General features: G+C 50.5%; 1 protein-coding gene across 2 annotated transcripts; it reads right to left on the reverse strand.

Annotated features, from left to right (window-relative positions):
• Positions 1–13865: 13865 nt before the first annotated feature.
• Positions 13866–22423, reverse strand: LOC141266148 (solute carrier family 52, riboflavin transporter, member 3-B-like). 2 transcript variants are annotated; one of them, XM_073680128.1, is made up of 5 exons: positions 21954–22423; positions 21693–21845; positions 16642–17865; positions 16144–16267; positions 13866–14577 (listed from the first exon to the last, which is right to left on the reverse strand). In XM_073680128.1, exons 3-5 carry the CDS (start codon positions 17625–17627, stop codon positions 14308–14310), a joined length of 1380 nt encoding a protein of 459 aa, XP_073536229.1. In that variant the 5' UTR covers positions 17628–17865; positions 21693–21845; positions 21954–22423; the 3' UTR covers positions 13866–14307. The 2 variants fall into 2 exon arrangements, with proteins under 2 accessions (XP_073536229.1, XP_073536228.1); XM_073680127.1 differs by having other exon boundaries at positions 21693–21826; positions 21916–22423.
• Between the last annotated feature and the right edge of the window lie 49666 nt (positions 22424–72089).

Raw genomic sequence — 72089 nt, forward strand, 5'->3', positions numbered from 1 at the left:
ATTGAGGAGCTGCTGGAGCGGTTAGCCAGCGCGAGCTATCTCTCCATTATGGATCTGAGTTGGGGATATTTGCAGATTCCCTTGAGCCCCGGGGCCCAGGAGAAGTCCGCCTTTATCACCCCCTTCGGATTGTATGAATCCACAGTCATGCATTTTGGCATGAAAAATGCCCCTGCCACGTAACAGCGAATGGTCAACCACCTGCTCCAGGGACTGGAGAGGTACGCAGTGGCGTACCTGGATGATATTGCCGTCTTCAGTCCCACCTGGGAGGATCACCTCGAGCATCTGCAGCAGGTGCTTGGGCGCATTCACCAGGCGGGCTTGACCATTAAGCCAGGAAAGTGCCAGATGGGCATGAACGAGGTCCACTACCTGGGGCACCGGGTAGGTGGGGGTTCTCTGAGGCCAGAGCCTGGGAAGGTGGACGCTATCGTGTCCTGGCCCACCCCCAGGACCAAGATGCAGGTGCAGTCCTTCTTGGGCACCGCAGGGTACTATAGACGCTTTGTACAAGACTATAGTAGCCTTGCGAAGCCCTTGACAGACCTCACCAGGAGGAGCCTACCGCATTCAGTCAAATGGACAGATGAATGCGAGGTGGCCTTTCGGGCTTTGAAGACTGCCCTCAGCAGATCTCCTGTGCTAAAGGCGGTCGACGGCACACGGCCACTCTTCGTACAGACCGACGCCAGTGAGTTTGACCTCGGTGCTGTACTCAGCCAGGTCGACTCGGGGACCCAAGAACACCCCGTGTTGTACCTAAGTCGGAAACTGCTGCCGAGGGAAGTGGCCTATTCCACCATAGAGAAGGAGTGCCTGGCCATTGTATGGGCCCTCAACCGTTTACAGCCTTACTTGTACGGGCGCCACTTCACTGTCGTGACTGACCACAACCCCCTGAGTTGGCTACACACCATGTCCGGTGCCAACGGAAGGTTGTTACGCTGGAGCCTCACCATCCAGCAGTACGACTTTACCGTTCAACACCGCAAAGGCAGCGAGCATGGCAATGCCGATGGGTTGTCCCGGCGAGGGGAGCCTCCAGAGATACGCCTGCAGGAGTACCAGAAGGTCCTACCTCCATAGCGCAGTCTAAAAAGGGGGAGGTGTCAGGCAAAATGTATTTTTGTCCTAGTTTTAAAAATGAGATGTCTTAAATCTCCACCCCCTGTTCATTTGGAAGGGACATCCGTAGAACTCTTCTCTTACTTCCCCCAAAACCAGGAATTTTTATGATCGCCATAAACCCTCAGCCAAGAGAACAAGCATTCTGGTTTAAACTGGAAATTCCCTCCACGATCCTATTGTCTAACGGTACAAACTTTTAATGTCGATTTTAATAATGCACATGACGGTCACAAACACAGGGACCACATTTTTGAGATGTTCACCTTTTTCCAATTGTGATGGTGTGGTTTTCGTGGCTGGGAGACCACCAGGAACCTGGGAAATGGATTCTGAGCTTATGAGCGTCATAGAGATATCATATTTGATATCCATCTTCATGAATAGTGGTGACGGCAAACATGATGTCTCCATCTTGGATGTGGGACCCCCCATACCAAGGTATGAAATCTGAAGGATTTTTATGTCTTATGCAGCTGGGTGGGTTCACAAAACCGAGCCCCCGTGTGAGGTAAACAACATGGGTGTCTCCTAATGTTTTGACCCCTTACTAAAAACCAGAACGGCCATTTTAATTCATTCTTGCCCTGGGACGTCAGACGCATGCACCCCTCGCTGCGTGGAAGAATCACATCTAATTTCCGGGGAGCCGTCCCCCCCCCCCCCCCCCCCCCCCCACAGAATCTGAGACCATCACCTCGTGGCGCAGGTTTTGCTATTATTTACCCCTTTTATTTTAATAACTGTTTTATGCATATATGTAAATTGTCTCTTTTATAATATCTTGTATATCTTTTGTAAACACTGCCCACTTTCGGGAGTAAATCATTATTATTTACCAGCTTCGTTCTTGTCCTATGTCGAGCAAACACGTTCCTCACCCGCTAATTCACGTTACCTAACGGGTACCCGATCCACCTGTTAAGCGATCGGTGGTGGCAGTATACCATTATTTGTGATATTCTGTTTTTAGGGTGGCTGGACGGAGGTATATATACGTTCCTAGAAGGAACTGGTGGTATATATACGTCCTGTCACATCACGTGCCACAATAGTCGACATAAATTAGAGCAGCTGCGCCCGTGCTTATCCTCTGTCAATACCGTGTTTGACCAGCAGGATAAGGGGGCGCCAGAGGGCTGCAAGGTCTGACCAAGTGTTTTCCCTGACACCCGTGTATCCTCCACGCATCTCCTCCGCCACGCATCTCCTCCTCCGCCCCGCGTATCCTCCGCGCATCTCCTCCTCCTCCGCCCCGCGTATCCTCCGCGCATCTCCTCCTCCTCCGCCCCGCGTATCCTCCGCGCATCTCCTCCTCCTCCGCCCCGCGTATCCTCCGCGCATCTCCTCCTCCTCCGCCCCGCGTATCCTCCGCGCATCTCCTCCGCCCCGCGTATCCTCCGCGCATCTCCTCCGCCCCGCGCATCTCCTCCGCCCCGCGTATCCTCCGCGCATCTCCTCCGCCCCGCGCATCTCCTCCGCCCCGCGTATCCTCCGCGCATCTCCTCCGCCCCGCGTATCCTCCGCGCATCTCCTCCGCCCCGCGTATCCTCCGCGCATCTCCTCCGCCCCGCGTATCCTCCGCGCATCTCCTCCGCCCCGCGTATCCTCCGCGCATCTCCTCCGCCCCGCGTATCCTCCGCGCATCTCCTCCGCCCCGCGTATCCTCCGCGCATCTCCTCCGCCCCGCGTATCCTCCGCGCATCTCCTCCGCCCCGCGTATCCTCCGCGCATCTCCTCCGCCCCGCGTATCCTCCGCGCATCTCCTCCGCCCCGCGTATCCTCCGCGCATCTCCTCCGCCCCGCGTATCCTCCGCGCATCTCCTCCGCCCCGCGTATCCTCCGCGCATCTCCTCCGCCCCGCGTATCCTCCGCGCATCTCCTCCGCCCCGCGTATCCTCCGCGCATCTCCTCCGCCCCGCGTATCCTCCGCGCATCTCCTCCGCCCCGCGTATCCTCCGCGCATCTCCTCCGCCCCGCGTATCCTCCGCGCATCTCCTCCGCCCCGCGTATCCTCCGCGCATCTCCTCCGCCCCGCGTATCCTCCGCGCATCTCCTCCGCCCCGCGTATCCTCCGCGCATCTCCTCCGCCCCGCGTATCCTCCGCGCATCTCCTCCGCCCCGCGTATCCTCCGCGCATCTCCTCCGCCCCGCGTATCCTCCGCGCATCTCCTCCGCCCCGCGTATCCTCCGCGCATCTCCTCCGCCCCGCGTATCCTCCGCGCATCTCCTCCGCCCCGCGTATCCTCCGCGCATCTCCTCCGCCCCGCGTATCCTCCGCGCATCTCCTCCGCCCCGCGTATCCTCCGCGCATCTCCTCCGCCCCGCGTATCCTCCGCGCATCTCCTCCGCCCCGCGTATCCTCCGCGCATCTCCTCCGCCCCGCGTATCCTCCGCGCATCTCCTCCGCCCCGCGTATCCTCCGCGCATCTCCTCCGCCCCGCGTATCCTCCGCGCATCTCCTCCGCCCCGCGTATCCTCCGCGCATCTCCTCCGCCCCGCGTATCCTCCGCGCATCTCCTCCGCCCCGCGTATCCTCCGCGCATCTCCTCCGCCCCGCGTATCCTCCGCGCATCTCCTCCGCCCCGCGTATCCTCCGCGCATCTCCTCCGCCCCGCGTATCCTCCGCGCATCTCCTCCGCCCCGCGTATCCTCCGCGCATCTCCTCCGCCCCGCGTATCCTCCGCGCATCTCCTCCGCCCCGCGTATCCTCCGCGCATCTCCTCCGCCCCGCGTATCCTCCGCGCATCTCCTCCGCCCCGCGTATCCTCCGCGCATCTCCTCCGCCCCGCGTATCCTCCGCGCATCTCCTCCGCCCCGCGTATCCTCCGCGCATCTCCTCCGCCCCGCGTATCCTCCGCGCATCTCCTCCGCCCCGCGTATCCTCCGCGCATCTCCTCCGCCCCCTCCGCCCCGCGTATCCTCCGCGCATCTCCTCCGCCCCGCTATCCTCCGCGCATCTCCTCCGCCCGCGTATCCTCCGCGCATTCCGCCAGATCCTCCGCCCGCGTATCCTCCGCGCATCTCCTCCGCCCCGCGTATCCTCCGCGCATCTCCTCCGCCCGCGTATCCTCCGCGCATCTCCTCCCGCCCCGCGTATCCTCCGCGCATCTCCTCCGCCCCGCGTATCCTCCGCGCATCTCCTCCGCCCCGCGTATCCTCCGCGCATCTCCTCCGCCCCGCGTATCCTCCGCGCATCTCCTCCGCCCCGCGTATCCTCCGCGCATCTCCTCCGCCCCGCGTATCCTCCGCGCATCTCCTCCGCCCCGCGTATCCTCCGCGCATCTCCTCCGCCCCGCGTATCCTCCGCGCATCTCCTCCGCCCCGCGTATCCTCCGCGCATCTCCTCCGCCCCGCGTATCCTCCGCGCATCTCCTCCGCCCCGCGTATCCTCCGCGCATCTCCTCCGCCCCGCGTATCCTACGCGCATCTCCTCCGCCCCGCGTATCCTCCGCGCATCTCCTCCGCCCCGCGTATCCTCCGCGCATCTCCTCCGCCCCGCGTATCCTCCGCGCATCTCCTCCGCCCCGCGTATCCTCCGGCATCTCCTCCGCCCCGCGTATCCTCCGCGCATCTCCTCCGCCCCGCGTATCCTCCGCGCATCTCCTCCGCCCCGCGTATCCTCCGCGCATCTCCTCCGCCCCGCGTATCCTCCGCGCATCTCCTCCGCCCCGCGTATCCTCCGCGCATCTCCTCCGCCCCGCGTATCCTCCGCGCATCTCCTCCGCCCCGCGTATCCTCCGCGCATCTCCTCCGCCCCGCGTATCCTCCGCGCATCTCCTCCGCCCCGCGTATCCTCCGCGCATCTCCTCCGCCCCGCGTATCCTCCGCGCATCTCCTCCGCCCCGCGTATCCTCCGCGCATCTCCTCCGCCCCGCGTATCCTCCGCGCATCTCCTCCGCCCCGCGTATCCTCCGCGCATCTCCTCCGCCCCGCGTATCCTCCGCGCATCTCCTCCGCCCCGCGTATCCTCCGCGCATCTCCTCCGCCCCGCGTATCCTCCGCGCATCTCCTCCGCCCCGCGTATCCTCCGCGCATCTCCTCCGCCCCGCGTATCCTCCGCGCATCTCCTCCGCCCCGCGTATCCTCCGCGCATCTCCTCCGCCCCGCGTATCCTCCGCGCATCTCCTCCGCCCCGCGTATCCTCCGCGCATCTCCTCCGCCCCGCGTATCCTCCGCGCATCTCCTCCGCCCCGCGTATCCTCCGCGCATCTCCTCCGCCCCGCGTATCCTCCGCGCATCTCCTCCGCCCCGCGTATCCTCCGCGCATCTCCTCCGCCCCGCGTATCCTCCGCGCATCTCCTCCGCCCCGCGTATCCTCCGCGCATCTCCTCCGCCCCGCGTATCCTCCGCGCATCTCCTCCGCCCCGCGTATCCTCCGCGCATCTCCTCCGCCCCGCGTATCCTCCGCGCATCTCCTCCGCCCCCGCGCATCCTCCGCCCCGCGTATCCTCCGCGCATCTCCTCCGCCCCGCGTATCCTCCGCGCATCTCCTCCGCCCCGCGTATCCTCCGCGCATCTCCTCCGCCCCGCGTATCCTCCGCGCATCTCCTCCGCCCCGCGTATCCTCCGCGCATCTCCTCCGCCCCGCGTATCCTCCGCGCATCTCCTCCGCCCCGCGTATCCTCCGCGCATCTCCTCCGCCCCGCGTATCCTCCGCGCATCTCCTCCGCCCCGCGTATCCTCCGCGCATCTCCTCCGCCCCGCGTATCCTCCGCGCATCTCCTCCGCCCCGCGTATCCTCCGCGCATCTCCTCCGCCCCGCGTATCCTCCGCGCATCTCCTCCGCCCCGCGTATCCTCCGCGCATCTCCTCCGCCCCGCGTATCCTCCGCGCATCTCCTCCGCCCCGCGTATCCTCCGCGCATCTCCTCCGCCCCGCGTATCCTCCGCGCATCTCCTCCGCCCCGCGTATCCTCCGCGCATCTCCTCCGCCCCGCGTATCCTCCGCGCATCTCCTCCGCCCGCGTATCCTCCGCGCATCTCCTCCGCCCGCGTATCCTCCGCGCATCTCCTCCGCCCCGCGTATCCTCCGCGCATCTCCTCCGCCCCGCGTATCCTCCGCGCATCTCCTCCGCCCCGCGTATCCTCCGCCCCGCGTATCCTCCGCCCCGCGTATCCTCCGCGCATCTCCTCCGCCCCGCGTATCCTCCGCCCCGCGTATCCTCCGCCCCGCGTATCCTCCGCGCATCTCCTCCGCCCCGCGTATCCTCCGCGCATCTCCTCCGCCCCGCGTATCCTCCGCGCATCTCCTCCGCCCCGCGTATCCTCCGCCCCGCGTATCCTCCGCCCCGCGTATCCTCCGCGCATCTCCTCCGCCCCGCGTATCCTCCGCGCATCTCCTCCGCCCCGCGTATCCTCCGCGCATCTCCTCCGCCCCGCGTATCCTCCGCCCCGCGTATCCTCCGCCCCGCGTATCCTCCGCCCCGCGTATCCTCCGCCCCGCGTATCCTCCGCCCCGCGTATCCTCCGCCCCGCGTATCCTCCGCCCCGCGTATCCTCCGCCCCGCGTATCCTCCGCCCCGCGTATCCTCCGCCCCGCGTATCCTCCGCCCCGCGTATCCTCCGCCCCGCGTATCCTCCGCCCCGCGTATCCTCCGCCCCGCGTGTCCTCCGCCCCGCGTGTCCTCCGCCCCGCGTGTCCTCCGCCCCGCGTGTCCTCCGCCCCGCGTGTCCTCCGCCCCGCGTGTCCTCCGCCCCGCGTGTCCTCCGCCCCGCGTGTCCTCCGCCCCGCGTGTCCTCCGCCCCGCGTGTCCTCCGCCCCGCGTATCCTCCGCCCCGCGTGTCCTCCGCCCCGCGTGTCCTCCGCCCCGCGTGTCCTCCGCCCCGCGTGTCCTCCGCCCCGCGTGTCCTCCGCCCCGCGTGTCCTCCGCCCGCGTGTCCTCCGCCCCGCGTGTCCTCCGCCCCGCGTGTCCTCCGCCCCGCGTGTCCTCCGCCCCGCGTGTCCTCCGCCCCGCGTGTCCTCCGCCCCGCGTGTCCTCCGCGCATCTCCTCCGCCCCGCGTGTCCTCCGCGCATCTCCTCCGCCCCGGTCCTCGCCTCTGGTCCTCCGCGCCCCGCATCTCCTCCGCCCCCTCCTCCGCGCATCGTGTCCTCCGCGCATCTCCTCCGCCCCCTCCTCCGCGCATCGTGTCCTCCGCGCATCTCCTCCGCCCCTCCTCCGCGCATCGTGTCCTCCGCGCATCTCCTCCGCCCCCTCCTCCGCCCCGCGTGTCCTCCGCGCATCTCCTCCGCCCCGCGTGTCCTCCGCGCATCTCCTCCGCCCCCTCCTCCGCCCCGCGTGTCCTCCGCGCATCTCCTCCGCCCCCTCCTCCGCCCCGCGTGTCCTCCGCGCATCTCCTCCGCCCCCTCCTCCGCCCCGCGTGTCCTCCGCGCATCTCCTCCGCCCCCTCCTCCGCCCCCGCGTGTCCTCCGCGCATCTCCTCCACCTCCGCCCCCGCGTGTCCTCCGCGCATCTCCTCCACCTCCGCCCCCGCGTGTCCTCCGCGCATCTCCTCCACCTCCGCCCCCGCGTGTCCTCCGCGCATCTCCTCCACCTCCGCCCCCGCGTGTCCTCCGCGCATCTCCTCCACCTCCGCCCCCGCGTGTCCTCCGCGCATCTCCTCCACCTCCGCGCATCTCCTCCACCTCCGCCCCCGCGTGTCCTCCGCGCATCTCCTCCACCTCCTCCGACCCTTGAACCCCCCTCCCTACCGATCTCCTCCGCTGCCCTCGTTATTTCCCCAAGTAAGCCATCCCTGAGCACGGGGTGGAGAGGTAGCCACCCATTGGAATCACAGGTGGAGCTGTAGTAGTTGTGACGGGATGAAGCTTCTTCCGCGGAGATGGCAGAAGCTGGTGCCGCCTATTGTCAGCTCTTGTTCTACCAGCAGGCGGCACTCATCCCTGGGAACACGTCCTGGACGGGAGGGGGGGGTGTGTCTGGTGACTGGGAGCCTGGACGGGAGGGGGGGGTGTGTCTGGTGACTGGGAGCCTGGACGGGAGGGGGGGGGGGTGTCTGGTGACTGGGAGCCTGGACGGGAGGGGGGGGGGGGTGTCTGGTGACTGGGAGCCTGGACGGGAGGGGGGGGGGGTGTCTGGTGACTGGGAGCCTGGACGGGAGGGGGGGGGGGTGTCTGGTGACTGGGAGCCTGGACGGGAGGGGGGGGGGTGTCTGGTGACTGGGAGCCTGGACTGGAGGGGGGGGGAGTGTCTGGTGACTGGGAGCCTGGATGGGAGGGGAGGGGGGGTGTCTGGTGACTGGGAGCCTGGATGGGAGGGGGAGGGGGGGTGTCTGGTGACTGGGAGCCTGGATGGGAGGGGGGGTGTCTGGTGACTGGGAGCCTGGACGGGAGGGGGGGGGGTGTCTGGTGACTGGGAGCCTGGATGGGAGGGGGGGGGTGTCTGGTGACTGGGAGCCTGGACGGGAGGGGGGGGGTGTCTGGTGACTGGGAGCCTGGACGGGAGGGGGGGGGGTGTCTGGTGACTGGGAGCCTGGACGGGAGGGGGGGGGGGTGTCTGGTGACTGGGAGCCTGGACTGGAGGGGGGGGGTGTCTGGTGACTGGGAGCCTGGATGGGAGGGGGAGGGGGGGGTGTCTGGTGACTGGGAGCCTGGATGGGAGGGGGGGGGTGTCTGGTGACTGGGAGCCTGGATGGGAGGGGGGGGGTGTCTGGTGACTGGGAGCCTGGATGGGAGGGGGGGGGTGTCTGGTGACTGGGAGCCTGGATGGGAGGGGGGGGTGTCTGGTGACTGGGAGCCTGGATGGGAGGGGGGGGTGTCTGGTGACTGGTGACTGGGAGCCTGGATGGGAGGGGGGGTGTTGGGTGTCTGGTGACTGGGAGCCTGGATGGGAGGGGGGGGTGTCTGGTGACTGGGAGCCTGGATGGGAGGGGGGGGTGTCTGGTGACTGGGAGCCTGGATGGGAGGGGGGGTGTCTGGTGACTGGGAGCCTGGATGGGAGGGGGGGGTGTCTGGTGACTGGGAGCCTGGACGGGAGGGGGGAGGGGGGGTGTCTGGTGACTGGGAGCCTGGATGGGAGGGGGGGGGTGTCTGGTGACTGGGAGCCTGGACGGGAGGGGGGGGTGTCTGGTGACTGGGAGCCTGGATGGGAGGGGGGGGGTGTCTGGTGACTGGTGACTGGGAGCCTGGATGGGAGGGGGGGTGTCGGGTGTCTGGTGACTGGGAGCCTGGATGGGAGGGGGGGGTGTCTGGTGACTGGGAGCCTGGATGGGAGGGGGGGTGTCGGGTGTCTGGTGACTGGGAGCCTGGATGGGAGGGGGGGGTGTCGGGTGTCTGGTGACTGGGAGCCTGGATGGGAGGGGGGGGTGTCTGGTGACTGGGAGCCTGGATGGGAGGGGGGGGTGTCTGGTGACTGGGAGCCTGGATGGGAGGGGGGGTGTCTGACTGGGAGCCTGGATGGGAGGGGGAGGGGTGTCTGGTGACTGGGAGCCTGGGAGGGGGGGTGTCTGGTGACTGGGAGCCTGGACGGGAGGGGGGGGTGCCTGGTGACTGGGAGCCTGGAGGGGGGGGTGACTGGGAGCCTGGACTGGAGGTTGGGGGGGGGGTGTCTGGTGACTGGGAGCCTGGACTGGAGGTTGGGGGGGGTGTCTGGTGACTGGGAGCCTGGACTGGAGGTTGGGGGGGGGGTGTCTGGTGACTGGGAGCCTGGACTGGAGGTTGGGGGGGGGGTGTCTGGTGACTGGGAGCCTGGACTGGAGGTTGGGGGGGGGGTGTCTGGTGACTGGGAGCCTGGACTGGAGGTTGGGGGGGGGGTGTCTGGTGACTGGGAGCCTGGACTGGAGGTTGGGGGGGGGGGTGTCTGGTGACTGGGAGCCTGGACTGGAGGTTGGGGGGGGGGTGTCTGGTGACTGGGAGCCTGGACTGGAGGTTGGAGGGGGGTGTCTGGTGACTGGGAGCCTGGACGGGAGGGGGGGGTGCCTGGTGACTGGGAGCCTGGAGGGGGGGTGCCTGGTGACTGGGAGCCTGGACGTGAGGGGGGGGGGGTGTCTGGTGACTGGGAGCCTGGACGGGAGGGGGGTGGGTGTCTGGTGACTGGGAGCCTGTGAGGGGGGGGGGGGTGTCTGGTGACTGGGAGCCTGGATGGGAGGGGGGTGGGTGTCTGGTGACTGGGAGCCTGGACGGGAGGGGGGTGGGTGTCTGGTGACTGGGAGCCTGGACGGGAAGGGGGGGGTGTCTGGTGACTGGGAGCCTGGACGGGAGGGGGGGGGGGTGTCTGGTGACCAAAACATCCCCCACAATTTTGACACACTCCCTTCAGACCAAGCTTGGGGCATCATGGCGGCCAATCACTTATATTCACCTTCCCTCCATCCCTGGCCTCCTGTGGCTCTGAGGCCAGAGCTGTCAATCACAGAACAGGGGGCGGAGATGGAGGGTACCGGGGAGGTGAATGTAAATGTTTGACAGGTGTCATGCACTGAGCGCCTGTGCTTGGTCTGAACAGCCACTGTGAGCTAAGAGACGCCCGTCGGTTCCTGCTGTGCCGGGTGTTAGTAACCGGCTGCCTGGTACCACCGGCTGCCACCATTTTCCCGTAGCCATACAGTGCTTGTGTGTCAGTGCTTGGAAGGGTTTGGCTACGTCCTGGATACATCGCTGCCTCTTTCACGGTGATTGGAGGCTTTGGAGAAAATTCAGTTTGATCCAAATTAGACAAAACAAATTTCAGGAAATAGTCTCCATGGTGCCAGATGGGGGCTGCGTCTATAACACTGGAAGTGTCTGAACTGCTTGGGTGGGGGGGGGCGTCTGTACCGCTGAGGTTGGGGGCTTCTGTACCGCTGGGGGGGGGGGAGGCGTCTGTAACGCTGAGGTTGGGGGCTTCTGTACCGCTAGGGTTGGGGGGGGAACGTCTGTACCGCTGGGGTTGGGGGGGGGGGGACATCTGTACTGCTGGGGTTGGGGGCGTCCATTTTCTCTAGGTGGAATGCTTTCATATTTTTGGTTGTGTGGTTAGATGAAGGCTCGTCCACAGTCGGTGCTGTGCGGAGCACTTTGTTGTATGGGATGCTGCCAATAGGAGGAAGGCTCCGGTACACCTGTCCCTCACCGATCACACATGCGGCATGGAAGGACGCCGGGGACTTGCTGGATGTACGTTGTCAGCACATGTGCTGGGCGTCCTCCTCAACTTCCCCTCTTGATCCATGTCACTGATACCTGCTGCAGGGCTGTGGTGTCCGAGTTGGAGCCCATTTTGGTGGAGTCGGTATAAAATGGACCGACTCCTAACATATATAATAAATTGGGTGCAGGAGTTCAATGCAGTTTGTGGGGAATATTTTTCCATAAGAATTTGGGAAAGTTCTGAAATGTCCTATAAATGTTCGTCCTATTCCTGATCTCAGGGTCTGGACTTTTAGCTGAGATGAATCTGTGCTGCAGTAAATTTATCACTTAAACATGAGCCGTGTATGAGGGGGTCGGAGTCGTGGAAATTGAGGCGTCTGAGGTTTGGCTCACCGACTCCACAGCCCTGACTTGCTGGCAGGGATGCTGCGGGAGGGCGGTGCTGCGGGAAGGTGGTGCTGTGGGAAGGCGGTGCTGCAGGCGGGAGGTGCTGCGGGAAGGCGGTGCTGCAGGCGGGAGGTGCTGCGGGAAGGTGGTGCTGCGGGAAGGCGGTGCTGCAGGCGGGAGGTGCTGCGGGAAGGCGGTGCTGCAGGCGGGAGGTGCTGTGGGAAGGTGGTGCTGCGGGAAGGCGGTGCTGCAGGCGGGAGGTGCTGTGGGAAGGCGGTGCTGCGGGAGGTGCTGATTTCATCTCTCGGTCAGTGATACACAATACAATACTCTTTCAGTGGTTTTTATTTCAGCAGCTACATACAGATCAATGACCAGGAAGAGAACCACCACTCTGTCAGAGCCACGTCCCTGCGGATGATGGGGGTGTCCTGTGCTCATCGCTACTGACTGAGGCTTTCCCGCAGTTCCTTGGCTCACCCCATCCTTTCAGTGAACCCCTCCGAATATTACCTCATTAGATATTTCCTTAAAGAGAAACCGTTGTTTTAATTTTCTTCCATAGATCATTAGTGCAGGTCTCCCCTCCGCTCTCAGTAATGGGAGAAGCGATCTGCACTGAATACAGATTTCACCTCACAATTGAGAATCTTGATAAGAATGGATCCAGCCTGGCGAGAAGGAAAGCGATCTTTCTGGTGAGATTTATTACACCGTTGCTTATTTTCACGTCTACTACTGATTTATGAGATAAAATGAAACCACCGGTTCCTCTTTCAGTCTCACCCGCCTTACTTCTATAGTGGCATTACCCCATGTACCTCCACCCCTAATCCACAGCTTAAGGTCCGTGTACACGAGGTAGGACACAAGTCACACCACTCACGATGAGCAGATGGCTTCACACCACCCTGGTCCATGGTTCAGGTCAGTCGTCTCTCGCCGTGGACAGCAGCTGGATGAATTTCCTCACCCCCCCGGGATCTCAGGTTCAGCTCATGAATAGATGGGCTCTCAGACATCACCGGTGTGACCCACACTGCAAAGATGGTTCCTGCCGGCCAGCTAATCGTAAGTCAGCATACAATTACGTGTCGGTAAATCAACATGCCGACCCAGCTAATGGCGAGTCAATATGCCAACGACGCGTGTGCCGGCCCAGCTAATGGCGAGTCAACATGCCGACGACGCGTGTGCCGGCCCAGCTAATGGCGAGTCAACATGCCGACGTCGCGTGTGCCGGCCCAGCTAATGGCGAGTCAAGATGCCGACGACGCGTGTGCCGGCCCAGCTAATGGCGAGTCAAGATGCCGACGACGCGTGTGCCGGCCCAGCTAATGGCGAGTCAACATGCCGACGACGCGTGTGCCAACCCAGCTACTGGCGAGTCAACATGCCGACGACGTGTGTGTCAACCCAGCTACTGGCGAGTCAACATGCCGACGACGCGTGTGTCAACCCAGCTACTGGCGAGTCAACATGCCGACGACGCGTGTGTCAACCCAGCTACTGGCGAGTCAACATGCCGACGACGCGTGTGTCAACCCAGCTACTGGCGAGTCAACATGCCGACGACGCGTGTGTCAACCCAGCTACTGGCGAGTCAACATGCCGACGACGCGTGTGTCAACCCAGCTACTGGCGAGTCAACATGCCGACGACGCGTGTGCCGGCCCAGCTAATGGCGAGTCAACATGCCGACGACGCGTGTGCCGGCCCAGCTAATGGCGAGTCAACATGCCGACGACGCGTGTGCCGGCCCAGCTAATGGCGAGTCAACATGCCGACGACGCGTGTGCCGGCCCAGCTACTGGCGAGTCAACATGCCGACGACGCGTGTGCCGGCCCAGCTACTGGCGAGTCAACATGCCGACGACGCGTGTGCCGGCCCAGCTACTGGCGAGTCAACATGACGACGCGTGTGCCGGCCCAGCTACTGGCGAGTCAACATGCCGACGACGCGTGTGCCGGCCCAGCTACTGGCGAGTCAACATGCCGACGACGCGTGTGCCGGCCCAGCTACTGGCGAGTCAACATGCCGACGACGCGTGTGCCGGCCCAGCTACTGGCGAGTCAACATGCCGACGACGCGTGTGCCGGCCCAGCTACTGGCGAGTCAACATGCCGACGACGCGTGTGCCGGCCCAGCTACTGGCGAGTCAACATGCCGACGACGCGTGTGCCGGCCCAGCTACTGGCGAGTCAACATGCCGACGACGCGTGTGCCGGCCCAGCTACTGGCGAGTCAACATGCCGACGACGCGTGTGCCGGCCCAGCTACTGGCGAGTCAACATGCCGACGACGCGTGTGCCGGCCCAGCTACTGGCGAGTCAACATGCCGACGACGCGTGTGCCGGCCCAGCTACTGGCGAGTCAACATGCCGACGACGCGTGTGCCGGCCCAGCTAATGGCGAGTCAACATGCCGACGACGCGTGTGCCGCCCTGAACCATGGACCAGGGTCGCACAAAGTTATCTGCTCATCCCTAACCTCCACCCATTACTCAATGTAACCCCAGCCATCACGCGGTGTGGTCACTCCCATTACTCTAACTCATCGGAATTATTAGCTGTAACTCCAGCCGTCGCTCGGTGTAACTCATTGGAATTCCTCGGTGTAGCCCCTCCCATCACTCAGTGTAGCCCCTCCCATCACTCAGTGTAGCCCCTCCCATCACTCTCAGACATCACCCGCCATGTCACAATTGGCTAATCTAACCGCTCAGCCCTCACCCTGTGTTTTCATATCCAGAGAATCTGATACCATGGAGAGGTCTGTGCTATGGGGGCAGATCTGATTACAGGGGTCACCTGACTGGAACATGACGTAGACGTTCACCAATGGGAACATGGTGAGAGCTCCCACCATAGAGCCCAGCTGCACCACTGCCCCGCACCACACGAGGGCACTGTGTCCTTCACCCCGCAGGATCACTCCTATCAGCACCTTCACATAGGACAGGACACCCACAAACAGCACCCAGGCCACGACCTGCAGGGAAACAGAGGTGATCAGCAGCGAAGACACAGCAACACCCAATACTGGGGACGAGGGGCCCCGAAGCTGACACTATAAGGGGAAACGGTGACTAGCACTGTACACGGGCAGGCTTGCATTGTGACACCGGTTTAGCTGATTAAGTGATTGGCCTTCAAGCTAGTTCTGCAGCAGCTAAGACTTTTATTAAGAATAATGCCCCCCACTGAGAACATCAGAAGTCAGTGCTGAGAGCCGTATAAACGTGCCTACAATTACTGAGGATGGGAACACTCACTAATAGGGGACAGAAATACGAGACCTCGTGCCCTGACCACTTTTAAAATCGTGAGGGGGGAAATGGAGCCATGGCCCAATGAACTGATTGTAACCCAAGTCTACTTTCTGGACTGCCCACGATTTGTCACATCAGTAAGGGAGAATTATCCACGTATTCAGGCAAAGGAAGAAGAAGCATGTGTCCACCACGGATATTTTGCGCATAACGTGCTGGAGGGTTCTTCCCAGAGTCTTACGCCCTATGGGCCTTGTCCGCCCTATGGGCCTTGTCCACCCTATGGGCCTCATACATGGATGGCTAGGCGGAACGTTTGCAGCAGGATTAAGCTGGCAACTGCCATTCTAGCTTTTATGGCACCATAATCGTGCCGTATAATGGTGGTCGCTTGTCTTTCCTCAGTCTCATTACATAAGGCAGAACCTTCTTTACCGCAGTCAATGAATCGAGCAAATTATGGAGATCTTCCACTGCCATTTACTGGACAGCACAGAGAGTACTGCTACTCCCATCCTCTGGAGGGTGCAGGACAGTGCTGCTCAGTGTTTCTATTCTGCCCCTCTACTCTGAGAAGTGAAGAACATGTGTCACCTTGTGGAGGCATTAAGGGGTTAATATCTATGGTGAGTCAATGGAAACTGGTAATAACCCAAGGGTAGGGGCATCTTTAGGTTCACAGTACATTTTTCCTCTACTACAGCATGTAAGTTGGGAAAGCTCAAAGTATACACGCTAAATGGGCAGCATGGTGGCTCATTGGTTAGTACTGCAGCCTTGCAGCGCTGGGGTCCTGGGTTCAAATCCCACCAAGGACAACAAGGAGTCTGTATGTTCTCCCCGTGTTTGTGTGGGTTTCCTCCGGGTTCTCCGGTCTCCTCCCACACTCCAAAAACTGATAGGGAATGTAGATTGTGAGCCCCGATGGGGACAGTGCCCATAATGTCTGTGAAATTAATGGCTCTATATAAGTGAGTTAAATAAATAAATGTTTCCGGAAAGGTCCATTAGTCCATCAGAATGTCATCTTAGTGGCTGTCTACCCAGTATGAGTTAAAAAAAGAAGTATGGAATGGAGGTTTAGACGTTGTGACTCTCAGGCTTCCATCACTGCTTCTGTTTAATGCAAAGATTGGGAAGTGATCATGATGGAGGCCAGGAACGTAACGAGAACATAGCCTTCTGACTGAAGGTCTCTACAGAGATGAGGAGAAGGTCCCGGACCAGAGGCAACTCAGTCTGACCATCATAACAAGAAAGGTGACAATAGTTAAAATAATACATACAATCAGCGCGCCTCCAATGTTATCCTGCAGTAGAGCTGGACACGGACTTAACACCGCCATAACCATGATGTAGGAGGCAATGCTGGAACCAATCACCGTCAGACCTCCCACCGTCAGAAGACGCCTGCAAGAAATACGAAGACATGCAGTGGAAAAGTCTTATGTGAGAGACTGTGCAGGACAGTCTTATGTGACTAATACTGTGCAAGGACTAATCTGGACTAGTAACCTATTAGCAACACTCCCATATACCCAGTGGACCAGGAGTATCCGCAATATTGCTGTCCTTTCATGCTCCTAAAACACATTGACTTGCATGTCAGTCAGAAAGACTACACTAAGGGAAGCCATACTGTTGGGTTTTAGGATTCTGCCAATCTCTGTTCCACGTGGTACACTAAGAATCATAGCCGATATAGTCCTCATGTACAAGATGACACTCCGTTGGTGCCAACCTGTCAATGGATGTGAATACGTTCTATTCTTAGTTCTTCTTACCTGTTCGGTAGATACATCGCAATGCCACAGGCTACTGGGTTGGCAATCGAAGCTAGCGTAGCAGCTAGGTGATAGATGCGTCCACCATAAGGCATGCAGGAGTAAGTCTGGACAGATGGCAGCACTGCATTGGTCAAAGCATTCACCCAGGCCAGAACTAAGTAGATGAAGACCTTCTCCCATACTGAATACTTTGCCATTTCTTTCTTTTCCACCTTCGTTCCAGCTTCATCCTCATCCATCATTGGCTTCTGCTCAACTCTTTTGCCCCATGATTCTTTTATTTCCCTTCTCTTGCTCGTTCCTGCTTCTTGGTGCCTCTGTCCTTTAGGCATCTTGTGAAGGATGGTGAAGGCAGTTAGACAGATGCCCATCATCCCTGCCAGAAACAGGAAGAAACCCCATGCAGGGAATCTGGCTGGCTGGTACACTGCGGTTAGGTTTCCAATGGCGAGAGATCCATTTGGTTCAGTTCTGTTCATCGATTGGCAGCTCACCACACCTACACCCTGAACCAGGGCCAGTAATGCTGGCATTAGCCCACTTAGACCCTCTCCAATAAAGTATGAGATAAGGTAATCTGGCCTGAGACGGGTCATATAAGGAAGAAAAGTGACTGAAGACGTGCAGTCCACCAAAGAGAGAAAGAAAATGAGGCACAGCAGAGCTGTACTTCTCAGCGATGAACCCACCCAGCTCGCCTCTTGCCAGAGGAAAGCCAGCAAGATGCACGACACAACACCTACAGCCAAAATCACAAAAATTACAGCTCCCTCCCGCACACGTCCTGGACAAAACTTATGGAAAAGTGTAACAGCAAGTGGCCCAATGTTAGCAAACTGGATGAGTAGAGAAAGGTAGGAGGGCAGCTCCCAGCCTTCTGGAGTATAAGGCACCAAAAGAGGCAACTCCACCCAAACCCCATTGATGGCTACCCAGGAGCCTAGGCCGAGCAAGCAGGAGAGAATGTGCAGAAGGACCGCCATGCTCTTGCAGGTTTAATGCTTCACCATCCTGTAATCAGTGAGCAGGATGGAAGGTTGACTATCTTTAATGCTGTCATGGATCCGGACCACTTCATATATTCAGGATACAGAAATTTAGTAACAAGAATTCTCTGTCTTCAAAAAATTCACGATTTTGGTTTCCACGTTCAGCCTGTGATTTTTATTTTGTTTGTTTTAATGTAAAGAGCTGGATGTCAGAGCTTCTGTTTTCATCAGTCTGTATAATAGAGAAGAAAGAAAAAATAAGACCCGACTGCAAACTGTGGTAACAAAGGAGCAAAGCAGGCACGAGAACAGTGGGAAGAAGGACTGGCACCATAGTGGAGGAAAACTTACTCCAAACACCTACATCAGAGACAGTGACAACTAGGACCGGATGTCATCTGCTAACTGATACAATGGATGGACACAAGTACTCCCAAGCTCATTGTATAAGGTGTAAGTGACAACTAGGACCGGATGTCATCTGCTAACTGATACAATGGATGGACACGAGTACTCCCAAGCTCATTGTATAAGGTGTAAGTGACAACTCGGACCGGATGTCATCTGCTAACTGATACAATGGATGGACACGAGTACTCCCAAGCTCATTGTATAAGGTGTAAGTGACAACTCGGACCGGATGTCATCTGCTAACTGATGCAATGGATGGACACGAGTAATCCCAAGCTCATTGTATAAGGTGTAAGCCTTCAATGGGATGCAACTGCAGTGTCCCTCAGACGTGTGTGAGCGTCCATACTGGAGGGAAGGGGGCACAGTGGTAACATCACATCCTTGGGGCTTATCCTTTAGCTAGTTCATCAATATCAGATTGGTGGTAATCCGGCACGCCGATCAGCTGTTATCAGCTCTGGTGTGGTTGGATGTAAGCAGTGTGCAAAGGGAACAGCACCGCTCCATCTGGGTAGTGGCTGCTCCCAGTTACTGCAGATCATATCCGGTAGAAAAGAACAAGGCCTGTACCTGGCAACAGCCACTACAGTGTACAGAACGGCTGCCAGAGGGAATATCAGCTGATCGGTGGCTGTGCCTGCTGTCAGACACCCATTTTCTAAACGATGGGTCATCACAATAAACACACTGGACAACCACTTAAATACCTCTCTAGACTTGGACATCCGTTCAAAAAAAAATGATTTTGAAGAAGTCAACCAATGTATGGAAGTTACAGTGGGTACGGAAAGTATTCAGACCCCTTTACATTTTTCACTCTGTTTTATTGCAGCCATTTGGTAAATTCTAAAAAGTTCATTTTTTTTCTTATTAAAGTACACTCTGCACCCCATCCTGACTGAAAAAAACAAATGTAGAAATTTTTGCAAATTTATTAAAGAAGAAAAACATCACATGGTCATAAGTATTCAGCCCCTTTGCTCAGACACTCATATTTAAGTCACGTGCTGTCCATTTCCTTGTGATCCTCCTTGAGATGGTTCTACTCCTTCATTGGAGTCCAGCTGTGTTTAATTAAACTGATATGACTTGATTTGGAAAGGCGCACACCTGTCTATATAAGACCTCACAGCTCACAGTGCATGTCAACCAAATGAGAATCATGAGCTCAAAGGAACTGCCCAAGGAGCTCAGAGACAGAATTGTGGCAAGGCACAGATCTGGCCAAGGTTATAAAAGAATTTCTGCATTACTCAAGGTTCCTAAGAGCACAGTGGTCTCCATAATCCTTAAATGGAAGAAGTTTGGGACCACCAGAAGTCTTCATAGACCTGGCTGTCCAGCCAAACTGAGCAATCGTGGGAGAAGAGCCTTGGTGAGAGAGGTAAAGAAGAACCCCAAGATCACGGTGGCTGAGCTCCAGAGATGCAGAAGGGAGATGGGAGACAGTTCCACAAAGTCAACTATCACTGCAGCCCTCCACCAGTCGGGCCTTTATGGCAGAGTGGCCCGACGGAAGCCTCTCCTCAGTGCAGGGACAGGACGACTGGTTGCAATTGAAGGAAACATGAATGCGGCCAAGTACAGAGATATCCTGGATGAAAACCTCTTCCAGAGTGCTCTGGACCTCAGACTTGGCCGAAGGTTCACCTTCCAAGACAATGACCCTAAGCACACAGCTAAAATAACAAAGGAGTGGCTTCAGAACAACTCTGTGACCATTCTTGACTGGCCCAGCCAGAGCCCTGACCTAAACCCAATTGAGCCTCTCTGGAGAGACCTGAAAATGTCTGTCCACCAACGTTCACCATCCAACCTGACGGAACTGGAGAGGATCTGCAAGAAAGAATGGCCGAGGATCCCCAAATCCAGGGGTGAAAAACTTGTTGCATCATTCCCAAGAAGACTCATGGCTGTACTATCTCAAAAGGTGCTTCTCCTCAATACTGAGCAAAGGGGCTGAATACTTATGATCATGTGAGATTTCAGTTTTTCTTTAATAAATTTACAAAACTTTCTACATTTCTGGGGGGTTTTTTCGGTCAGGATGGGGTGCAGAGTGGACTTTAATGAGGAAAAAAAGGAACTTTTTAGAATTTACCAAATGGCTGCAATGAAACAAAGAGTGAAAAATGTAAAGGGGTCTGAATACTTTCTGTACCCACTGTACCAGATGTTTAAAAAAAAAGTTTCCCACATTGGAGAAGATGGAAGACAGATGATCTATTTTTGAATATGGACTTGCCTTTCATCACAACTTCAAAGATCAAGTTATTCTACTTGCAGACCCAATGGGCGACACGGGGTTAAAGAAGAGAAATGTGCCGTCAATGTACACCATGTGTTCCTTTAGCTATTATCATTCTGGAAAGTGGAGAGATTTAATAATGGGTAGGAAATTTTCCATGAAAAACTCAGAAAACTGCATCTGATATTAGCATTGATGGACCTGTGATAGGCTGAGTGGCCAGTAGGCTCAGAATGGATGTCGGTGTCCGTGCCAATCTACTCTCCTCCATGGATCATGTGGTGTGCCATGCAGATGGTCTCTTCTCAGAGGAAGAGTACAGGAGGAACGTTACCCTTTACCACCTCCTTCAAAGTCCTCTCACCCAGCCAACCAGTCTCCTACTGTTCATGCACAAGTGAAAAAAGCTCGGATACAGCTGTCTGCAAATGGAAGGCTTTCCCTCTTGGAGAAGATTTTGCTTTGGCTTTATAATCAGGCTTGAGTCTATTTAAGGGGTCCATATTGACTTCTAAGGTTGCTCAGAGTCCCTGCTCTGTTTGGTACTATGGGTGAAATCAGTGGTAAATCGGCATGCATCACATGGAGATCACCAAAAGCCAATTCCATGTCATAGAAAAAAATGATCATGTGTGAATCCAGCCCAACAATTCAACTCAAGGATGCATGTAGCAGAAGTGTGGGCTGCTGTAGGGGTTAAAAAAGGATAAAAAGCCACCAACAGAGGAATAATACACAAACATGGCGCTTTTGTGACAGTAGTGGCGACCTCCCAGCAGACAGTATTATTTTATTTAGCGCAGCATTGATTCCCGGTGCTGTACATGAGAAGGGATTACATACAAAATACCAATGTAAATTACAGTGAACAAACTAACAATGACAGACGGGTACAGAAGAGAGGACCGGGCCCTTCCGGGCTTACAGTCTGGTCAGAACCCGCCATCCCTTCCGGGCTTACAGTCTGGTCAGAACCCGCCATCCCTTCTGGGCTTACAGTCTGGTCAGAACCCGCCATCCCTTCCGGGCTTACAGTCTGGTCAGAACCCGCCATCCCTTCTGGGCTTACAGTCTGGTCAGAACCCGCCATCCCTTCCGGGCTTACAGTCTGGTCAGAACCCGCCATCCCTTCCGGGCTTACAGTCTGGTCAGAACCCGCCATATAGGTGCCCACATCTCGACTCCTGTCTGAAGGAGGTCTGAGATTGATCTAGCTACTATAATAACAAGCCGTCTAGAAAGGGTGTTTGCAGCCCCCATGACTGAACAGCCCATGGTGTGCATAAACCCAACTTATCCGGCGTGCAACAAGCTGATTAATGAGATTAGACCATCACCACCAGCCAGATCTCGTGTAAAGCCACCTCTGCCGCCCCTGCCACCGGCTGCCCACTTACCTGTAACTGTGGCCCCGCATCACGTTCCTCTGCCCCAGGATGCAAAGAAGCATTAAAATACCGGTCACCATCCATCATACTGGGCCTCCGGTCGTCTCGCTGCTGGTCTCCAGACCTCTCATCTCCTGGCGAGTCTACGGTATGTAGGAAAAACTGCAGGACATCACCACCAAAGGAAAGCACAATGCTCAGACTGATGAAAGGACATTCCAGCCCAGATTACCCTGCTCAGTGACCCCTCCGCGCTGCCGTTCCACCTACAGCTTTATTTCTGATTTGTAGATTTTTCTTTACTCTATTTCCTGTACGTGATTATGGAGGCCACCATGTTGTCCGAGTTCCACGGCCAAGAGGTCCTATGCCCTCACCATCAGCTCAGTATTGCGTGATAGGTTAGGGTAAGGGCCAGCAGCTGAAGGATTCTCTTGAGAAGTTGCAAAAGAGTAGAAGACATACAGCACGCAAATCCACACGTCATTCCTCGAGCAATGGCCCGATAATGACTGCCGAAAAATCCATGAGTAGATGAAAGGAAAGCAGAAACAAAGCCTTCCATAGCTTTCCCTCTTCTGCCCCCTGGCCAAGAAATCACATGAATCTTTACACAATGCAGCCCTAATATCTAACAGAAGACCTTTAAAGAAGGCTACAACTATTTTACAACTTGAAGCCCTCCTCCTCCTCCCATCACACTGTTCATCCTCCTCCGCCTCATCGTCCTCCTCCTCCTCCCATCACAGTGTTCATCCTCCTCCGCCTCATCGTCCTCCTCCTCCCATCACAGTGTTCATCCTCCTCCGCCTCATCGTCCTCCTCCTCCGCCTCATCGTCCTCCTCCTCCTCCCATCACACTGTTCATCCTCCTCCGCCTCATCGTCCTCCTCCTCCCATCACAGTGTTCATCCTCCTCCGCCTCATCGTCCTCCTCCTCCCATCACAGTGTTCATCCTCCTCCGCCTCATCGTCCTCCTCCTCCTCCCATCACAGTGTTCATCCTCCTCCGCCTCATCGTCCTCCTCCTCCCATCACAGTGTTCATCCTCCTCCGCCTCATCGTCCTCCTCCTCCGCCTCATCATCCTCCTCCTCCTCCCATCACACTGTTCATCCTCTTCATACATTGCAGCTGACGCGCCCCCTGGGCCAGTGCTGTTTGGGGGATACCCGGAGCCGGATCAGATGGGGGTTGTAGTCTCCGAGTGGCGGCGACCCGGTCCGTGCCCAGGGTGTCAAACTCAGTGTGTGGCAGTCTTGATAGATGTTATTGATGTTCTTAGTGTCGACTACGCCACCCGTTGATTTGCGGTCAATACGGCCGCCGCTGCAGCAGGGTCCGCTGAGGCTGGTGGTGTGTGTGCAGCTTCTGGTGGTATAACCCCCAACGGGAGGGGTATAGCCTCAGGGAGTCAGTTGTAGAGGGTGGTGGTTGTGGTGGTGCAGTGAGGGTGGTATTAAGACTCAGAGTCGGGCTGTGCAGTTCAGGGTGTTTACTTACTGCTGTTGTTCTGGTCACTCCGGCCTTGAGTGACCGCCCGAGCCGTGCTGCGTCCACCAGGTCCTGGACTCGGCCAACCCCCAGGTAATTCTGGAGCGTGATCCTGAGCTCCCTTTCTGACGTTCCTATTCTCTGGCCTTCCCCACCAGGGATCCACCTATGTCCGGCTCCCTCGGGTCTCTTGGTGGGTACACCTCCTCTGGGTTCCCTGACCCTATACTTGGTCTGCCTTTCGGGTGGATATAGTGGGGGGTCGTGGCAGATCCTGCCCACAACCTCCGGTCTCTGGCTGAGGATTAGTGCCCTCCACCAGCTTGGGATCCGGTACCCTTGTGCCAACCCTTCACCCTGTTGCTTGTATTTGGGCTCTTGGGGTTCCCTCTTCTTCCCCTCTGGGTCCTTCTGACTCCTCTCTCTCTTCATTCAGGACTGCTTGACCCTCTACAACAGACTGACTAGTAGCTGTCTGCCTGTCTGACCCTGATCTAAGATGGTTCCCACCTTATATACTCCCTCTATGTGTGAGCTCAGGTGACCAGCACCCAATGAGCTCCTAGCATTACCCAGACTGCTCCCCCTATCTGCCCCTACACTACTGGGATGTTCCAACCCCCTCCCACTCCAGCCAGGGACAGACACTATCGTACCTGCACATATTTTGGTGGGAGTACCGTCGATCTGTCCCCCGGAAATGGGATGTATGTAGTGCATGCAGCCTACTGAGCTCAGTTCCACACTCCATCCTTACCCGGGAGTGGAATACCACACCTCTGGCTTGAGGTGTAATACCCCTGTAGCAGCCGAATCCTCAGGGTGCTACATTCCCCCCTGGTAAATCACAGCACGTCCTCGGGCTGTAAGAGAATAAAAACATCAAACATACAAATTTTTTTTCATAAAACATAAACATATAAAACAGTATATATATCAGCATAAACTTTTCATAAATAACATTCTTGTTCCTCCGGCCACGGTGCAACTTGTGACCGGGTAAAGTGCGACAGTCTCTTCAAGAAAAACAACAGTTTCCTATAAAACCGGTAGGGGGTGCCTTAGAAAGCGCAACTATATACAGGGGAAAGTATGGCCGCTCTCAGTCCTCGGCCAGGTATAAAGAAGGAATGACCGCTCTCAGTCCTCGGTCAGTGGGATTAAGGGACACACGGTTAACAGTTTACACTTGTCCCAACGGGGACATATTTAAAGCAGCAACAGTTCACTGTACCCCGACGGGTAACTATTTACAGTCTCTTTACCGTACTTTAACGACGGCGTCCTCCTGCTCCTCCTTCTTTATCTTCAGACCCGTCCGGGTCCTCTTGCTCCTCCTCACACCGCAGCTCCTCCTCCGTCAGGCGATGCACATGGAGGGCGTAGGGTCCTTTGGCACACTTGTGCCGGGTGAACGTGACCTCGTCCCCTACGTACAGGTCACGACCTCTGTGTCCCTCCGGCAGATGGCTCTCTACGTCTCTGCGGGTTACAAAGACGTCGCCGGGGGTATGATGGTCTCTTATGAAGCCCCACCCATGCTGCAGGTTGAATTTAATCACAGTCCCGGTGGTACGGGGACCATGAGCTGCACGGGGGTTCCTCCTGGTCCGGCTCTTCTGCCCTGCGCTCTGTTCCTACAGCCGCTGCTCTCTGACCCGCCTCTCTCTCCGTTCTCGCTCGAAGTCTGCCAACTGCTGGCGGCAGCACTCCACTCGCTCTGCTGCGGCTGCCCGCGTTTCTTGAGTGAACCCCATGAGATCTCCTCCGGTGGGGTCCCACTCGAATTGTGCTTCTTCTAGCGGGAGCGGGGTTCTCCTGACGGGCTTCGGAGCCGGACTTAGGGGCTCGCACAGGGGCCTTGCTCTTTGGAGTTCCAGTTGGTAGTACTCCTGGGGCCATACAAAGGGCTGCCCATCCGGGCACGTGTGCTGGGCAAATAGATCTTCACCCAGGTGCGGCACTCGAGATGTTGAGGGCGCGTTGATGGTAGCGGCGCCCGGCTTGACCAGGCCTTGCGACCAGGCTTGGGGCACCCTAAAGGTAAAGGGCACCCGGCCCTGCGACCAGGCCGGTGGCTCCGCGGAGGTAGGGGGCGCTGTTGGAATTGCGGCGCCCGGAGGTACTAGACCTTGCGACCAGGCCGATGGTATTTCCTGCTTCGCCGCGCTCAGGGTCGAGGCGTATGACGTCACAGGGGTCGCGGCCGCGGCTTCTACTTGAGGCCTAGTCCGGCACGGTGACGATGCAGCGACGGGCACGGCAGGGGGAATTTCGGGCTCTGCGACGGGGAGCTGGGACAGGTACACGGTTTCTCGGCTCGGGGTAGAGACGTCCCCTTTACCTGCCTCCGTCCGTTCAGCTCCCTTCTCGGCGCCGTCTCCGGCCTTCACTCCTCCTGCACCATCCTCAGAGGCGGTCTGTCTCCTCGTCTCGGGTGGCGTGCTCCGCTGACGGGTTCCGGTCTGCTGGGCCATCTCACGGCTCCACTCCGTCAGCGTGTCTTGCTGCACCTGGGCCATCCTCCGTGCGAGGCCCTCCAGCGCGGTCCGTGCACACTCCCGGTCTCGGGGGAGCTGTGCCAGGATTTCCACTAAGCCTAGTGGCGTTGTTGCTTGCAGCAGGCTCCTGACCACTGGGTCGGTGCTGCCTGTCTCTCCCTCCATCTCCGGGTACGACTTCTCCGGAGTCCTCTCCAGACCTCTTGTCTCCGGGTGCGCTCTCTCCAGACTCCTCCAGGCTGCACCCATCTTCGTTCTTTTGTTCTGTCTCCGCCCACATTGAGGGTGGTCCCGGGGCAACTTTGTGATTGTCAGTTCCAGGGGCAGTTCTCTCACGCTGATGGACACTTCCAGCATCACAGTCTCTGTTGGTGGGCGCGGTTTCCGCTTTTGGCGCCATTCTTCGACCTGGCCCACGATGGGAGGTGGCCTCTTGCCACCCTCTGGCACGCCCATAATGGCGTCCGCTCTTCCAAGGCGGGAAATCTTTGGAAATGGCGGGAATCGTCTCCCAGTGGTGGGAAACTCCATGGATGGCGGGAAAAAGCTGCAAATGGCGGACAACCGGCGGGAAACGACCTGTGATGGGGTCCGTTGGCGGGGACCCTCCGGAACCGGCGGGAGACTTCTTTTTGAGGTAACGGTGAACTTTTCTTCAGGCACGCAGTACCCGATTGTTGCGGGCACGTAATCCTGCCGACTACGCCAAAGTTGACGCGCCCCCTGGGCCAGTGCTGTTTGGGGGATACCCGGAGCCGGATCAGATGGGGGTTGTAGTCTCCGAGTGGCGGCGACCCGGTCCGTGCCCAGGGTGTCAAACTCAGTGTGTGGCAGTCTTGATAGATGTTATTGATGTTCTTAGTGTCGACTACGCCACCCGTTGATTTGCGGTCAATACGGCCGCCGCTGCAGCAGGGTCCGCTGAGGCTGGTGGTGTGTGTGCAGCTTCTGGTGGTATAACCCCCAACGGGAGGGGTATAGCCTCAGGGAGTCAGTTGTAGAGGGTGGTGGTTGTGGTGGTGCAGTGAGGGTGGTATTAAGACTCAGAGTCGGGCTGTGCAGTTCAGGGTGTTTACTTACTGCTGTTGTTCTGGTCACTCCGGCCTTGAGTGACCGCCCGAGCCGTGCTGCGTCCACCAGGTCCTGGACTCGGCCAACCCCCAGGTAATTCTGGAGCGTGATCCTGAGCTCCCTTTCTGACGTTCCTATTCTCTGGCCTTCCCCACCAGGGATCCACCTATGTCCGGCTCCCTCGGGTCTCTTGGTGGGTACACCTCCTCTGGGTTCCCTGACCCTATACTTGGTCTGCCTTTCGGGTGGATATAGTGGGGGGTCGTGGCAGATCCTGCCCACAACCTCCGGTCTCTGGCTGAGGATTAGTGCCCTCCACCAGCTTGGGATCCGGTACCCTTGTGCCAACCCTTCACCCTGTTGCTTGTATTTGGGCTCTTGGGGTTCCCTCTTCTTCCCCTCTGGGTCCTTCTGACTCCTCTCTCTCTTCATTCAGGACTGCTTGACCCTCTACAACAGACTGACTAGTAGCTGTCTGCCTGTCTGACCCTGATCTAAGATGGTTCCCACCTTATATACTCCCTCTATGTGTGAGCTCAGGTGACCAGCACCCAATGAGCTCCTAGCATTACCCAGACTGCTCCCCCTATCTGCCCCTACACTACTGGGATGTTCCAACCCCCTCCCACTCCAGCCAGGGACAGACACTATCGTACCTGCACATATTTTGGTGGGAGTACCGTCGATCTGTCCCCCGGAAATGGGATGTATGTAGTGCATGCAGCCTACTGAGCTCAGTTCCACACTCCATCCTTACCCGGGAGTGGAATACCACACCTCTGGCTTGAGGTGTAATACCCCTGTAGCAGCCGAATCCTCAGGGTGCTACACAGCCATCATATTATACCGCGCTGTGCACTTACAATCGCTCATTTTCTCTTCTACCTTATAATTCTTCTCTTTTCCTTCAGGTCTATGACATCACGTTATTAAAGACTGAGGAGCTGAATCCTTCTAAGCTCTATGTAGACACAGGAGGCCAATTCTCCCTGCATGAGTCATCAGTCACTGCATAAGTCCCTGCAGAGGGAGGAGGAGCAGCTGCATCAGGAGGCGAAGAGGGGAATGATAAATGCAGGGACAAGAGACTTCCTGTTTCTACATAGAGCAAAGAATTATCTGGGTGGAAAGGAAAATGAGGGATTGTAAGTGCACAGCGCTGTATAATATGATGGCTGCAATGTATGAAGAGGATGAACAGTGTGATGGGAGGAGGAGGAGGACGATGAGGCGGAGGAGGATGAACACTGTGATGGGAGGAGGAGGACGATGAGGCGGAGGAGGATGAACACTGTGATGGGAGGAGGAGGACGATGAGGCGGAGGAGGATGAACACTGTGATGGGAGGAGGAGGACTTCTTAAATGGTCCCTGGGAGGTTTAGGAAAAAAAGCTAAACTTGTCTTCTGCCATCATCATTTGGCAGGTGGCAACAAGTGACTGCTGCAGCCAATCAATGGCTACACATTTGTTACAATCTTCTGTCTGAACAGGAATCTCTGCTGATCGCCTGCAGCCTTCTCATTGCATCAGAACAGGAATCTCCACTGATCGCCTGCAGCCTTCTCATTCCATCAGAACAGGAATCTCCACTGATCGCCTGCAGCCTTATTCCATCAGAACAGGAATCTCCACTGATCGCCTGCAGCCTTCTCATTCCATCAGAACAGGAATCTCCACTGATCGCCTGCAGCCTTCTCATTCCATCAGAACAGGAATCTCCACTGATCGCCTGCAGCCTTCTCATTCCATCAGAACAGGAATCTCCACTGATCGCCTGCAGCCTTCTCATTCCATCAGAACAGGAATCTCCACTGATCGCCTGCAGCCTTCTCATTCCATCAGAACAGGAATCTCCACTGATCGCCTGCAGCCTTCTCATTCCATCAGAACAGGAATCTCCACTGATCGCCTGCAGTCTTCTCATTCCATCAGAACAGGAATCTCCACTGATCGCCTGCTGCCTTCTCATTCCATCAGAACAGGAATCTCCACTGATCGCCTGCAGCCTTCTCATTCCATCAGAACAGAAATCTCCACTGATCGCCTGCAGCCTTCTCATTCCATCAGAACAGGAATCTCCACTGATCGCCTGCAGTCTTCTCATTCCATCAGAACAGGAATCTCCACTGATCGCCTGCAGCCTTCTCATTCCATCAGAACAGGAATCTCCACTGATCGCCTGCAGCCTTCTCATTCCATCAGAACAGGAATCTCCACTGATCGCCTGCAGCCTTCTCATTCCATCAGAACAGGAATCTCCACTGATCGCCTACAGCCTTCTCATTCCATCAGAACAGGAATCTCCACTGATCGCCTGCAGCCTTCTCATTCCATCAGGACAGGAATCTCCACTGATCGCCTGCACACTTCTCATTCCATCAGAACAGGAATCTCCACTGATCGCCTGCAGCCTTCTCATTCCATCAGAACAGGAATCTCCACTGATCGCCTGCAGCCTTCTCATTCCATCAGAACAGGAATCTCCACTGATCGCCTGCAGCCTTCTCATTCCATCAGAGCAGGAATCTCCACTGATCGCCTGCAGCCTTCTCATTCCATCAGAACAGGAATCTCCACTGATCGCCTGCAGCCTTCTCATTCCATCAGAACAGGAATCTCCACTGATCGCCTACAGCCTTCTCATTCCATCAGAACAGGAATCTCCACTGATCGCCTGCAGCCTTCTCATTCCATCAGAACAGGAATCTCCACTGATCGCCTGCACACTTCTCATTCCATCAGAACAGGAATCTCCACTGATCGCCTGCAGCCTTCTCATTCCATCAGAACAGGAATCTCCACTGATCGCCTGCAGCCTTCTCATTCCATCAGAACAAGAATCTCCACTGATCGCCTGCAGTCTTCTCATTCCATCAGAACAGGAATCTCCACTGATCGCCTGCAGCCTTCTCATTCCATCAGAACAGGAATCTCCACTGATCGCCTGCAGCCTTCTCATTCCATCAGAACAGGAATCTCCACTGATCGCCTGCAGCCTTCTCATTCCATCAGAGCAGGAATCTCCACTGATCGCCTGCAGCCTTCTCATTCCATCAGAACAGGAATCTCCACTGATCGCCTGCAGCCTTCTCATTCCATCAGAACAAGAATCTCTGCTGATCATCTAGAGCCTTCTCATCCCTTTTGAACAGGTATCTGTGGTTCAGGCTATGGCTATTCCACTACCAGGTTGGATACTGGGGAACTCACAAAGAGTGTATGGTATATACACCTCAGATTTAAATGAATGGAATATATATGTACATATACCCTGGTACGGTCACTGCTAGCTCCACAATAACAAAAGTGGCTACGTATCCTGAACCTGTGCTTTCTGCTCTGACCGTCTGACCACATTTTTGTCTTTGCCCCCCTGTATCGCATTCTCGTTCCTTTAACCCTCTGGTCAGCTGTTGCAGACTTGGGGACTGCCCTGAAGTGGTACCTGGTGACTACCTGCAGCCAAGCCTATCCTCACCACCAGAGGCTCAAGCGCAAACCAGCTAGTAGCATAGTCACGCCTCTCCAGGGTAAGCCTGGCCCCATGGCGCAGTGGGTTCACACCCACCATCGTTACAGTACATTCGGCCATGGACCCTGCTGACAAGTTAGGACCCGGGGATCCCAAGAGGGTATAATTGTTGTATGTGGAGGTCCGCTCTCAAGACCAGTTTATGCAGGTGATTAATGTGATGGCAGCTTAGCTGCAGGATTTGTCCGCTTCTGTGTCCACCTTGTCCCGCATCTCAACTGCACAAGGTCCACCTTCCTCAACATGACAGTCTCCAGGGGATACGGCTGAAGTTCCAGTTTCTGGTAGAGCGGCTAAGCTTCAGCTATCACTTCCGTCCTGCTTTGATTGAGATCACAAGGTGAGCTGCGACTTAATTAACCAGTGCTAGATCCACGTCACTCTCCACGCTCATCTTTTCCCTACAGACCAGAGCAAGATTGCCTACATGGTCTATCTGCTGACCGAACGAGTCCTGGCTTGGGCAAAACCTATTTGAGAGCATGGATGTCCCAAGAAGGTTGCGGGCAGTATTCCAGGAACCTGGTCGCACCTCATCTTCCGCCTCGTCCCTGCTGACTAAGACAGGGCTCGGATACCGTGGCTCAGCATGCCTTACGCTTCCACACCCTGTCGGTGGAGCTGTTCTGGAATGAAGAATGGTGGCAACCTTCAGGCAGTGGCAGTCTGGTCGCATCAAGGATGAATTGGCAGGCAGAGATCTAGCATCCTCTCTGGATTCCCTTATACACCTCGCTTCTAGGATTGATCTCCGTATCCATGAGCAATCTCTAGAACAGACTCAAGAGTCTGCTTTTTTAAGGGAACCTCCGAGTTTTTGGTCCAACCTTTCAATACCCTTTGCTGCCACGAGCGCCACCTCCATACAGCAGCAAAAAAAAGGCAAACACAGTTCTGGGATGTATTAAGAGAAGCATAGAGTCTAGAAAACATGAAGTAATTACCCCTCTCTACTCCTCCTTGGTCAGACCTCATCTGGATACTGTGTCCAGTTCTGGGAGGTATTAGGAGAAGCATAGAGTCTAGATCACGTGAAGTAATTATCGGACTCTACTCCTCCTTGGTCAGGCCTCATCTGGATACTGTGTCCAATTCTGGGAGGTATTAGGAGAAGCACAGAGTCTAGATCACGTGAAGTAATTATCCCCTCTACTCCTCCTTGGTCAGACCTCATCTGGATACTGTGTCCAGTTCTGGGAGGTATTAGGAGAAGCATAGAGTCTAGATCACGTGAAGTCATTATCCCCCTCTACTCCTCCTTGGTCAGACCTCATCTGGATACTGTGTCCAGTTCTGGGAGGTATTAGGAGAAGCATAGAGTCTACATCACGTGAAGTAATTATCCCCTCTACTCCTCCTTGGTCAGACCTCATCTGGATACTGTGTCCAGTTCTGGGAGGTATTAGGAGAAGCATAGAGTCTACATCACGTGAAGTAATTATCCCCTCTACTCCTCCTTGGTCAGACCTCATCTGGATACTGTGTCCAGTTCTGGGTGGTATTAGGAGAAGCATACAGTCTAGATCACGTGAAGTAATTATCCCCTCTACTCCTCCTTGGTCAGACCTCATCTGGATACTGTGTCCAGTTCTGGGAGGTATTAGGAGAAGCATAGAGTCTAGATCACGTGAAGTAATTATCCCCTCTACTCCTCCTTGGTCAGACCTCATCTGGATACTGTGCCCAGTCCTGGGAGGTATTAGGAGAAGCATAGAGTCTAGATCACGTGAAGTAATTATCCCCTCTACTCCTCCTTGGTCAGACCTCATCTGGATACTGTGTCCAGTTCTGGGAGGTATTAGGAGAAGCATAGAGTCTAGATCACGTGAAGTCATTATCCCCCTCTACTCCTCCCTGGTCAGACCTCATCTGGATACTGTGTCCAGTTCTGGGAGGTATTAGGAGAAGCATAGAGTCTAGATCACGTGCAGTAATTATCCCCTCTACTCCTCCTTGGTCAGACCTCATCTGGATACTGTGTCCAGTTCTGGGTGGTATTAGGAGAAGCATACAGTCTAGATCACGTGAAGTAATTACCCCCTCTACTCCTCCTTGGTCAGACCTCATCTGGATACTGTGTCCAGTTCTGAGAGGTATTAGGAGAAGCATAGAGTCTAGATCACGTGAAGTAATTATCCCCTCTACTCCTCCTTGGTCAGACCTCATCTGGATACTGTGTCCAGTTCTGGGAGGTATTAGGAGAAGCATAGAGTCTAGATCACGTGAAGTAATTATCCCCTGTACTCCTCCTTGGTCAGACCTCATCTAGATACTGTGCCCAGTTCTGGGAGGTATTAGGAGAAGCATAGAATCTAGATCACGTGAAGTAATTATCCCCTCTACTCCTCCTTGGTCAGACCTCATCTGGATACTGTGTCCAGTTCTGGGAGGTATTAACAGAAGCATAGAGTCTAGATCACGTGAAGTCATTATCCCCCTCTACTCCTCCTTGGTCAGACCTCATCTGGATGCTGTGTCCAGTTCTGGGAGGTATTAGGAGAAGCATAGAGTCTAGATCACGTGAAGTAATTATCCCCCTCTACTCCTCTTTGGTCAGACCTCATCTGGATACTGCGTCCAGTTCTGGGTGCCACATTTGCAAAAAAACATCGAAAAACTGGAGCAAGTTCAGAGAAGAGCGACCAGGATGGTGAGCGGACTGCAAACAATGTCCTATGAGGAACGGTTACAGGATCTGGGAATGTTTAGCTTGCAAAAAAGAAGGCTGAGAGGAGACTTAATAGCTGTTGTAAGGTGGCTGTTAGACATATAGTGGATGGGAGATAAACGTGGAGTAATGCTTTAGTGCATATAGGACTAAAAGGGATTAATCAGCCATGAGAGGTTGATTATAAACAGCTGAATGGTTGCTCAACATATCTCCACCTCTGGGTGTGGTTCACTTGGTAAAATGAAACCCGTTTGTCTCACACATGCTGTGTGTATGGAGGTGTGCAGATCTCCTGGATTGCATGCTTTTGCTACAGGACTAAGAACCTGGACTCTAAGCCAGGTGGGTTAACCAGAATTATTGTATGAACGTTTTGCTTTATGTCGTACTTTGAGCCAGACAAGGACTGTATTTGAGTTTTCTGTGATGTGGTTTATGAGGATTGCAATAAACCAGCCGAATTTTTAAATAGAAACGGTTCCTGTGATACCTCATATCGCTCCTAAGTGAGTAGCACTGTTACATTTGGTGTTAGAAGTACGGGCAGCGTTCCCAAGAAAAATGTGTGACTGCTACAGTAGTCTACTGTACTTCATGTCGTGGGTGAAGGCAGTTATAAGCCATAGAGCAATGTCAGACAGCATGGAGGACCTGATTAAACACTTGGTGCAAGCCCAGCAACAGCTACAGCAGCAACAGGAGACAATCGCTCCAGCAGCAACAGATTGAATTACTCAGAGGCGGTTTATGGCACGGCTACAGCTCCGACTCCAAGGTCAGCTGATGATTTTACTCTCTGAAAGGCGGTGATGAGAGCCTTGCAGAAAATGATCCCAGGTGACGATATAAAGAACTTTTTAACCGTTTTTGAAAGGGTCGCCGATAGGGAGAAACTGCCACCAGAGCAGTGGGCGGAAGTCCTGGCGCCATATTTAACGGGGGAGCCACAAACGGCCTACTTAGATTTAACCTTACAGGACGCCAAAGAATATGCAAAATTGAAAATGGAAAAGTTTTGACACGCTTGGGGATGACAATTTAGTATCAGGGCACAACGGGTCCACCACTGGGCATATCACTGTGACAAACCCCCTCGCTCCCAAATGTTTGATCTACTGTATCTCGTCCAAAAGTGGTTGCTGTCGGAGTCCTCTACGCCAGTGCAGATGGTAGAGCGGGTGGTAATGGACCGGTTCATGCACTCCTTTCCAAGCCTGATGTAGACTTGAGTTGCTTAGGGAAATCCCTGGAACGCCAATGACTTGGTCGAAAGGTATCAGGGGGTCGACTGTTCCTTGGGGAGGCAACTCACTCCATACTGTTCGGCGGAGACTAAAAAGGGGGTGCGGTGGAGAGGTCACGGCCCAGGTTGTCAGGAAAATGCCGGCCGGTGGATGCAGCTCTCTGGCGCCCCCTTGCCTCTCAGGTCAGTCAAGGTACTGCACCTAGAGTAAGTAGTGCCAAGAAGCTGCTACCAGCGGGGGAAAACACAGTGGTGTGTTGTCCCTTACACGTCACTGATCCGTGACGCCAAAATACAGGCACAACTCTCTGGCGCCCCCTCGCCTCTCAGGTCAGTCAAGGCACTGCACCTAGAGCGAGTGGTCGCCGGAGAGGCCGTCCTGTAGCCCACTGGGTATTTGAGGCCCTCTGCAGTGAGGGCAGTATATATATATTTCCCTGGCTGCGCCAGTAATATATATCCACACCTCCGACCGTCACTGCCAGCCTTCCTCAAATCCCCCAGATGGTATGCTGCCACCAGTTCTGGTTTGATACAGCCCGGTATTAATGGACTTGTATCGGGTCAGGAACCAACCCGGTAGCGTTTATGGCTTCGGGGAGGAGAACGATTACAGAACAAAAGAAACAGAACTATTAAATTTTATATTTAATCCAAAAGGGAGGCAGTGTTTAGGAAAAATATATACATAAGGATGTTACAAAGGGGGCATTAAAATACATAAACAGTTACATAAAATAAACAGGGTAAAGAGTGAAAATTACTTACACTACACGATCGCAGAGATGATTCAATATAGTGGAGGGGGGGTTCTCCAGATTGCTGTTATTGAACAGGACCCTTTGCGTATAATTCGTATTCCCCCCAGCAATGAATGCCCCTGTCTTCTCCATAGACTCTTTTATGCCTAAGGGAGATCTGGCCACACGCCCCTTGTGGTGACATCATGTGGGCCAGTCTCCAGCCTGTACATTTTTATTAGAAAATGCTAGCTTCTGCGATAACTCATCGCTCGTTGATCGCAGAAGCTCGCAAACTACGCCATATTTTCCCTCACGATTTTATCTTTCTTTTGATATCATGCATACAACAGCTGCAGTCTACTATTCGGGTGTTTTTGCGCTGCAGCTCCCTGATTGTGGTTACAGCCGTGGAAAAATACCTGCATATTCTGGGGCTGATTTGGTCACTACCCATTTGGGTCTCGTTATTGTCGGACCTATGGAACTCATATTATTTCATAACTAATATCGGAGTCAGGGAGTCTGCAAATTCCCCTTTGAAGCTCGGGGAAGACCCTTCACAGTTACACACAAACTAGGGAAGCCTGCATTTTAAGTACCTCCTGCGTCTTTCAGGGACAAGAGGCCTGCTTCCTAACGAAGTTTTCACACTTCTTCCCTGGCCGTGTGTGAATAACTATTTATCAGTCGTGTGTTAATTGGGGCTTTTTGCTGGCAGAAGGAGTGGGTGAGGGAGGGGGTGAACATGTGTGTCACGCAGATGGAAGGACATTTTCCTGATATTAATATTTTCTAATATTCCTGACACAGGTCATATAGCTGCCTATTGTCTCCTGACCACCAAGGAAATGGACTGTAGCATGGGATGCCTGTGTTCATTCTACGTATATCCGGTTTGCAGTGTTGACTGTCCACCCGGTGAGGGGCCCCAAGATTCTCCTGTAAATGTCTGGACTTTTAGATTCAGGGAGTTTGGTTGCCCTTGTGAGGGCCACACTCCCTCTCCAATTGATCCCTGGGAAGAAGGTGGATGTCCACTGCATTCATGGAGATGCTAAAGACTATCCGGTGGCCAGAGTGGTCATTGAGATGGCCCGAGATCCGATGAGGTTGGCGTGGTCCAAGATTTATTGCACCCATTCATCATAAGCAGGGACTTTGTTGTGTTTTGGGACTTGTGGGGGAGGGGACAGGTTGACCCTAAAGAAGTCTCACTAACCCTAGTGCCTGACTGGTTTTTCTTCCGTGTAATGGTGAGAGATGAGGAGGTAGTATCCCTGGAAGCAGACATTCCTGAGAGGGGTGACCAGAGAAAATTTGGGGTCTGCCCAACACAGGGACCTAACTCTAAAAGAAGCATTCAATAATGTAACTGTTATAAATGGCATAGCCGAGGAGTCGGGGGCCGACAGCAGATCTCTGAGCTACTAAGGTCAGAGAGGAAATAGTGGAGCAATTGTTGGTATCAGAACCCTATAGACGGAGGGTGTTGGATGGAGCCCATTCACATGTCTTGGGTGGCCATCTGGGTGTCGACAAAACCCAAGAACGGGTCAGGCGGAGGTTGTATTGACCTGATGTCACCGGGTAATCCTACAGTATTGTAAGTCCTGTCCCACCTGCCAGTTAACTGTTCCCACCTCTCACTTTCGTAATCTCCCTTGTGCTACTACCCATCAAGGCATGGCAAAAAAGGGACCCCATTGAAACTCCATGTTTGCTGGTTAAGCCAAAAGGGGACATTGAAGAAGTCACTATAGCCAAAACGCTGTAGAAGGCCCAGAACGTCAATGTCGGGAATTGCTGCAGCTAAACCGGGACCTGTTCTCAGATTTGCCAGGGTGTACATAAAACACGAGGTTCTGACAACCCCATGTGTGGGTAAAATCGAGGGACCGAATTCCAGAGGCCTGCTGAGAACTGATATCCAAGGAAGTGAAGCGTATGCGGAATCTCAGAGTCATTGAGGAATCTAAGAGCGGGTGCTATAACCCAGTTGTCCTTGATCCAAAACCCAATGGAGATTCTGTAATGATTATTGGAAGCTGAACGAAGTCACCAATTTCTACACCTATCCGATGCCACTTGTCGCTGAGTTGATCGAGAGATTTGGGCTGGCAAGGTACATATCCATTTTTTAGATCCAAGGTGGTTATTGGGAAATCTCCATGTCACAAGAAGCCAAGGAGAAGTCCGCTTTCTCTATGCCAGACAGTTGCTTTCAATATCTCCGGATGCCGTTCTGACTGCAGGGAGCTCCGGCCACCTTCCAGAGGGCCATGAACTGGATCCTCACACCCCGCCTACTGCAGCCTACACTGTCCCCGCTACTAAAGAAAATGAATATTCATGCTCCTTAATAGCGGTATACAGTGTAGCCGCACTGCGGCTGCTGCTGCTGCCGGCTATCTCCTGTGCCCGCTGTTAAAGGGCATGAATATTCAACCTCTCTCCACGCCCATGGGCGTGGGGAGAGGGTAAATATTCATGCTCTTTAATAAGCGGGCACAGGAGATAGCCAGCAGCAGCCGCAGCGAGGCTCCGCTGTGTGCCGGCTATGAAGGAGAGTGAAGTCACTGCTCCCCGCGCACACAGACCCGTCGTGGGGAGCAGTGACTTCCGGCAGCTGATCTCTCCTTGTGAGCCGCGCATGGCAGTGACGTCATGCGCGGCTCACATGGAGAGATCAGTGCGGGCAGACAGGACGCAGCACTGGAGGAGAGAAGAAAGGTGAGTAGCAGTGTTTATTTTTTTTTAATGTGCAGCCTGATGGGGATTAGGGGGACCATGCATACTAGGACAGGGATTAGGGGTGCCATGCATACCAGGACAAGGATTAGGGGTGCCAAGCATACCAGGACAGGGATGAGGGGTGCCATGCATACCAGGATTGGGGATGAGGGGTGCCATGCATACCGGGATATGGTATGAGGGGTGCCTGCATACCAGGACAGGGATGAGGGGTGCCATGCATACCGGGATATGGTATGAGGGGTGCCTGCATACCAGGATAAGGATGAGGGGTGCCATGCATACCGGGATGGAGGGATGCCAGGTATACCAGGATGGGGATGGGGACCACATATAAAAGGAAGGGGGGCGGCATATATACCAGGATGGGGGATATTGTCAGAATTGGGGGACATTACCCCTATACCAGTCTCAGCAGAAGACCCCCTCCCCCTTAAAAGTGCATCATGACCACATTTTTTGCTTAAATTTTTATTTTTTTATTTTCCTCCTCTAAAACCTAGGTGCGTCTTATGGTCCGAAAAATACAGTAGTTCTTCTTTTATTAGCCAGTTATTTAGAGAAGGCCTGCTACACCTGGCAGAAGCTGTAGGATCAAGTTGTTTATTTGGTGTAATATTAGTCACCTAAAATGATGAGGATACCTTTCTGAACTTTATTTTCTTCATCCATTTATTGGGGAATGTTAACAATTTGTGGGTAACTGATTCCAACTCACATATCAGAATATGGAATCTCCCCTTTGGATCTACGATTTCATCAATTAATTGGAAGGAAATAGTATCACTGACCGCGGTAAGGACTTCGGCCTTTTTGACTGGAGATGATGATCTATATAGCTAAATTTTGGTGGATTTTTCTCCTTGAATTTTGTTTCTTGAAAAGCCCCAATGTTGGCTTTTGATTGGACAGCTTCCTTCCAAGCAGAGAATCTCTTCAAGAGACTGTTAAGTCTTGACATTTAGAGTCTTGACAGTCTCATTATAGATATGAGACTGTTACGATTATTGCCCGTATAATCAGATTAAAACAAGTATTCACAAAAGCCGGATAAACATCCGCGTGTTTATACAATCTCAGGGGGAATGAAAAAGCAAAAAGCCAGTAAAGAAGGCAAACAAGATCTAGACCATGAGATTAAATATTGACATCTCTCAGAATAACGAAGAGATTAGGACGGGAGAAAAGAAAAGTATCCCACTTCCGAACTGAGGGAAAAAAAAGAGTTCAGCTATGCTCTGCAGAAGACACCCGGTTTTTTCAGGTATGCATAGAAAGGAAAAGTATTCTACTAGATTAATGTGTTAAGACAACAATTATTTTTGTTGAATTATATGTGATCAGGTAAGGACTTTCCGAAAAAAAGAAAAATTCTCAATGAGTCTCTGGAAAAGTCAAGTAAGATCCTCTTCTAGAAGACACTTTTTGACAGTTAGGGTGATTAAAGAGAGGAACAGGCGGCCACGAGAGGTGGTGAGTTCTCCTTCACTGGACGTCTTCAGAGGCCGGACAGACATCTGTCTGAGATGGTTTAGTGACTCTTGCATTGAGCTGGGGTTTGGACATGATGACCCAGGAGGTCCCTCCAACGAGAACATACTAGGATTCCTGCTGTATAGCTGATGCAGGTAGGGTGAGCCAAACTCTCTGTATAAGAGGGAAAGCGAAGGTATCGAGAAAATGTGTGCATGTACTGTGGAGGCGAGGTACATTATGTTCTGTGCCCAGCGAGGCCCGGAGACCTCCAGCACCTTGGGACAGTCAGAGAGATGACCCTGGTTGGGAAAGTTAACTCTCCAAATCTGTTGACCCAAGTCCCATTGGTTTAGGGAAGGAAGTGTCTTTCTGCGTGTCATAGAAAATATTAAAAATCTCTCCCTCTGAAATCCCTCTCACTCTTTCCCCTCCCCTATACCATTTGTCAAAGGAGAAAGAGCTCACAATCTAGAAGGCTGCTTCTATGCAAATGGCAGGGCACAAAAGAAGTGGCAAACTCAATTATCCAGGCTAGTTACCCTACCAAATGGAGAGACATGAGTGATGAATAGATGCCTTTTAACATATGGGCCAGAGACTGAAAGGGACGGGAAACATCTTGTTAAAACTTCAAAGGGGATCTAACGCACTCCTCACAATAGCCGGGTCATTCTCATTTGCACATGTGTTGAATCTGCAGTCTCATAGGCACCAGCACCAACACAAAATATGGAATATCGGAAGTTCTATAATTCTGATAATGATGGGACCCATATTTTTAGCAGAAGGGCTAGCTAAGGAACAATATGCATATTTTTCCATATCTGTGCGCCCTCCCAGTGAGCTGTAACGCAAGAACACAAAGATAACAGACAGCAGTCATATCATGTGTGATCCCTAAGTAAAGGTAAAATCGCAATAGAAAATATGGCATCCCTCGCTAACTTCTGCGATCAACCAGTGAGGAATTATCGAAGAAATTAGCGATTTAATAAAAACCATGAAGGGTGGAGACCTGCCCATGTGAGGTCATCACAGGGGAGTATGTGGGCAGGGCACCCCTTCGGCATAAAAGATCAAGCTGAATATGGGTCTATACTCATGCCGGAAGATACATATTCATGTAATTAGGGGTCCCATTCCATAACGGTTCATTGGAGTGCTTCCCTCCAGCTAAACTGAATTGTATCTGCGCTTGGTCTAGTAAGTTCTTCTATTAATCCCTTTTTATTTTGTGTAACTGAATTTGCTGTATTGTTTTGTCCCCTTTGTAAGATCTTTTGTATTTTTTTTTTAATAAACACCGCCTCCCTTTGGATTAAATATAAAATTGAATAGTTCTGTTTCTTTTGTTCTGTAATCATAGGCGGATTATAATGAGGGCAATCCGGGCGATCGCCCGGGGCCCCGAGCCTGCAGGGGGCCCGCGGCTCCGGGCGGGGTGTCTAATGCCGGATTGCCCTCATTATATGTGCGGGCTGCCGCGTCACATACCAGTAGCAGTGGCGGGAGGGGGTGCTCCCCCAGCAGCGGCCGCCGCTACTTCTTCATCGGCTGGGGCAGCACTGCAGCAGTTAACTTCCCTGTGCTGGCCTGGCCGCGTCACTGCTAGGAGACATGGCCCTGTGCGCGGCCATGTCTCCTAGCTGTGACGTCACGCAGTGCGCATCCGGCCTGTACTGCTACTTACCACCGGAGAGAGAGCAGGTAGGAGGAATGGAGCCGGGGGATGGTGAGTGTGTGTGTCTGTGTGGGCAGGTGTGTGTGTGTGGGCAGATGTGTGTGTGTGTGGTCAGATGTCTGTGTGGGCAGGTGTGTGTGTGTGTGGGCAGGTGTGTGTGTCTGTGTGGGCAGGTGTGTGTGTCTGTGTGGGCATGTGTGTGTGTCTGTGTGGGCAGGTGTGTGTGTGTGTGGGCAGGTGTGTCTGTGTGGGCAGGTGTGTCTGTGTGGGCAGGTGTGTCTGTGTGGGCAGGTGTGTGTGTGTGGGCAGGTGTGTGTGTGTGGGCAGGTGTGTGTGTGTGGGCAGGTGTGTGTGTGGGCAGGTGTGTCTGTGTGGGCAGGTGTGTGTGTGTGGGCAGGTGTGTATGTGGGCAGGTGTGTGTGTGTGTGGGCAGGTGTGTGTGTGTCTGTGTGGGCAGGTGTGTGTGGGCAGGTGTGTGTGTGTGTGGGCAGGTGTGTGTGTGTGGGCAGGTGTGTGTGTGTGTGGGCAGGTGTGTGTGTGTGTGGGCAGGTGTGTGTGTGTGTGGGCAGGTGTGTGGGCAGGTGTGTGTGTGTGTGGGCAGGTGTGTCTGTGTGGGCAGGTGTGTGTGTGTGGGCAGGTGTGTCTGTGTGGGCAGGTGTGTGTGTGTGTGGGCAGGTGTGTGTGTGTGGGCAGGTGTGTGTGTGTGTGGGCAGGTGTGTGTGTGGGCAGGTGTGTGTCTGTGTGGGCAGGTGTGTGTGTGTCTGTGTGGGCAGGTGTGTGTGTGTGGGCAGGTGTGTGTGGGCAGGTGTGTGTGTCTGTGTGGGCAGGTGTGTGTGTCTGTGTGGGCAGGTGTGTCTGTGTGGGCAGGTGTGTGTGTGGGCAGGTGTGTGTGTGTGGGCAGGTGTGTGTCTGTGTGGGCAGGTGTGTGTGTGGGCAGGTGTGTGTGTGTGGGCAGGTGTGTGTGTCTGTGTGGGCAGGTGTGTGTGTCTGTGTGGGCAGGTGTGTCTGTGTGGGCAGGTGTGTGTGTGTGGGCAGGTGTGTGTGTGTCTGTGTGGGCAGGTGTGTGTGTGTGTCTGTGTGGGCAGGTGTGTGTGTGGGGGCAGGTGTGTGTGTGTGGGGGCAGGTGTGTGTGTGTGGGGGGGCAGGTGTGTGTGTGTGGGGGCAGGTGTGTGTGTGTGTGGGGGCAGGTGTGTGTGTGTGGGGGGGCAGGTGTGTGTGTGTGGGGGCAGGTGTGTGGGCAGGTGTGTCTGTGTGGGCAGGTGTGTGGGTGGGTGTGTGTGTGTGGGCAGGTGTGTGTGTCTGTGTGGGCAGGTGTGTGTGTCTGTGTGGGCAGGTGTGTGTGTCTGTGTGGGCAGGTGTGTGTGTCTGTGTGGGCAGGTGTGTGTGTGTGTGGGCAGGTGTGTGTGTGGGGGCAGGTGTGTGTGGGGGCAGGTGTGTGTGTGGGGGGGGGGGCAGGTGTGTGTGTGTGTGGGCAGGTGTGTGTGGGCAGGTGTGTGTGTGGGCAGGTGTGTGTGTCTGTGTGGGCAGGTGTGTGTGTGTGGGCAGGTGTGTGTGTGGGGGCAGGTGTGTGTGGGGGCAGGTGTGTGTGTGGGGGCAGGTGTGTGTGTGGGGGCAGGTGTGTGTGTGGGGGCAGGTGTGTGTGTGTGTGGGGGCAGGTGTGTGTGTGTGTGTGGGCAGGTGTGTGTGTGTGTGGGGGCAGGTGTGTGTGTGTGTGGGCAGGTGTGTGTGTGGGCAGGTGTGTCTGTGTGGGCAGGTGTGTGTGTGTGTCTGTGTGGGCAGGTGTGTGTGTGGGGGCAGGTGTGTGTGGGCAGGTGTGTGGGGGGGGGGCAGGTGTGTGTGTGTGTGGGGGCAGGTTAGAAAGTCTTGCCCTGTTGAACACTACACCTGACTTGAGGCCACCACCTCTTGGTTGTCCAATGTTCTTGCTTCTCTAGGGCTCTTCTCAGATATTCATTATACCAGCTCCCCAGAATACCAAAGCTAGGGTGGGTGACCGCGAGCCCTGGTGGTGGTCATAACTGCGGCCATCCAGGGGCAATACTCCATAACAACAATACCCTGAGGTGGTGTAGGATGTAAGGACCTATTCACACTACATTCAGCGCTGCATTCAGGTCTTTACACAAGGCTTACAACTGAATCCCTGAAATTCAGGATTGTGCTGTCTGAAATGAGACATCTGAAAGCAGAGCTAATGGAGCCTAAAGATTCAGACTTTAGCCTCGGTTTGCCTTTGTTCAAATCAATGGCTATGTCAAGGCCCATCTGAATGCCATTTTTCAGGGATTTAGATAGAAGCCTGGAAAGAGGAGATGAATGCATTGCAAAATTCTGTGTGAATAGGCCCTTATATCTGGAGTCTTGACATTGATGCCACATGCATTTTACTTGCTTTTAACTTAAAAAAAAATACACACACACACTATACATACACACACACACAGGTGTGTGTGTGTGTGGGCAGGTGTGTGTGTGTGATGTCTGTATGTGTGTGTGTGGGCAGATGTCATTGTGTGATGTCTGTTTGTATGTATTTTTGTGTTTCAAATGTGTTTATGCGTGTCTGTATATGTTTGTGTGTGTGCATGACTGCATGCGGCCTCCTGCTGAGTATAGTTGGCGCCGTGCGGCCTCCTGATGTCTCTGGGGGGGGCGCCGTGCGGCCCCCCGCTGTGTATAGATGGCTACGTGCGGCCCCCCGCTGTGTATAGATGGCTACGTGCGCCCCCCCACTGTGTATATATGGTGCCATGCGGCCCCCCGCTGTGTATAGATGGCTACGTGTGCCCCCCTGCTGTGTATATATGGTGCCGTGCGGCCCCCCGCTGTGTATAGATGGCTACGTGCGCCCCCCGCTGTGTATAGATGGCTACATGCGGCCCCCCGCTGAGTATAGATGTCGCCATGCGGCCTCCTGCTGTGTATAGATGGCTACGTGCGGCCTCCCGCTGAGTATAGATGTCGCCATGCGGCCTCCTGCTGTGTATAGATGGCTACGTGCGGCCTCCCGCTGAGTATAGATGGCGCTGTGCGGCCTCCTGCTGTCTCTGGGGGGAGCGCCGTGCGGCATCTATACTCAGCAGGAGGCCGCACGTAGCCATCTATACACGTATACTCAGCAGGAGGCCGCACATAGCCATCTATACGGCGCCATCTATACACAGCGGGAGGCCGCACGGCGCCATCTATACACAGCGGGAGTCTAAGTGCTTTGCAAGAGCAGTCAATAAATTCTGCTTGACTAATTCTGAGCACCATAAAGTCTGGTTCGCTTCTAACCTGCTGTCTTCATTTTCAGCTTGCTGAATTCTAACTCATTTACTGTCATTCGAGACGATGCCTTTGCTGGTCTCTTTCACCTTGAATACCTGTAAGTGCTCCACTTAATGTCATATTTTTGATTCTGTTCTTCTTCATCTTTTGGCATGTGCAATTGTATGAGCAAGTATTCATATGAATTTATGACCTACTTAAACCTTCGAGGACCTTAAATTTTATTCAATCAAATTTTTTTCCAGTTTAAACCTATGGGACATATATGTGCCTTGGTCCTCAAAGGGTTTTTAAAGGGGCTGCAAACATAAATACGAAAAAAATAATTCAATTAGTGCTTTTTGTGTTCATTTAATTTTTATTTGAAGTCCATTTTTTTTTTATATACCTTGAAACGAAGCCCTACCCCATGGAATGAAGCCCTACCTACATGACATCTGAGAGCTACATGGATCCCGCTTGTGAGGTGCCTGTCCGTCACTACTATTCAGTTTTAGGGTCCACTCACTAAGCCATATATTCTCTCATGCAAGAGAATAGGGCCAATTATGCTAATGACACTCGGCTCAAACTCTGTCAGAGCTTCAACTGAGTGTGATCCGATTCTCTCGCAGCACAGATATGGAGAAGATGGAGAACTTACTTTCTCCATCTTCTCCATAGTCTCTGTGAGTGTTCATCGGACTGCACTTGGATGACATCCGAGTGCAGTCCAATGTTTTACGTGCACCCATAGACTTGTATGGGTGCACACGGTCCGAATATCGAATGAGATTATTTTCTCATGCCGATAATCGCAGATCTGCACTGTCCCATAGTATAACATAGGGCCGAGTCCTATCCGATAAAACATCACATAGCATTCGGCCGTGTTATACGACAGTGTGAGCGAGCCCTTAGAGTCAAGGAATATTTACATGCAGTTGATGATATTACTCTCCAAGTGTATATTTTTTTAGGCGAGTTCATAGTAAATGCTTTGCCTTTTTGACATGTGATCAACTAAAGAACAAGAAAGATTTAGGACCTCCCCTATAGAGAAACGGAAAATAGTTTGGAGGACTTGCATGTCCTTTTTTATTTATTATGAGAAAATCATAAAAGATCCCATTTTTTAACCATGCTGTGACTTTCTGCTGAGGGAGAGGGAGAGAGCTGCCCTATTCAGAGTCTGTAATAAGACCTGCTGACAAAAGTGTTGAAGATACAGTCTAATGTGAATTAACAATGAAAAAAAGTTAATTTCACAAATGGCTCGTATTTTTTTAATACAAACCTTTTTGTGCTTACAGCTCCTTTAAAGGGAATCTGTCATCAGGTTTTTGCCACCTAATCTGAGAGCAGCATAATGTAGGGTTAGAGGCACTGATTCCAGTAATGTGTCACTTACTGGGCTGCTTAGTGTTGTTTTGATAAAATCATTGATTTGTCAGAAGGTAATTATCACTAGATGACTAGTAAGTTCTGTAGGACCCCACCCCCATCACTGATCAGTAGATTTCTGTGTACACTGAGCATGGGCAGAAAGCTGCCAATCAGTGGTGTGGGTGGGGCTATACAGAGCGCAGCATTCAGAGAGCCGCTAGATCTGCAGCAGATGAAATGGTGATTTTCTCAAAATGACAACAAGCAGCTGAAAAAGTGACACATCGCTGGAATCAGGGTATCTGCCCCAATATTGTGCTGCTCTCAGATGAGGCAGCACAATTAATATTGTGCCAAATTAATTTCCCGTGAACTATCACATGATCTATCACAGGGGATCATGTGACATGTCACGTGATAAATCAGGTGGGGGGGGGGGGCCCGCGCCTTCTAAACTGCCCGGGGCCCTTGCTACTCTTAATCCACCCCTGTCTGTAATCGTTGCTCCTCTGAAGCCATAGACGCTACCAAAAAGCAGGCGTCCAATCAGGCCTGTAGTGGATTTTATATCTTTTAAAAAACGAAACTTTTGGTGGTGGCAGCGAATAATCTTATTGGGTTATCACGAAGCTGGCAGTGATCATACGGGGGCGTATACACATATTCCATGCACTGGAATCCGGAGGTGTGTACACCATATGCTCATTGCTCGCTTTCGAGTAACTACGTAGTGAGTAATTGGGATCATGCGTGGGCCATAATCCCTGACAAATTGGTGGCAGCAGTGGGATATTGTATGATCTCGCCGGTGTCGTCCTGACACCATGGTAGCCCATTTAGACTCCGAATCCGTTGTCAACCGCATCCATCCTGACATGGTTCGCCAGCTTCCAATGCAACAGATTGTTTGTCCCCTGGTTGTTGTCTCCATTTCTGGGAAACCCCTGGTGGAGTCCATTCATCATGTCACCCTGCAAATTGGAACCCAGAACTCAAAAAGATTTTTTCAATGTGCTACCCAGGTCTGTAAGGCTATGTGCACACAGTGCATTTTTTGTGCGTTTTATTCCGCACTGAAATGAGCCAAAAATGCTAAGGAATCCTTGTGCCAGCGAATGCAATGATAATCCTGAAGTGCTGCGCACATGGTCAGGGATTTTCCCGTCAGGATTGTCATTGCGTTTAAATCTGCAGCATGTCAGTTCTTTGTGCGTTTCTGCAGCGTTTTTCACCTATAGACTTGAAATGAGTCAGTCAAATCCGCTGCAAAAACGCAGGTATAAAAATATTTGCGGATTTGCTGCGGATTGTTGCTGCATATTTGACTGACTCAATTCAAGTCAATGAGTCAAAAACGCGCAAAAAATGGTACCTGGGAAAGACTACTCCTCCCATCATCCTACGGCCGCTCCAGCTGATAAGAGCAAGTGACGCGCCCCCTGGGCCTTGTGGGTACCCGGAGCAGGGCCTGTAGACGCTGGGGGTTGTAGTCACCGTGGCGGCGACCCGGTCCGTAACCCAGGGCGGTCAAACCCGGGTAGTCTATGTGCACTAATATCAATGTCCGACTACGCCACCTGTGGGATGCGGTTATTGGTAACCGCCGCTGCGGGGCAGTCCGCTGAAGCTGGTGGTATGTGCAGCAAGGTGATGTAACTCCCCACAGGTAGAGTGTAGCTTCAGGGCAGCGTGAGTGGATGATGGTGGTGATGGTGCAAGGTGTCGCAGTGCAAGAATAATCACAGAGTCCAAACGATGCAGTCCCAGATCCTTTACTCACGGTCAAAGCAGTTCCAGTTACAGGCGCCAGTGCAAGGCCCGCGGCGTCCTGTGTTCATGCAGTGAGGGGTTCAGCCGACCCTCAGGTATCTCCGGAGCACTTATCAGGACCCCCTTCAGTGTGTCCTCTCTGGCCTCTCTCCTTGTACCTCACACCTAGCGGCACCTCTGTCCAGTGTCCTCGGCGGGCGACGTGTGTTCCGTCCCCTGGCCCTATGTGGCTGCCTTCCTGGTGGCTGGTGTGGACGGCTTGCTGTACTTGAAGTGCTGCAGCCTCCGGTTCCCAGTTGAGCCCTGTAGTCTCTGCTGGTTGAGGGATCCGGTTCCCCTTCTCTGGCCTGACCCCCCTACCTCCTGGCAGCGGCGGGCGTACGGGTGGCAGCTGCACAGCCCGTACCCCTGGGGTCCCTTCTGTTCCTCTCCTGGAGCCTTCCTCCTCCCCTTTCCTCTCTTCTCTCTTTCCAGGCTCAGGCCTCCAGGCCTGGGCCTGCCTGTGGAGCAGAGCTCAGAGCCTCTGCTCCCTGTCACTTTCACTCTTTCCACTCTGACTCTACTGAACCAAGATGGTTCCTATTTTTATACTTCCTACTCCAGTGCTCCCAGGATCTACGTCCTCCACCCACCCACTACTTAGTTCCCCCTCTCTAAGTGGTTCCTCCCCACTCCAGCCAGGGATCAGGGACACTTGTGCTCTACTGTAGGAGCATTGTCGCCCTGTCCCCCGGAAATGTGGTGTAGTGGATGTAGTGTTAGGGTCCTGAGCCATACTCCTTCCTTACCTGAGAGTGAGGTACCACATCTCTGGATGAGATGCAATACCTCTGTGGCGACCGAACCCTCAGGGGCGCCACACAAGCACAGCTGAGGGGAGAAGTAGTCTCCTCAGCCGGCGTCTGTGCTCTGTGTAAAAAAAAAAGTTAAAATAAATTGATATTAACCCCTTTACCCCCGAAGGTTGCTTGCATGTTAATGATCGGCCAATTTTTACAATTCTGACCAGTATCACTTTATGAGGTAATTACTCTGTACTGCTTCAACGGATCCCACTGATTCTAGGATTGTTTTCTCGTGACATATTGTACTTCATGATAATGGTAAAATGTAAAAATAATATTGTCAGGGATTTGCGCGCACACGATCTCGATTACTCACTACTTAGCTGTCGGCAAGTGAGCAGTGAGCATATGGAGTACACACCTCCAGATTCAAACGCATGGAATATGCGTATACGCCAGCGCATTGTCACTGCCAGCTTCATGATAGCCCAATTAATATTATTCGCTGCCACCACCGATCAGTTTTAAAATATAATACAGGCCTGATTGGGCGCCTGCGTTCTGGTAGCATATATGGCTTCGGGGGAGGAACGATTGCAGGACAAAAGAAACAGAACTATTACATTTTATATTTAATCCAAAAGGGAGGCAGAGTTTATGAAAAATATACAAAAGGCTTTAAAAGGGGGCATTACAATACAGAATATACTGTTACACAAATAAAATGGGATTAAAAAAGAACTTACTAAGAAGATGGCAGAGACTATTCCGTTTAGCTGGAGGGGAGGTGCTCCAATTGACCGTTATCAAACGTGACCCCTGCTATATGAAATATATACTACCGGCATGAGTGCTGACCCATCCTCGGCTGGGTCTTTTATGTCGAAGGGGGGACCTGCCCACACACCCCCTGTGATGACATCACGTGGGCTGGACTCCAGCCTTCATATTTTTATTAAAATATCTAACTTCAGCGATAACTTATCGCTGGTTGATCTCAGAGGCTTGCAAGTGATGCCATATTCTTTATTACGAATTTACCCTTCCTTAGAGACTACACGTGGCATAGCTGCGGTCCATTATTCTGGTACTTTTGGGCTCACAGCTATGGAAAAGTGCATATTGTTCCTTAGCTGACCTTGCTGCTAAAAATATGTGTCCCATTATTTTCGGAAGTATAGAACTTCCGATAGTCTATATTTCATATCGGTGCCAGCGAGACTGCAGGCTCCTGTTGAGCAAATGGGGGATGCCCTGGGGGTGAGAGAGAATTGTTTTGAAGCGAGGAACCACATCCTTCTCACCTAGGTGTATATTTATCACAGGCCGGCGTCACTAGAAAATACACTTGTATGTTAATTGGGTTAGTAGCTCCTTTGAACTAGCATTTACCTATTAGCCACTTCTCCTGTGTGTGCTAATTTGCATAGAGACAGCTCGGTAGAATGCCAGCTTTTCTACTCTGGCAAATGGTAGATAGGGGAGGAGGGAAGAGCGGTTTGGAGGAAAAAAGAGAGGGAGAGATTTTCAATATTTCTATCACAAACATTTTCACATTTTTCCCACAAAAATGTTTTTCAGCCCACAATTTTGCGTTTTCATAAGGGTAACAGGAGAAATTGCACAATACCATTTGTTGTGCAATTTCTCCTGAGCACACAGATACCCCATATGTGGGGGAAAACCACTGCTCGGGCACACGGCAGGGATCGGAAGGGAAGGAGCGCCATTTGACTTTTTGAATGTAAAATTTGCTTGAATAATTAGTGGACACAATGTCACGTTTGCAAAGCACCGATGTGCGTAAACAAGTGACCCCATTTTGGAAACTAGACCCCTTAAGGAACTTATCTAGATGTGTGGTGCACACTTTGAACCCCCAAGTGTTTCACAAAAAGTTTATAACGTAGAGCCATGAAAATAAAAAAAATCACTTTTTTTCCACGAAAATGAGCCCCAATTTTTTTATTTTCACAAGGATAACAGGAGAAATTGGACCCAGAAAGCTGTGCAATTTCTCCTGACTACGCTGATACCCCATATTTGGGAGAAAACTACTGTTTGGGTGCACGTCAGGGCTCGGAAGGGAAGGAGTGATGTTTTGTAATGCAGACTTTGATGGAATGGTCTGCCGGCATCATGTCACGTTTGCAGAGCCCCTGATGTGCCTAAACAGTGGAAATGCCCAACAAGTCCCCCATTTTTGGAAACCAGACCCCCCCAATTAATTTTTCTAGATGTGTGGTGAGCACCTTGAACCCACAGGTGCTTCACAAAAAATTATCATAAGTTGTGGATGCAAGAAAGTGCCAATGATTCTGCGCTCCTCCGGGTCAAACGAAGTGATGCAATACCCAGTGCTTGGTTAAGAATCCATTTATTTAGAAGCTAAAATAAGACGCATTTCATGGACGTCCTGTCCACTTCATCAGTGCATAGCTTATTTTAGCTTCTAAATAAATGGATTCTTATCCAAGCACTGGGTATTGCATCACTTCGTTTGACCCGGAGGAGCGCAGAATCATTGGCACTTTCTTGCATCCACAACTTATGGTACTTGGACCCTTGAGGTTTGGTGTCTCCTGCAGCACTCCACTATATCATCATATGAGTTGTGCAATTCACAACTCACCAAGGTGAGCATCCTCTTTCCTTTATACCACTACTTGTCTGGGTAACAGCGCTATTGGCACCCCCTCTCCATCTTATCACAAAAAATTATAACATTGACTTGTGAAAATAAAAAAAAATCTAATTTTTTCCACAAAATGTTATTTTAACAAAAAAAAAATATTTTCACAAGGGTAACAGGTGAAAGTGGTCCCCAAAATTTGTTGTGCAATTTCTCCTGAGCACGCAAATACCCCATATGTGGTCAAAAACTACTTTTGAGGGACAGTGTAAAGCTCAAAAGGAAAGAAGCGCCATATTGGAGTTTATATTTTGCTGGGCCGGTTTGACGGTGCCATGTCACATTGGCAGAGCCCCTAAGGTGTCCGAACAGCATAATCCCCCCCCCCATAAGAGACCCCATTTTACAAACTTCAACTCTCAAAGAATTAATTTAAGGGTGCAGTGAGCATGTTGACACCACATGTGCCTCAAAGAATTTTACACCATTGGGCAGTGAAGGAAGAATAATTAAATTTTTACCACCAAAGTTTTGTTTTAGCCCCAAAATTTTACATTTTCACACTGGGAAATGGGTAAAAATTGCACTAAAATTTGCACTAAAATTTGCCACACAATTTTTGATGAATGTTGAAATACCCCTTGTCAGGGTTTCACAGCGACAGGCGTGACACTGGGGAGATCACGTAATATCTCACCATTGGCGTCACTCTGTCAGGATTTCGTCAGGGATTCATGAGCCCACGAGCCCGACTACTCACTACGCAGGTATTGGCAAGCGACCAGTGAGCGTATGGCGTCACACCTCCGGATTCCAACGCATGGAATATGTGTATACGCCCCATACGGTCATTGTCAGCTTCACGATAGCCCAAGAATTATTATTCGCTGCCACCATCGGCTGAGTTTGAAATATAATACAGGCCTGACCGGACTCCTGCGTTCTGGTAGCGTATGGCTTCGGGGGAGGGAAAGATTACAGAGCAAAAGAAACAACTATTACATTTTATATTTAATCCAAAAGGGAGGCAGTGTTATGAAAAATATACAAGGATTTTACAAATGGAGACAATACAATACATATGCAGTTACACAAAATAATAAGCATTAAAGAAGAAACTTACTATACAATCGCAGAGACTATTCAATATAGGTGGAGGGAAGATTGATTAGAGTGTTATCAAACAGGATCCGTTGATATATTAAATATATACTCCCTGCAAAGAATATGGATCAGTCTTCAGTTGGATCTTTTATGCCGAAGAGGGGACCTGCCCACATGCCCTTTGTGCTGACATCATGTGGGCTGGGCTCCACCCTTCATGTCTTTATTAAAAGCTCTGGTTTTTGTGATAACTTATCATTGGTTGATCGTAGGGGCCCGAAAGTGATACCATATTTTCCGTTATGAATTTACCTTCATTTAGAAACCACACATGGCGCAGTTGTAGTCTGCTATTTTATTACTTTTGCGCCACAGCCCCCCGGAGGGGCTTACAGCGACGGGAAAATATCCATATTGTTCCTTGGCTGACCCTGCCACTAAAATATGGGTCCCATTATTATCGGACATATGGAACTTTCGTTATTCCATATTTCGTATCGGAGCCAAAAATCCCGAAGTTTGCAGGTGGGGTATTGTCTTAATTATTGTGAGTGTGTTTGATCTTAACAAGCTGCATCCTCCTCTCTGTGTCAGAGGAAAACACACTCGCATGCTAAATGGGTCTGCAGTACCTCTTGGCTGGCATTTGTTTACAAGTCACTACTGCTGTGTGTGTCAATTTGCATAGGAGCAGATCGTCCAAGTGTTAGCTCTTGGTCGTTTGACAAATACTATAGGGGAGGGGGAATGAGGGGTTTGGGAGAAATTGTTAATACTTTTCTTAATATCTCCATGACACCCCTTATGTGGCTGTACAGTACTGCTTAGCCATTCGGTGAGACACAAGAGGGACGGAGCACTATTTGCCTCCTGGAGCGCAGATTTTCCTAGAATAGTCTGCAGACTCCATATACACAGCTCCTAAGTCCTAGAAGAGCAGAATTCCCCCTCAAGTGACCCCATTTTGGAAATGATACCCCTTTGGGAATTTATCTACAGGTGTGGTGAGTATACTATGTACATGAGTGTTTTCCAGAAACAAGCAGCAGTGCATGTTGCTGAGAGAAAATTGCAAACTGCCGTTGTAGTGACCAGTACATTGTAGTGACCAGTACATTATGCCCAGCTCGTGTTTCTGGAGACATGCACCTGTAAATTAGGCGGACATGTGGACGCTAACTGCGGTTTAGGCACACTGTGGGACTCAAAATGAATGTGGGCATTTGTATTTGGGAGCACAAAATTTGCTGAATTTCTTTTGGGGGGAAAGGGCCATTTCGCTTTTTCAGAGCCTTTGTGATACTAATAACGGGGCAGCCCCCTATATTTCTGTTAACAGATGACGGATCTGAGTGGGGACTTGCTTTTTTTGTTGATTGAGTCTAAGCTTTTATTGTGATCCAAAATGTTATGTAAAATGTTCTCATTTATCCTGTGCTCTACGCTGAGCACTGATATCGGGGTTTCAGATGAAACCCCCGAGGGATCCATTCACTAGAAAAAGGCTGCAGAGTTAGGCCTCTTTTACACGTCAGTGTGTCCAGTATGTGTGGTGACAGTTTACACACGTACCGGAGACATGCTCACGCAGACCCATTCAAATGAATGGGTCTGTGCACATGCCAGTGTGTTTCCACGGACCATGTGTCCGTGGGCAAAACACGTTGACATGTCCGTTTCTTTTGCGCTGCACAGGCCGTAAAACATCCCACACTGATGACATACAGTGTCATCAGTGTGACACGTACTGGCGCCTGGTAACCAGCATACAGTTAGAGCTGTTCCCAAGCGCCGGGTGCTGAATGCCACCCTCATCATTGTCCCCTGCTTGCGCACGATCAAGGGACAATGATGAGAGTAGTATTCTGCTCCCGCTGTGTCCTGGTGTAAAAATAATAAAATAAAAAAATACTTATACTCACCTGTCCGAAGATGTCCCCCGCTGTAATCCACCTGACCACTGACACCAAGGAGCCGGGGAGAATCACTCGCTCCAGAGGTTCACAAAACTGTGTCCAACGGCACCTTTATGCACACCTAATAAAAAGACTGACACTGTGAGATCACAGGCCAGACAGCGTCCACGGTGTCTCCATCTGCCTCATTACAGGGAATCTTCCGCAGGGGGTTCCATCTGAATCACGTATTTCAGAGATTTACACAGAAACCCTGGTTTGAGCCGAGCCATACTGCGATCTTTGGGAGGCAGAATGAACAAATCAGCAGCAGGTGAAGAATTGTTTTTATTTATTTTTTACGCCGTTCCTCGTGCGGTATAAGTGATTAGACGACTTTATTCTTCGGGTCGGTGCGATTACAGCGATACCAGAATCATATCGGGTTTTTATGATTGACACCTGTCACACACTTAAAAACATTTTTTTTTGCAAAGACTAGTTTTTGCATCACCATATTTGAGAGCTATAATTTTTCCATATTTTGGCCGACAGTCATGTAAGGGCTTGTTTTTTGTGGGACAAGTTGATGGGCACGTGACATTTTTTGATCGCTTTCTATTCCGAGTTTTGGGAGGCAGAATAAACAAAAAACAACAATTCAGGAATTGTTTTTTTTTTAAATTCTGTTCCGCGTGTGGTAAAATTGATAAGGCAGCGTTATTCTTCGGGTCAGTATGTTTACAGCGGTACCACATTTATATAGTTTTTTTTATGTTTTGCCGCTTTTACACAATAAAAACTATTTCATAGAAAAAATAATTATTTTTGCATCGCTTTATTCTGAGAGCTATAACTTATTTATTTTTCGGCTGATGGAGCTGTATGGCGGCTTGTTTTTTGCGGGACAAGATGACGTTTTCAGCGGTACCACTTTTATTTGCATTCATCTTTTTGATCCCGTTTTATTCCACTTTTTGTTTGGCGGTATAATGATAAAAAACTAAGCAAAAAACATTGCTTTATTTTTTTTTACCATGTTCACTAAAGGGGTTAACTAGTGGGACAGTTTTATAGATCAGGTCGTTCCGGACGTGGCAATGCCAAATATGTGTACTTTTATTGTTTTTGTTTTTTTTTCATAATAATATTTATTTATGAGTACAATGTATATATATATATTTTTTTTTTAATTATTTTGTGATTGTTTTTTTAAAAATATTCTTACAATTTTTTTTTTTCACTTTTTTACTTAGTCCCACTACTGGACTTTCACTTTTCTGCAGTCTGATCGCAGTTATAAGCTATAGCAGTGCAGGATCACAATTATGCCTTATAGCTGTCAGCCCTGCAGACACAAGATAGTTTGATCATGCACTGCGCATGATCAAACTATCTTGCTAGTGCCTGGTGACCCGGATGTCGCCATGACGACATCGAGTCACCATGGCAACGATCGGGACCCCGCGATGACATTGTGTGGTCTCCGATTCAAGAGCAAAGGGGCTCTATCCTCACCACCAGAGGCTCTAGCGAAAACCATATAGTAGCTTAGTAACGCTTCTCCAGGGCAAGCACAGCCCATGGCGCAGTGGGTCCACATCGACCAGCATTATATTCGCCCTCCAGTGTAACACTCGTAACAGGGATGGAGCTAGTTATTTTTAGAAAACTATGGGATCCCCAACTTTTACAATATCTTCGCCCTTGGAGGTCCCAGGCGGGAGATATTACTGTCATGTTTCCTATTATATTATCTTTATATATATATATATATATATATATATACAGTACAGACCAAAAGTTTGGACACACTTTCTCATTTAAATATTTTTCTGTATTTTCATGACTATGAAAATTGTACATTCACACTGAAGGCATCAAAACTATGAATTAACACATGTGGAACTATATACTTAACAAAAAAGTGTGAAACAACTGAAAATATGTCTTATATTCTAGGTTCTTCAATGTAGACACCTTTTGCTTTGATGACTGCTTTGCACACTCTTGGCATTCTCTTGATGAGCTTCAAGAGGTAGTCACCGGAAATGGTCTTCCAACAATCTTGAAGGAGTTCCCAGAGATGCTTAGCACTTGTTGGCCCTTTTGCCTTCACTCTGCGGTCCAGCTCACCCCAAACCATCTCGATTGGGTTCAGGTCTGGTGACTGTGGAGGCCAGGTCATCTGGCGTAGCACCCCATCACTCTCCTTCTTGGTCAAATAGCCCTTACACAGCCTGGAGGTGTGTTTGGGGTCATTGTCCTGTTGAAAAATAAATGATGGTCCAACTAAACGCAAACCGGATGGAATAGCATGCCGCTGCAAGATGCTGTGGTAGCCATGCTGGTTCAGTATGCCTTTAATTTTGAATAAATCCCCAACAGGGTCACCAGCAGAGCACCTGCATACCATCACACCTCCTCCTCCATGCTTCACGGTGGGAACCAGGCATGTAGAGTCCATCCGTTCACCTTTTCTGCGTCGCACAAAGACGCGGTGGTTGGAACCAAAAATCTCAAATTTGGACTCATCAGACCAAAGCACAGATTTCCACTGGTCTAATGTCCATTCCTTGTGTTCTTTAGCCCAAACAAGTCTCTTCTGCTTGTTGCCTGTCCTTAGCAGTGGTTTCCTAGCAGCTATTTTACCATGAAGGCCTGCTGCACAAAGTCTCCTCTTAACAGTTGTTGTAGAGATGTGTCTGCAGCTAGAACTCTGTGTGGCATTGACCTGGTCTCTAATCTGAGCTGCTGTTAACCTGCGATTTCTGAGGCTGGTGACTCGGATAAACTTATCCTCAGAAGCAGAGGTGACTCTTGGGCTTCCTTTCCTGGGGCGGTCCTCATGTGAGCCTGTTTCTTTGTAGCGCTTGATGGTTTTTGCAACTGCACTTGGGGACACATTCAAAGTTTGCCCAATTTTTCGGACTGACTGACCTTCATTTTTTAAAGTAACGATGGCCACTCATTTTTCTTTACTTAGTTGCTTTTTTCTTGCCATAATACAAATTCTAACAGTCTATTCAGTAGGACTATCAGCTGTGTATCCACCAGACTTCTGCACAACACAACTGATGGTCCCAACCCCATTTATAAGGCAAGAAATCCCACTTATTAAACCTGACAGGGCACACCTGTGAAGTGAAGACCATTTCCAGTGACTACCTCTTGAAGCTCATCAAGAGAATGCCAAGAGTGTGCAAAGCAGTCATCAAAGCAAAAGGAGGCTACTGTGAAGACCCTAGAATATAAGACATATTTTCAGTTGTTTCACACTTTTTTGTTAAGTATATAATTCCACATGTGATAATTCATAGTTTTGATGCCTTCAGTGTGAATGTACAATTTTCATAGTCATGAAAATACAGAAAAATCTTTAAATGACAAGGTGTTTCCAAACTTTTGGTCTGTACTGTGTATATATATATATATATATATATATATATTCTGTATATGTCATAGAAAATATTAAGAATCTGTCTCTTCCTCCAAACCCCTCTTCCCCCCTCCCCTATAGTATTTATCAAAGGAGCAAGAGCTGACGCTCTAGAAAAGTGGCTTCTATGCAAATAGCAGGAGCCACCAAGTGTCCATTCTAATTAACATACGAATGTAGCTTGTAGTAGCTGTGATAAACAGACACCAGGCTAAAGAGGAAATGGCTCATTTAAGCTTCAAAGAAATTTGCAAACTCCCTTTGCTCACCAGACGTGTAGGCATCGATATGCAGTATGGAATATCCGAAGTTCTATACTCCCGATAATAATGAGACACATATTTTTAGTGGCAGGGTCAGCTAAGGAACAATATGCATATTTTTCCGGATCTGTGAGCCCTTCTGGTGAGCTGTGGCATAAAATAACCAAGGCAGTTATGTCATAACTAGTCTCTAAAGAAAGGTAAATTTTGTAATAAAAAATATGTTATCACTTGCGAACTTCTGCGATCAACCAACGAGAAGTTATCGCAGAAGTTAGATATTTTAATAAAACCATGAAGGGCGGAGACCAACCCAATGCCCCTGCCAGCCGGCCCTCAGCGGGTCCTGCCCCAACTTCCAGCACTCGGCCTGCATCTGACTCACGCCGGTGCTATACCTGTGACAGGACTGGTCACATCAGCCTCACCTGCCCTCAGAGGTAAAAGAAGAACCTTACACCAAAGGCCCAGGGGCCTATTGCAGCAGTTCTTTTGGTGGGTGGGGCGGTTGGGGGGGTCGTTCAAGGACTCCGGAGTTGAACGAACCGTCATTCGCCCTGAGTTGGTGTCCCCTGAAGACCATATCCCCGGGAAAACACTGTCACCGGGATTGGGGGTGTTCACCATCCTTTGCCAATTGACTGGGTTTTCCTTGACTGGGGTGCGGGGAGGGGGCTGCGGGAAGTGGGGGTATCTGAGAACCTCCCGACCAATATTCTATTGGGGACTGATCTGGGATGGTTGGTTGCCCAATATGTTCCTGACAACCCTCCCAGATCTTTTTATGTCTGTGATGAAAAAGCTGATTATGTGAATGTTAATCTGATGCATGATGATAATATGTCTTGTAGTAAAGGAGTGCTCAGCCATGTCGCCCTGCAGGGTGATGTCGCTGAGGACCCCCAAAAAGAAGCCAGCGTGAGTGCTAAAGGCAACGGGAGTATGCACGGGGATCTTGAAGCCAGTGGTCTCGTGCCGCCGACCAGTGTCACGACGGATTGTGACATGGCTGGTTGTAGCTGCCCCATGATTGTCACGGCTCCTGAGGTATTGGGGGATGATGGGGAGGTGGTCCTCCGGGGAGATGGCCTATATAGCCGCTGTCACCCAGAGTATGAGTATCCAGAATGCACACCATGCGCTGCCTTCCGGGCCCTCATCACCTGGTGGGACAACAGAGCTGGCTGTGGACCCAGAGCCGGTCCCAGATGGTTCCAGTGAGGTTGGAGCCCTGACGTCGCATTTGGCTTCCTCCAGCCAGGAGTTCCGGGCAGCTCTGTGCACAGATGCCATCCTAGAGGCGTTAAGGAGCCTCACGGAGAAGAGCATCTCCAAATCCGGTAAGGAGAGGGTATTCTGGGCCCAAGGGAGGTTGTACTGGGAAATGGTCCCATGTAACCCCCAACAGGAGTGGCTGAGGGAAAGACAGCTGGTCGTGCCCTATCAGATTAGGGAGGAGTTGTTGCGGATCGCCCATGAGATTCCACTAGAGCTGGACACTTGGGGGTCCGCAAAACCAAGGCCCAGCTGTCGCACCACTTCTATTGGCCCCAGATGTTTCCAACTACTGCCGCTCCTGTATCACGTGTCAAAGAGTGGGGAAGTCTCTAGATATCAGTTATATTATACAGCAGTGACATCACCGCTCTCCAGATATCAGTTACATTATACAGCGGTGACATCACCGCTCTCCAGATATCAGTTATATTATACAGCAGTGACGTCACCGCTCCCCAGATATCAGTTATATTATACAGCAGTGACATCACCGCTCTCCAGATATCAGTTATATTATACAGCAGTGACATCACCGCTCTCCAGATATCAGTTATATTATACAGCAGTGACATCACCGCTCCCCAGATATCAGTTATATTATACAGCAGTGACATCACCGCTCTCCAGATATCAGTTATATTATACAGCAGTGACATCACCGCTCTCCAGATATCAGTTATATTATACAGCACTGACATCACCGCTCTCTAGATATCAGTTATATTATACAGCAGTGACATCACCGCTCTCTAGATATCAGTTATATTATACAGCAGTGACATCACCGCTCTCCAGATATCAGTTATATTATACAGCAGTGACATCACCGCTCCCCAGATATCAGTTATATTATACAGCAGTGACATCACCGCTCTCTAGATATCAGTTATATTATACAGCAGTGACATCACCGCTCTCCAGATATCAGTGATATTATACAGCAGAGACATCACCGCTCCCCAGATATCAGTTATATTATACAGCAGTGACATCACCGCTCTCCAGATATCAGTTATATTATACAGCAGTGACATCACCGCTCTCCAGATATCAGTTATATTATACAGCGGTGACATCACCGCTCTCCAGATATCAGTTATATTATACAGCAGTGACATCACCGCTCCCCAGATATCAGTTATATTATACAGCACTGACATCACCGCTCTCCAGATATCAGTTATATTATACAGCAGTGACATCACCGCTCTCCAGATATCAGTTATATTATACAGCGGTGACATCACCGCTCCCCAGATATCAGTTATATTATACAGCAGTGACATCACCGCTCCCCAGATATCAGTTATATTATACAGCAGTGACATCACCGCTCTCCAGATATCAGTTATATTATACAGCAGTGACATCACCGCTCTCCAGATATCAGTTATATTATACAGCAGTGACATCACCGCTCCCCAGATATCAGTTATATTATACAGCAGTGACATCACCGCTCTCCAGATATCAGTTACATTATACAGCGGTGACATCACCGCTCTCCAGATATCAGTTACATTATACAGAGGTGACATCACCGCTCTCCAGATATCAGTTATATTATACAGCGGTGACATCACCGCTCTCCAGATATCAGTTATATTATACAGCGGTGACATCACCGCTCTCCAGATATCAGTTATATTATACAGCAGTGACATCACCGCTCTCCAGATATCAGTTATATTATACAGCAGTGACATCACCGCTCTCCAGATATCAGTTATATTATACAGCAGAGACATCACCGCTCTCCAGATATCAGTTATATTATACAGCAGTGACATCACCGCTCCCCAGATATCAGTTATATTATACAGCAGTGACATCACCGCTCTCCAGATATCAGTTATATTATACAGCAGTGACATCACCGCTCTCCAGATATCAGTTATATTATACAGCAGTGACATCACCGCTCTCCAGATATCAGTTACATTATACAGAGGTGACATCACCGCTCTCCAGATATCAGTTATATTATACAGCAGTGACATCACCGCTCCCCAGATATCAGTTATATTATACAGCAGTGACATCACCGCTCTCCAGATATCAGTTATATTATACAGCAGTGACATCACCGCTCTCCAGATATCAGTTATATTATACAGCAGAGACATCACCGCTCTCCAGATATCAGTTATATTATACAGCGGTGACATCACCGCTCTCCAGATATCAGTTATATTATACAGCGGTGACATCACCGCTCTCCAGATATCAGTTATATTATACAGCAGTGACATCACCGCTCCCCAGATATCAGTTATATTATACAGCGGTGACATCACCGCTCTCCAGATATCAGTTATATTATACAGCAGTGACATCACCGCTCTCCAGATATCAGTTATATTATACAGCAGTGACATCACCGCTCTCCAGATATCAGTTATATTATACAGCAGTGACATCACCGCTCTCCAGATATCAGTTATATTATACACCGGTGACATCACCGCCCTCCAGATATCAGTTATATTATACAGCGGTGACATCACCTCTCTCCAGATATCAGTTATATTATACAGCAGAGACATCACCGCTCCCCAGATATCAGTTATATTATACAGCAGTGACATCACCGCTCTCCAGATATCAGTTATATTATACAGCAGAGACATCACCGCTCTGCAGATATCAGTTATATTATACAGCAGTGACATCACCGCTCTCCAGATATCAGTTATATTATACAGCAGAGACATCACCGCTCTCCAGATATCAGTTATATTATACAGCGGTGACATCACCGCTCTCCAGATATCAGTTATATTATACAGCGGTGACATCACCGCTCTCCAGATATCAGTTATATTATACAGCGGTGACATCACCGCTCTCCAGATATCAGTTATATTATACAGCGGTGACATCACCGCTCTCCAGATATCAGTTATATTATACAGCGGTGACATCACCGCTCTCCAGATATCAGTTATATTATACAGCGGTGACATCACCGCTCTCCAGATATCAGTTATATTATACAGCGGTGACATCACCGCTCTCCAGATATCAGTTATATTATACAGCGGTGACATCACCGCTCTCCAGATATCAGTTATATTATACAGCAGTGACATCACCGCTCTCCAGATATCAGTTATATTATACAGCAGTGACATCACCGCTCTCCAGATATCAGTTATATTATACAGCAGTGACATCACCGCTCTCCAGATATCAGTTATATTATACAGCGGTGACATCACCGCTCTCCAGATATCAGTTATATTATACAGCGGTGACATTACCGCTCTCCAGATATCAGTTATATTATACAGCGGTGACATCACCGCTCTCCAGATATCAGTTATATTATACAGCGGTGACATCACCGCTCTCCAGATATCAGTTATATTATACAGCGGTGACATCACCGCTCTCCAGATATCAGTTATATTATACAGCGGTGACATCACCGCTCTCCAGATATCAGTTATATTATACAGCGGTGACATCACCGCTCTCCAGATATCAGTTATATTATACAGCGGTGACATCACCGCTCTCCAGATATCAGTTATATTATACAGCGGTGACATCACCGCTCTCCAGATATCAGTTATATTATACAGCGGTGACATCACCGCTCTCCAGATATCAGTTATATTATACAGCGGTGACATCACCGCTCCCCAGATATCAGTTATATTATACAGCGGTGACATCACCGCTCTCCAGATATCAGTTATATTATACAGCGGTGACATCACCGCTCTCCAGATATCAGTTATATTATACAGCGGTGACATCACCGCTCTCCAGATATCAGTTATATTATACAGCGGTGACATCACCGCTCTCCAGATATCAGTTATATTATACAGCGGTGACATCACCGCTCTCCAGATATCAGTTATATTATACAGCGGTGACATCACCGCTCCCCAGATATCAGTTATATTATACAGCGGTGACATCACCGCTCTCCAGATATCAGTTATATTATACAGCGGTGACATCACCGCTCTCCAGATATCAGTTATATTATACAGCGGTGACATCACCGCTCTCCAGATATCAGTTATATTATACAGCGGTGACATCACCGCTCTCCAGATATCAGTTATATTATACAGCGGTGACATCACCGCTCTCCAGATATCAGTTATATTATACAGCGGTGACATCACCGCTCTCCAGATATCAGTTATATTATACAGCGGTGACATCACCGCTCTCCAGATATCAGTTATATTATACAGCGGTGACATCACCGCTCTCCAGATATCAGTTATATTATACAGCGGTGACATCACCGCTCTCCAGATATCAGTTATATTATACAGCGGTGACATCACCGCTCTCCAGATATCAGTTATATTATACAGCGGTGACATCACCGCTCTCCAGATATCAGTTATATTATACAGCGGTGACATCACCGCTCTCCAGATATCAGTTATATTATACAGCGGTGACATCACCGCTCTCCAGATATCAGTTATATTATACAGCGGTGACATCACCGCTCTCCAGATATCAGTTATATTATACAGCGGTGACATCACCGCTCTCCAGATATCAGTTACATTATACAGCGGTGACATCACCGCTCCCCAGATATCAGTTATATTATACAGCAGTGACATCACCGCTCTCCAGATATCAGTTATATTATACAGCAGTGACATCACCGCTCTCCAGATATCAGTTATATTATACAGCAGTGACATCACCGCTCTCCAGATATCAGTTATATTATACAGGAGGTGACATCACCGCTCTCCAGATATCAGTTATATTATACAGCAGTGACATCACCGCTCTCCAGATATCAGTTATATTATACAGCGGTGACATCACCGCTCCCCAGATATCAGTTATATTATACAGCGGTGACATCACCGCTCCCCAGATATCAGTTATATTATACAGCGGTGACATCACCGCTCTCCAGATATCAGTTATATTATACAGCGGTGACATCACCGCTCCCCAGATATCAGTTATATTATACAGCAGTGACATCACCGCTCTCCAGATATCAGTTATATTATACAGCAGAGACATCACCGCTCTCCAGATATCAGTTATATTATACAGCAGTGACATCACCGCTCTCCAGATATCAGTTATATTATACAGCAGTGAAATCACCGCTCTCCAGATATCAGTTATATTATACAGCGGTGACATCACCGCTCTCCAGATATCAGTTATATTATACAGCAGTGACATCACCGCTCTCCAGTTATATTATACAGCAGTGACATCACCGCTCTCCAGATATAAGTTATATTATACAGCAGTGACATCACCGCTCTCCAGATATCAGTTATATTATACAGCAGTGACATCACCGCTCTCCAGATATCAGTTATATTATACAGCGGTGACATCACCGCTCTCCAGATATCAGGTATATTATACAGCGGTGACATCACCGCTCTCCAGATATCAGTTATATTATACAGCGGTGACATCACCGCTCTCCAGATATCAGTTATATTATACAGCGGTGACATCACCGCTCCCCAGATATCAGTTATATTATACAGCAGTGACATCACCGCTCTCCAGATATCAGTTATATTATACAGCAGTGACATCACCGCTCCCCAGATATCAGTTATATTATACAGCAGTGACATCACCGCTCTCCAGATATCAGTTATATTATACAGCAGAGACATCACCGCTCTCCAGATATCAGTTATATTATACAGCAGTGACATCAACGCTCTCCAGATATCAGTTATATTATACAGCAGTGACATCAACGCTCTCCAGATATCAGTTATATTATACAGCAGTGACATCACCGCTCCCCAGATATCAGTTATATTATACAGCAGTGACATCACCGCTCTCCAGATACCAGTTATATTATACAGCAGTGACATCACCGCTCTCCAGATACCAGTTATATTATACAGCAGTGACATCACCGCTCTCCAGATATCAGTTATATTATACAGCAGTGACATCAACGCTCTCCAGATATCAGTTATATTATACAGCAGTGACATCACCGCTCTCCAGATATCAGTTATATTATACAGCAGTGAAATCACCGCTCTCCAGATATCAGTTATATTATACAGCAGTGACATCACCGCTCTCCAGATATCAGTTATATTATACAGCAGTGAAATCACCGCTCTCCAGATATCAGTTATATTATACAGCGGTGACATCACCGCTCTCCAGATATCAGTTATATTATACAGCAGTGACATCACCGCTCTCCAGTTATATTATACAGCAGTGACATCACCGCTCTCCAGATATAAGTTATATTATACAGCAGTGACATCACCGTTCTCCAGATATCAGTTATATTATACAGCAGTGACATCACCGCTCTCCAGATATAAGTTATATTATACAGCAGTGACATCACCGCTCTCCAGATATCAGTTATATTATACAGCAGTGACATCACCGCTCCCCAGATATCAGTTATATTATACAGCAGTGACATCACCGCTCTCCAGATATCAGTTATATTATACAGCGGTGACATCACCGCTCTCCAGATATCAGTTATATTATACAGCAGTGACATTACCGCTCTCCAGATATCAGTTATATTATACAGCAGTGACATCACCGCTCTCCAGATATCAGTTATATTATACAGCAGTGACATCACCGCTCTCCAGATATCAGTTATATTATACAGCAGAGACATCACCGCTCTCCAGATATCAGTTATATTATACAGCAGTGACATCACCGCTCTCCAGATATCAGTTATATTATACAGCAGAGACATCACCGCTCTCCAGATATCAGTTATATTATACAGCAGTGACATCACCGCCCTCCAGATATCAGTTATATTATACAGCAGTGACATCACCGCTCTCCAGATATCAGTTATATTATACAGCAGCGACATCACCGCTCTCCAGATATCAGTTATATTATACAGCAGTGACATCACCGCTCTCCAGATATCAGTTATATTATACAGCAGTGACATCACCGCTCTCCAGATATCAGTTATATTATACAGCAGTGACATCACCGCTCCCCAGATATCAGTTATATTATACAGCGGTGACATCACCGCTCTCCAGATATCAGTTATATTATACAGCAGTGACATCACCGCTCCCCAGATATCAGTTATATTATACAGCAGTGACATCACCGCTCCCCAGATATCAGTTATATTATACAGCAGTGACATCACCGCTCTCCAGATATCAGTTATATTATACAGCAGTGACATCACCGCTCTCCAGATATCAGTTATATTATACAGCAGAGACATCACCGCTCTCCAGATATCAGTTATGTTATACAGCGGTGACATCACCGCTCTCCAGATATCAGTTATATTATACAGCAGTGACATCACCGCTCCCCAGATATCAGTTATATTATACAGCAGTGACATCACCGCTCTCCAGATATCAGTTATATTATACAGCAGAGACATCACCGCTCTCCAGATATCAGTTATATTATACAGCAGTGACATCACCGCTCTCCAGATATCAGTTATATTATACAGCAGCGACATCACCGCTCTCCAGATATCAGTTATATTATACAGCAGTGACATCACCGCTCTCCAGATATCAGTTATATTATACAGCAGAGACATCACCGCTCTCCAGATATCAGTTATATTATACAGCAGTGACATCACCGCTCTCCAGATATCAGTTATATTATACAGCAGTGACATCACCGCTGTCCAGATATCAGTTATATTATACAGCAGTGACATCACCGCTGTCCAGATATCAGTTATATTATACAGCAGTGACATCACCGCTCTCCAGATATCAGTTATATTATACAGCAGTGACATCACCGCTCTCCAGATATCAGTTATATTATACAGAGGTGACATCACCGCTCTCCAGATATCAGTTATATTATACAGCGGTGACATCACCGCTCTCCAGATATCAGTTATATTATACAGCGGTGACATCACCGCCCTCCAGATATCAGTTATATTATACAGCAGTGACATCACCGCTCTCCAGATATCAGTTATATTATACAGCAGCGACATCACCGCTCTCCAGATATCAGTTATATTATACAGCAGTGACATCACCGCTCTCCAGATATCAGTTATATTATACAGCAGTGACATCACCGCTCCCCAGATATCAGTTATATTATACAGCAGTGACATCACCGCTCTCCAGATATCAGTTATATTATACAGCAGTGACATCACCGCTCTCCAGATATCAGTTACATTATACAGAGGTGACATCACCGCTCTCCAGATATCAGTTATATTATACAGCAGTGACATCAGCGCTCTCCAGATATCAGTTATATTATACAGCAGTGACATCACCGCTCCCCAGATATCAGTTATATTATACAGCAGTGACATCACCGCTCCCCAGATATCAGTTATATTATACAGCAGTGACATCACCGCTCTCCAGATATCAGTTATATTATACAGCAGTGACATCACCGCTCTCCAGATATCAGTTATATTATACAGCAGAGACATCACCGCTCTCCAGATATCAGTTATATTATACAGCAGTGACATCACCGCTCTCCAGATATCAGTTATATTATACAGCAGTGACATCACCGCTCCCCAGATATCAGTTATATTATACAGCAGTGACATCACCGCTCCCCAGATATCAGTTATATTATACAGCAGTGACATCACCGCTCTCCAGATATCAGTTATATTATACAGCAGTGACATCACCGCTCTCCAGATATCAGTTATATTATACAGCAGTGACATCACCGCTCTCCAGATATCAGTTATATTATACAGCAGTGACATCACCGCTCTCCAGATATCAGTTATATTATACAGCAGTGACATCACCGCTCTCCAGATATCAGTTATATTATACAGCAGTGACATCACCGCCCTCCAGATATCAGTTATATTATACAGCGGTGACATCACCTCTCTCCAGATATCAGTTATATTATACAGCGGAGACATCACCGCTCTGCAGATATCAGTTATATTATACAGCAGTGACATCACCGCTCTCCAGATATCAGTTATATTATACAGCGGAGACATCACCGCTCTCCAGATATCAGTTATATTATACAGCGGTGACATCACCGCTCTCCAGATATCAGTTATATTATACAGCGGTGACATCACCGCTCTCCAGATATCAGTTATATTATACAGCGGTGACATCACCGCTCTCCAGATATCAGTTATATTATACAGCGGTGACATCACCGCTCTCCAGATATCAGTTATATTATACAGCGGTGACATCACCGCTCTCCAGATATCAGTTATATTATACAGCGGTGACATCACCGCTCTCCAGATATCAGTTATATTATACAGCGGTGACATCACCGCTCTCCAGATATCAGTTATATTATACAGCGGTGACATCACCGCTCTCCAGATATCAGTTATATTATACAGCGGTGACATCACCGCTCTCCAGATATCAGTTATATTATACAGCGGTGACATCACCGCTCTCCAGATATCAGTTATATTATACAGCAGTGACATCACCGCTCTCCAGATATCAGTTATATTATACAGCAGTGACATCACCGCTCTCCAGATATCAGTTATATTATACAGCAGTGACATCACCGCTCTCCAGATATCAGTTATATTATACAGCAGTGACATCACCGCTCTCCAGATATCAGTTATATTATACAGCAGTGACATTACCGCTCTCCAGATATCAGTTATATTATACAGCGGTGACATCACCGCTCTCCAGATATCAGTTATATTATACAGCGGTGACATCACCGCTCTCCAGATATCAGTTATATTATACAGCGGTGACATCACCGCTCTCCAGATATCAGTTATATTATACAGCAGTGACATCACCGCTCTCCAGATATCAGTTATATTATACAGCAGTGACATCACCGCTCTCCAGATATCAGTTATATTATACAGCGGTGACATCACCGCTCTCCAGATATCAGTTATATTATACAGCGGTGACATCACCGCTCTCCAGATATCAGTTATATTATACAGCGGTGACATCACCGCTCTCCAGATATCAGTTATATTATACAGCGGTGACATCACCGCTCCCCAGATATCAGTTATATTATACAGCGGTGACATCACCGCTCTCCAGATATCAGTTATATTATACAGCGGTGACATCACCGCTCTCCAGATATCAGTTATATTATACAGCGGTGACATCACCGCTCTCCAGATATCAGTTATATTATACAGCGGTGACATCACCGCTCTCCAGATATCAGTTATATTATACAGCGGTGACATCACCGCTCTCCAGATATCAGTTATATTATACAGCGGTGACATCACCGCTCCCCAGATATCAGTTATATTATACAGCGGTGACATCACCGCTCTCCAGATATCAGTTATATTATACAGCGGTGACATCACCGCTCTCCAGATATCAGTTATATTATACAGCGGTGACATCACCGCTCTCCAGATATCAGTTATATTATACAGCGGTGACATCACCGCTCTCCAGATATCAGTTATATTATACAGCGGTGACATCACCGCTCTCCAGATATCAGTTATATTATACAGCGGTGACATCACCGCTCTCCAGATATCAGTTATATTATACAGCGGTGACATCACCGCTCTCCAGATATCAGTTATATTATACAGCGGTGACATCACCGCTCTCCAGATATCAGTTATATTATACAGCGGTGACATCACCGCTCTCCAGATATCAGTTATATTATACAGCGGTGACATCACCGCTCTCCAGATATCAGTTATATTATACAGCGGTGACATCACCGCTCTCCAGATATCAGTTATATTATACAGCGGTGACATCACCGCTCTCCAGATATCAGTTATATTATACAGCGGTGACATCACCGCTCTCCAGATATCAGTTATATTATACAGCGGTGACATCACCGCTCTCCAGATATCAGTTATATTATACAGCGGTGACATCACCGCTCTCCAGATATCAGTTATATTATACAGCGGTGACATCACCGCTCTCCAGATATCAGTTATATTATACAGCGGTGACATCACCGCTCTCCAGATATCAGTTATATTATACAGCGGTGACATCACCGCTCTCCAGATATCAGTTATATTATACAGCGGTGACATCACCGCTCTCCAGATATCAGTTACATTATACAGCAGTGACATCACCGCTCTCCAGATATCAGTTATATTATACAGCAGTGACATCACCGCTCTCCAGATATCAGTTATATTATACAGCAGTGACATCACCGCTCTCCAGATATCAGTTATATTATACAGCAGTGACATCACCGCTCTCCAGATATCAGTTATATTATACAGCAGTGACATCACCGCTCTCCAGATATCAGTTATATTATACAGCAGTGACATCACCGCTCCCCAGATATCAGTTATATTATACAGCGGTGACATCACCGCTCCCCAGATATCAGTTATATTATACAGCGGTGACATCACCGCTCCCCAGATATCAGTTATATTATACAGCGGTGACATCACCGCTCTCCAGATATCAGTTATATTATACAGCGGTGACATCACCGCTCCCCAGATATCAGTTATATTATACAGCAGTGACATCACCGCTCTCCAGATATCAGTTATATTATACAGCGGTGACATCACCGCTCCCCAGATATCAGTTATATTATACAGCGGTGACATCACCGCTCTCCAGATATCAGTTATATTATACAGCGGTGACATCACCGCTCTCCAGATATCAGTTATATTATACAGCGGTGACATCACCGCTCTCCAGATATCAGTTATATTATACAGCGGTGACATCACCGCTCCCCAGATATCAGTTATATTATACAGCAGTGACATCACCGCTCCCCAGATATCAGTTATATTATACAGCAGTGACATCACCGCTCCCCAGATATCAGTTATATTATACAGCAGTGACATCACCGCTCTCCAGATATCAGTTATATTATACAGCAGTGACATCACCGCTCTCCAGATATCAGTTATATTATACAGCTGTGACATCACCGCTCTCCAGATATCAGTTATATTATACAGCGGTGACATCACCGCTCTCCAGATATCAGTTATATTATACAGCGGTGACATCACCGCTCTCCAGATATCAGTTATATTATACAGCGGTGACATCACCGCTCTCCAGATATCAGTTATATTATACAGCGGTGACATCACCGCTCCCCAGATATCAGTTATATTATACAGCAGTGACATCACCGCTCTCCAGATATCAGTTATATTATACAGCAGTGACATCACCGCTCTCCAGATATCAGTTATATTATACAGCAGTGACATCACCGCTCTCCAGATATCCGTTATATTATACAGCAGTGACATCACCGCTCTCCAGATATCAGTTATATTATACAGCAGTGACATCACCGCTCTCCAGATATCAGTTATATTATACAGCAGAGACATCACCGCTCTCCAGATATCAGTTATATTATACAGCAGTGACATCACCGCTCTCCAGATATCAGTTATATTATACAGCAGTGACATCACCGCTCTCCAGATATCAGTTATATTATACAGCAGTGACATCACCGCTCTCCAGATATCAGTTATATTATACAGCAGTGACATCACCGCTCTCCAGATATCAGTTATATTATACAGCAGAGACATCACCGCTCTCCAGATATCCGTTATATTATACAGCAGTGACATCACCGCTCCCCAGATATCAGTTATATTATACAGCAGTGACATCACCGCTCTCCAGATATCAGTTATATTATACAGCGGTGACATCACCGCTCTCCAGATATCAGGTATATTATACAGCGGTGACATCACCGCTCTCCAGATATCAGTTATATTATACAGCGGTGACATCACCGCTCTCCAGATATCAGTTATATTATACAGCGGTGACATCACCGCTCCCCAGATATCAGTTATATTATACAGCAGTGACATCACCGCTCTCCAGATATCAGTTATATTATACAGCAGTGACATCACCGCTCCCCAGATATCAGTTATATTATACAGCAGTGACATCACCGCTCCCCAGATATCAGTTATATTATACAGCAGTGACATCACCGCTCTCCAGATACCAGTTATATTATACAGCAGTGACATCACCGCTCTCCAGATATCAGTTATATTATACAGCAGAGACATCACCGCTCTCCAGATATCAGTTATATTATACAGCAGTGACATCAACGCTCTCCAGATATCAGTTATATTATACAGCAGTGACATCAACGCTCTCCAGATATCAGTTATATTATACAGCAGTGACATCACCGCTCCCCAGATATCAGTTATATTATACAGCAGTGACATCACCGCTCTCCAGATACCAGTTATATTATACAGCAGTGACATCACCGCTCTCCAGATACCAGTTATATTATACAGCAGTGACATCACCGCTCTCCAGATATCAGTTATATTATACAGCGGTGACATCACCGCTCTCCAGATATCAGTTATATTATACAGTGGTGACATCACCGCTCCCCAGATATCAGTTATATT

The sequence above is a fragment of the Phyllobates terribilis genome, unplaced genomic scaffold, assembly GCF_046119375.1.
Source record: "Phyllobates terribilis strain yellow unplaced genomic scaffold, ASM4611937v1 Scaffold_4__5_contigs__length_816908805, whole genome shotgun sequence".
Lineage (NCBI taxonomy): Eukaryota > Metazoa > Chordata > Amphibia > Anura > Dendrobatidae > Phyllobates > Phyllobates terribilis.

Excerpts from the sequence above, each read along its gene's own strand:
- LOC141266148 (XM_073680128.1), bottom strand. The coding sequence starts at position 17,627 with ATGGCGGTCCTTCTGCACATTCTCTCCTGCTTGCTCGGCCTAGGCTCC. Across the intron at positions 16,268-16,641 it reads GCGATGTATCTACCGAACAG|GCGTCTTCTGACGGTGGGAG; the intron begins GTAAGAAGAACT and ends TATTTCTTGCAG. Across the intron at positions 14,578-16,143 it reads ACATTGGAGGCGCGCTGATT|GTCGTGGCCTGGGTGCTGTT; the intron begins GTATGTATTATT and ends GTTTCCCTGCAG.